The 60,948-nt window shown below is 35.1% G+C and overlaps 1 protein-coding gene and 2 pseudogenes across 2 annotated transcripts; all 3 read right to left on the bottom strand.

Moving 5' to 3' along the window:
- Positions 1–1,152: 1,152 nt before the first annotated feature.
- On the bottom strand, positions 1,153–1,854 carry LOC144422132 (uracil-DNA glycosylase pseudogene; annotated as a pseudogene).
- An 11,564-nt stretch (positions 1,855–13,418) lies between these two features.
- Positions 13,419–15,851, bottom strand: LOC120326600 (uracil-DNA glycosylase pseudogene; annotated as a pseudogene).
- Positions 15,852–22,854: 7,003 nt separating this feature from the next.
- LOC120326332 (uncharacterized) lies at positions 22,855–37,942 on the bottom strand. 2 transcript variants are annotated; one of them, XM_039392600.2, is made up of 17 exons: positions 37,757–37,942; positions 37,363–37,503; positions 33,393–33,548; positions 33,020–33,073; positions 30,705–30,936; positions 29,047–29,228; positions 28,487–28,555; positions 27,342–27,542; positions 26,211–26,282; positions 25,947–26,135; positions 25,702–25,773; positions 25,433–25,609; positions 25,291–25,356; positions 25,028–25,114; positions 24,189–24,362; positions 24,005–24,076; positions 22,855–23,641 (listed from the first exon to the last, which is right to left on the bottom strand). In XM_039392600.2, exons 2-17 carry the CDS (start codon positions 37,483–37,485, stop codon positions 23,426–23,428), a joined length of 2,142 nt encoding a protein of 713 aa, XP_039248534.2. In that variant the 5' UTR covers positions 37,486–37,503; positions 37,757–37,942; the 3' UTR covers positions 22,855–23,425. The 2 variants fall into 2 exon arrangements, with proteins under 2 accessions (XP_039248534.2, XP_077968175.1); XM_078112049.1 differs by lacking the exon at positions 25,028–25,114.
- Between the last annotated feature and the right edge of the window lie 23,006 nt (positions 37,943–60,948).

Here is a 60,948-nt window from a genome sequence, read left to right as displayed (position 1 = left end):
GTAAAAAGGCATTTCGTATATTGTAAAAGTTGCGCAATCGAATTATTTAAAGTAACAGACGAAATCAAAATACAAGTTATAACCATAACATATGAATATTAAATATTGAAAACAAATAATCGATGATGATGTTAAAGCACTGATTATCAAAAGTCACAAACATAAAACTAGGTGACTATTTTTTCAACACTATCGAGATTTCACACCACTAGTAACTTTAGAATTGAATATTATTTGTTAACAATTTTAGTTCGTTAAAAAATTTTCTTGTTGGGTGAAATTATATTCTGAATTTTCCTATATTAAATTGCAATCGGGTGACAAGAAAACAAAATGACGTCACTAATTTGTCAGATAAGAGCAAAAAAAATGTAAAGGGTCCACGGTGAGCTAAACTAAGTGTTACCGTATCTACATCTAATATTGATTAAATTTAAACACATAATATATACTTTTTTTTTTGGATTTAATGTTTGAAAATTTGGTATTATTTAGTTTAATTTTAAAATGTAATGTAAATAATGAGTAAAAAGCGATATACATAAGCAAACATAATATATTTTCAGGCAATTCTTGGTTGAATCCGCAGTGCAAGTTTCTACATAAAAATCGGGCGGCAGGGAAAACAGCAAAATGCACAGAATAGAGCGTTTGCTAAGAGCATTTCAATGCAACTGGCGGCATACAGAAGTTTTATAAATATTCAAAACAGGATCAGTGGGTTGTTCTGCAATAACACTCGGCGGTGCAGAATGAAAAGTCGCTTGTGGATTGAAAAGCTTATTGCAACTGTTCTGGTTCATTCAAGTTCTCATTAAGTTGAGCCAAATTGTAAAAAATGGATCGGCCTCGAATGAAGCTGTTTCAAGATTGTTGCCATGTTTGATGTGAACCGAATTGATTAAATCGAAGCTTTTGCGAAATCATTGCTTGAAAGATTGTTTCTTAAGGCGATAGTGGTTCAGTTGAAGTTTAGTTCTCATATGGCAAATTCATTTTGAATATTTTCATTTAGAAACGCCGAATTTTTATTAAAAGCGGTTTTGTCACAACTAAACTTCTTGTCTAATATTATACAGATGCAAATGCCTGTTGGTGCAAATGTCCATGTGGAATATGTTCACGAGCACAAATATCTATTGGTGCTTATACCTATCTTTTGGGAAGTTTCCAATCAATCGTTCCTTTGCGTTGCTTTTCCAAGTATTTGTTAGCTTTGGAAAAATGCTTGCAACCACGAAACAATGTGTATCCGCCTGGAGGAGCTGGGTGGCCACATTCCAATACAAAATGTTTTTCCTTATCTAGTAATTTACCTTTCTCTCGAGCTGGGACACCCCAGAGCATGAATACAATTCCGCTGTAATTATCATTCAAATAACGAATTACAACATCAGTAAACTCCTCCCATCCTTTCTTTTTGTGCGATCCTGCTTCTCCATCTCGAACCGTCAGAATTGAATTTAAAAGCAAAACACCTTGCTTTGCCCATGAAGTTAAATCACCATGACTGGGAAGTTCAAATCCAGGAATATCTCTTTGCAATTCTTTAAAGATCATTATCAGGGACTCTGGAAGTTTCCCACTTTCCATAAAACTAAAACTCAGTCCATGTGCTTGTCCTTTCTCTGGATAAGGATCTTGACCAACAATAACAACTTTAACTTCACCGGGTGTACAGTATCGTGTCCAAGAAAATACGTTTTCAATAGGCGGATAAATAATAATGTTGTTACATTTCTCATTCGCTAAGAAATTACACAAGTTGATAAAATACTGCTTATCGAAATCTGATTTTAATACTGGTTTCCAAGATTCCCCGACAGAATCCGAAAATTCTTTACGTAAATCCATGTTATTCCACGATATATATATTTATTTGCTAACTTTAAGCTATAACATCTGAAATTAATCAATTAATATATATGTACTATTGATTCAAGCATTCTTACTTGCTTGCAGCTGATGCCTCATTTACATGATCAGTGGACTCGGATATTATTAGCAGAAAAATCATAAATTGTTACCGTGGGCTGTTTGAAATTTCACTGAAAGAGTACATAATCAGACTCGGACAGTTGCTGAGACAATTACGCTACTTAATTAGCTTACTGAACTCAAGTTTGATTAAATATATTTCAATCTCGAGTTTAGCTTGTTCAATTTGGGATATCTTTGCTAATTTAATACAACAGCTGATACCATTCAATTGTCTCCCTTTATTTGTTCCTTAAATACAAGCAATGGACGGAAGTTAACATATAGAATGAATCACAATCTAACAAAATAACTAAACTTGAAACCCACCAGATTGACAGGCAGCATGTCGAACTAAAACTATAATTGTAAAATTGTAAATCAGCTAATAATTTCTTTTAGTGTTGGATTTAATTAGCGGGGGAAACAGGAATTTATTTCTCAACAGAAAACGCGTCTGTAATGAATTAGTATTTTTCGCTTTGATGAGCCATTTTGCGCACAGCTCTGTCCTGACATAGATTTTAATAAGACATACGTTGTAAATGAGATTGTATCTACTATGACCTATTGCCAGAGTCTTCATTTTTGATTTCACACTTTCAAAATCTACCCTCAACAACGTCTTATATTTTCAACAAGCCTGTTATGCTAGCAACACAGTCGCCCGCCTTCAACACGGAGTGTCCGTTCCCTAACACAACTGATTATTTTATAACAAACATCTGAAATCTTCAAAGTAAATTGAATACTAATTTCTCGACAACTGTAGACGTTCCCATGGCACAATCATTTACTCCTATTTTTTATCCTTTGTAATCATTTTTATTTTGTCAACGAGACAAAACGTGGGTAAACAAATCAGCGCTGGACGCGAACCGAAACGGGTGTTTTAATTTTGGATATTTTTATTGTTAGATTGATAGAGTTCTTCAAATTAGACAAATCAATCTGCACGAAGGTATTTTATTTTCAATCGTTGGGAAAACCTCGTTCGATAAAATGATATTCTGAATTTTCGTTTATAGATTAAATAAATTTCTCAATTGTGAATGGTAAAACATATTTCAAAAATACGACTTTATGTATATACTTATAACGAACGGGGAGAATAACTTGCACTGATTTGAGATTTGAGCTGCAGTTTACCTGACATTTTGCAGTAAATTTAATTTAACGTGTTTTTTTTTAATCAGTTTGGTGTCTGGCGTCTGTTTCCGTGCCCTTTATATCTTGTGTATTAAAATGTATTCTAATAGAACCCAATAAAACTGTTTGAAAAATCGAACATATTTCAGTTGAATGGTCCGCCAGATTAATGTCTATTCTAGTAATCACGTCGATCAATATTTGTAAAAAAACAATATTTGAATGAGAACACAACAATTCACGTATAGGTATAAAATAGCGATAGAAGAAAACGAGTTGACGTTCCCATGACACAATCATTAACTTGTATTTTTTTCTATCCTTTGTATTCTTCCTTTTGTCAGCGAAACAAAACGAGGGTAAACAAACAATTCGGCGTTGAACGCGACCTCATCCATCTCAGAACTTTTATCATCATACGCAATATCTCCGAATTTGTTGTTAGCAAAACAAAGAAAATCTGGCTTTATCACGAAGGCAATTCACTTTTCAAATAATATTGAACTTTAAGAACCTCAAGATACAAATGACATCTCTGATAAATATGAAAATTGTTTCTAAGTTGCTGATCAATGTGTAAAATATATTTGGCGCAGAGATGCGGTGGTGAGCGTATTTCTAACGCTTAGGACGATGCGCCATGAGGCGAGCCGAGTCTTTCACTTCCAATAAATTCTTGAAGATTAAAAACGGAATTGTAAACGCCGTCCATGTATCTGAAACATATAACTGGCTAGCCAAGTCCATGCTTCCGAAAACAAATAACTAACTAATCCTATCTCGACATGGATTGGTAACCGGACGAGAGGCCATACTTTGTAGATTTTTAAATATAAATTTTGAAATTCACATTTCACAATGTTAAAAATCAAGTGCATAGCAAGATTTATTATCAACATAATATATATTTTTATTTTTCCAACTCATACTTTGCTTTCAAGCATAAACTCCAAGAGTTTTATGCAATTCCACCCATTACATATTTTGTCAAACTTTCAAAGCAAAACATAATTCCGAGTTTCCATTCTGAATACAACTTGGAGTGTTCTGCAAGATGATATATTAAGGTATCATTAAAAACTCCTTAAAAATTGCGGATTGGGAAAGGTCCATTTCTATAAAGTTGTGTGTAACATATAACCAGGGGGGTGTCTAGGTGGGGGCATTAGGGGTAGCCGCCCCGGGATGCATGATTTATGGGTGGGTTTGTTGCTTAGTTAGATGATTGAAATGATACAAATACAAATATTTCACTCTTAATTGATCAATGATTGATTCAAACTCGTGTTTTTAACATATATAATTTTTTTTATCCCTCTCATTATTTTTGAAGTTAGGTATAAGGGGAATACAATGAAAAACTTGCACGGGGTAGTAAAAAAGTTTGAAACGTCCCTGCATGTGACGCAAGTTTTTCTCTCTGGCGCATTCGAATTCCAGCACGTATTTTAATATATGGCTTGATGGTGAAAAACATCTTGTATTGTGTTATGGCCAGCCAGCTCCTCCAAGCGGATACAATTTGTTTCTTTGTTGCAAGCATTTTTCTGAAGCTAACGAATACTTGGTAAGGAAAGGCGGAAGAGCGATTAGGTGGAATCTTCCACAAAGAGCATTACTCATAGATATTTGCACCAACAGGCGTTTTCATCCGTGTATTATTAGACAAGAAGTTTTGTAGTGACAAAATCGCTTTTTATAAAAATTCGGAGTTTCTAAATGAAAATATATTTGCCGTTTGAGCACGGAATCGAACTCAAAAAATATTGAACAATCTTTCACTCAACAATCTTACAAAAGCTGCTATTCAATCAATTCGGTTTACAGCAATAATAAACATGGCAACAATCTTAAAACAGCTTCATTCAAGACCGGTCTATTTTTTACAATTTGGTTTAAATCAATGAAAACTTTATAGAAACAGATTGCAATACGCTTTTCAATCCGGAAGCGACTTTTCATTCTGCACCGCCGAGTGTTTTGCAGAACAACCCACTGATCCTATCTTGAATTTATATAAAGCTGTATGACATGACACAGTTGTATCGAAATGCCCTTAGCAAACGTACTAATTTGTACATTTTCCTATTGGCTCTGCTGCTCGATTTTATGTCGCAATTTTGCACCGCGGACTCAACCACGAATTCCCTAAAATATATAAGTCTTATATAATTATAAATATATAATTGATAAAAAAAATATAATAATTAGGGCTCTCCTGAAGTATGTGTACCAATATGGAGATATCTAATTTTGTTTCCCTATTTTACATCAATTTATGTGAAGCGACTGAAACCTATGGACAGGGAGATGGATATTCACTTGGCTAACACTGACACATACTTTGGGAGTAACAAAATAGTATATAGTATGTGTTTATAAGTATCAATGAATTCTATTTTAAAAGCTTTCGATATTAATTTTAATTTATACACGATATGAATCTCACGCTTTTTACTTTATTAGTTATCTCGATATTACATCTAAAATCTTACAAAATTTCAAAAAACCATAAAAATTGATATAGCGTATATATTATTTAGTTCATGATTAGTTGGCAATTTACTTCATCTACATATCCACAATGAAACATTTATTTACCTATTCTATTCAACGATTTTTCACATAATACTAAGAGATTGTATCTACTATGACCTATTGCCAGAGTCTTCCTTTTTTGATTTCACACTTTCAAAATCTACCCTCAACAACATCCTATATTTTTATCAAGTCTGCTGCTTGTGCGAAACTGCAGTCGCCCGCCCTCAACACGGAGTGTCCGGTCTCTACTACAACTGAGTATTCTATAATCAACATCTGAAATCTTCAAGGTGAAATTGAATACTAATTTCTCGACAAACGTAGACGTTCTAATGAAGCACTCACTTACTCGTATTTTTTTATACTTTGTATTTTTTCGTTTGTCAGTGAGGCAAAACGAGGGAAAAAATTCGGCGTTAGACGCGAACTCATCCATAACCGACCTTTTATAGTCATACGTAATACCTCCGAATTCGATGTCACGCAATATCACGTTAGCAAAACAAAGAAAATCTGGCTTCATCACGAAGGGAATTTATTTTTCCAATAATATTGAACTTTGTGCACCTAAAGATACAAATGGCATCTCTGATAAATATTGTTTCTAAATTCCTGCTTAATGTGTAAAATATCTTTGGTGAAGAGATGCGTGACGAGCTAATTCCTAGGGCTTAGCACGATGCGCCACGCAGCCGAGGCGATTCTTTTACTTTCAATAAATTCTAGAAGATTAAAGCCGAATTGTAAACGCTATAGAAACAGAAAAGATAATTAATTAGGACCATTAAGTCCATGTATCTGAAACAAACGACTGGCTAAATAATACCATACTCGGCATGAACAGGTAACTGGGCGAGTGGCTTGGTACGCATGTGAGTAGGTCATCTTATCGGCTTTCGCTCCAACGAGATAAACCCGAAATTCCACCAAATAAAGAGTTGCACCTAGGGATGGGCAATGTAAAATTATTTACTGTTCTAGAATATTCTACAATAGTTGAATCGAATTGTCAACATTGTTTAATCAATTTTAAAAATGATCAGTAAATTCAACTTGTATCATTTTGTCGTTTTTGAGCGGGCCTGGTGTTCAATAAGAAAAAAAAAACTCTTGAGAGAAATCAGGAAATCTTTAGAAATGCTTTTATGCGCGCAAGCCGTGTTCTTTCTTTCAAACAAGACTCTAATGAAGGGGTGAGCAAGGTTTTTTACCCAGGGGATAAAAAATTCTACCACATCCAGACTGGCGGGCGATTTAAGTTACGTTTTATTAACAATATTCACAGTGTTACAAAAGCAAAAGTAGAAAACAATAAGTCTCATGCCAAAACTAATTATATTGGCATACCCATCAGTTCCCTTTTTTTTTTTATTTATCTAAAACATCAAAATTTGGTTTTAGTTTACTTGTGGCAGCATCAGGCGGGCCAGATCGAATTAGCCATCAGGCAGGATTTGGCCCGCGGGCCGTAGTTTGCCCGTTTCAGCTCTCCTGTGACATGTTAAATTATGAAATCCTAGTTTCAGAAAAGGGGATTTCCCAACATTGAAACTGTTTTTTCTAGTCACGAAAGGTCTGTAAAAAAAGGTTTATGAAAATATTTTTTGTTGAGCACGTAACGTTACCAGACTTCGGGGATTCGGTTCATTCGTTTGCATGACATTTAACTCCACTCCTTTATTACCTCACGGTGCAGTATTGCACAAATCCCATTCCAAAGAAAATAAATATCTCAATATTATCAATGAAGGGGAACCATGAAAGCTAAAAATAATTCGCAAGTGGAGCTATTTCAGAGGCTAAATTATTATGTTCTTCTAAAATTGCCTCGTATATTAAAGGTATATCAATTATTACGTCATGCAATGCAAAATTGCAGAAACAGAAACGTATGTAAAGCTATAGGACATAGGCCTGTAATTGGCCTGGTTTCAAAACATGTTCAATGTCGTATATGGAATGGATGCATGGTCCTCACGTCATAGTAGCGCTGACCCAATCTGTTTGGCATTCTAAACGGTATTCTTCTCTGAGGTAAACTCTTTTGACTAAGTAATCTTATGAACAGACTTGCTCTGAACTTATTTTATTAGTCGGGTGAATATTTTTTTTGATAACGTACTTGGAAAAATCAGTCTATTCCTTGAAATTCATATACCTAAGTTACCGTAAAATGTACTTGAATTTACTGCTTATCGGGAATAACACTCAGTTGTATCAGGGAACGGACATTCCGTGTTGAGGGCGGGCGACTGTGTTGCCAACATAAGCAGGCTTGATGGAAATATAAGACGTTGTTGGGGTAGATTTTTTGAATATAGAAATTAAAGAAAAATATTCTGGCAATACGCCGTAATAATATAGGATTATCCAAAAAAAAAATGGAACTCATAAATTTATTAGTAAATTCATTTTAGTATTCGATTCAAGTATTCGATTCAAAGACAGAATGTTAAACAACTTCGAGTAGCCTCGCAAATTTATTAGTGAATATCCAAGCCTGATAAAAATGGGCTCCGCGTTTCCTGAGATTTCAATGGCTGAGATGGTTTTCAAGCTAAATGAAATAATGAACAGTGAAGAGTACAGTGGAAAGTTATTTTTCATTTCTTTACACGGGTATCAGCCGAGTACGTCACAAATTCAACCACCGAATAAGGATAGATATTTCAAAAACTACATTGCGTATGCAGATATAAGAGATCAAGCGTCGTGTCCTCTTCTCGTTTCAGAATGGTTTTTGTCACTCTTCTATCATCATAGAAGTGTGAATAATCAGCAAAAGAATTATATGGCAGTTACAGTTCTCACACCTATTTCCCCACCTGTTCCCACACTATTCCAGCCATTACCCCAACTTTATTGATGGGGTTTACCTTAATATCACGACGGCAATGAACTTTCGATTTATAAAATATTATTTTTTAAATATTCCCCCGTTTTGCAGCGCGGATTCAACCAAGAATTGCCCAAAATATATGATGTGCACTCGGTGCACACCGAAGCATTTTTGAATAGAATATTTTGGTTTACTACCAAATTTTTCGAGTATCGAGTCGTTTGACTACCGAGATATTACTGTATTAGGATTTAAGTGAAGTGAAAATGATGGCAGGAAGATGCATTGGTAACTCCATGTCCATGCTTCCGAAAATAAATAACTGACTTACTAATCCAATACCTGACATGGACTGGTAACTGGTATCAAGGATTGGAACTAAGAAAAGCGGGGAATTTTCTTGTCTGGGGAGAAGTGAAATTAGTTTTGCGCCTAGTATTGTGCAACCCCCTCCCCTCCGACTGCTATGTTAACCCCGCGGAACCCCCGTTTTGCACCGCTGATTCAACCAAGAATTGTCTAATATATATATATATAATGTGTGCTCATGTATCGCTTCTTGCTCATTATTTTTATTACATTTCAAAATCCAACTAAAAAATTGCATATTTTCAAACGGTATTTTAAAATAAATAGTATGTATTATGTGTTTACTATTAATCAATGATTTCGAGTTTAGAAGCTTCTGATACTGATTTCAATTTTTACATGAATCACATGCTCTTTACCTTATTATTTTTCTTATTATTACATTTAAAATCTTACAAAAAAAATACAAAATTTTAAAAACCATAAAAATTCATGTAGCGTGTGTTATTTAGTTTATGTTTAGTTGGCAATTTAGTTTATCTATAGATTTACAAGTAAAGAACTCAATTTATACGTAGTTTTATTAACACTAGGGTTTGCTAACCGTAGACCGTTACTTTTATTTTTCTGCTCTTACCCAATAAATCCAAGCCGCCATTTTGCTTTATTGTCAGCCGATTACATTTTGATATACGAAACTTCAGAATATTATTTCACTCAACGAGGAGATTTAATTTACATAGTTCGTTAACAACTAATATTCAAAATCTCAAGTTCCTAGCGGTGTGATATCTTGATAACATGTAAATATCTGTCACCTAGTTTATGTTTGTAACTTTTAACTTCAGTGCCTTAACATTATTGCCGGTTATTTCCAGTCAATATTTCAAATTAAACTTATATTCTGTATTCCAATGCATGCATTATGATTATAACTTGTATATATTCCCATTTCATCTGTTACTTGGTATAATTCAATTTGATTGTGCAAATTTTTCAATATATAGACATTTGGAAATGCATTACTGAGTGATATATAACGATTCTTACCGGGTTTGCTATAAAAAGTCAATACTACAAAAAAGGACAGAGAAGATAGGGGCAAGTGTCCTATGAAAATAGTGTCCTAAACATATGTGCGTGAAATTTTGGTGCTCATGTAGTATGCGTACCAAGATGGCGTAGTATGTGTACCAGGTTAGGGTTGGGCCATTTGCGACTTACAACTTCAGGTTAGTTCTCGAATCTTTCACGTTAAATCTGAAAGTGACAATGAGCATAGTATTAACCAGAGCTACTTCGAAATGCTTCACCACTCGTCCATAGGTTCTCAGCGTCATTTACCTGCGGCTTGTCGTTGTTTTAAGATTGTTATATCACTAAGAGGGCGAAGCCAGATTATTTTAATAGTACCGTTTTTTTCTTAGAATAAGACCTAGTCGATAGCGCGAATTTCTTGACCATCTTGATAGCGAGAAATCTTGCAAAATCTACTTTGTAATTTTATTTTGGACAAATGAAAATAAAAGACCTTCCCCCAAAAATAAGCCCTAGTTTTATTTTTCGAAAGAAAATTGAAATAAGATCCAGTCTTATTTTCGGGGAAACACGGTATACCAGCAAATATTTGTTACTTTATATCCCGCCATATTATTTCAACTATACACTCTGCGCTGACTTGCGTGTTGAATAATCAGCCACGTGTGAAATAGCAGCATTGAGTTTCACCAATATGATGATATTATTCTGACCAGCCACGCTTCATTGACTCCCAGTGTGAGAGAAATCAGCCACGCGTAAGATGGCAGCACCAACCTTCCCTTTGATATGAACATTCCGGCTTCCCTATAGGCTCCAATGATTCCTAATAATGAAGAGTACATGTTATAACGCCCAAGTCACACCCTCAATTAAACATGCTTGTGGCAACCCTCCATAATGCGTGACCCATGCATATAGAACCCGTTCTGAGCCCTGGAGAGCAATGACACAATCAAGCCCTTGTTTTTAATGGTCCGACTCCAGTATGTTTCACCAAACTTATTATTAGTATAGTTTTGTATTGCGCCCATTACAAACAAAATACGTGAAAGATACTTTAAATACTTTGAATGCGAATATACGTTGTTTTTATCTGTTCAATATTTTTTGTACCACTAAAAAATATATTTGCTCACTGTTAAAATTGATCAATAAATTCAACTCGTATTGTTGTGTCATTTCTGTTCTCACCGGTTGTGCAATACGAACAAGTACTTGAGAAAAGCTCGATTCTTACGCACGCAGAAAACCCACGACGTCAACGAAGGTCTGCAGATGATCGGGTAATTTCAACCTTTGACCCCCGCGCATTGCCGGATTAACCATTGGGCAAAAAGAGCACGTGCTTCGGCACCAAGGGAAAATAGGCGAATTGCTAATGGTGCCTCAGTGTTTAATGAAGCAATTCAAGTTGGTCAGACGACGTAGACCTCAACGGTGGCCCGGTTGAAATGAAGTTCTCGTGTAGGCTATCATCTTAAATCCCCTCCAACAGCGTTTTTAAGTATGAGAACTGTTTCCAAAAATATAATGCAAATACCGTAAATCGTAACTTGGCCCTTAATTAGTAATGAATAGTGACACTTACTTATTTAATTTCAGAATACATAGAATACCAGTTTCATACTTATTATTATTTTATATATAGGACACCAAAATCTGAAGTGCCTAGGCCCTAGGGCCTCTGAAGGCATGATCCGGCACCGCCATCACGTAATGTGTTTGCAACCGCCCGATAAGCAAATTGGTTAAAGAAGAATGCGATTTCGACAAATATGAAATCTTGCTTAATTACTGAATTTCAGATAGTATAAAATACCAGTTTTATAATAAATAATTTTTATATAAAGAGCATCAATATCAGTGCTGAGGACCTCCAAAAGTCATGTTTCGGTCCTGCCACGTATTGTGTTTGAAACAGCCCGATAAAGAAGAAAATTGGTCAACGGGAGAATACGAATTTCAAAAAATATGGAATCTTAGTATCTGAACAGGGGATTGTCCCAACATTGAAACTGTTTTTCGAGTCACGGAAACTCTATAAATAACTGAAAATATTCTTGGTTGAGCAGGTGCCGTTGCCAGACTTCGGGATACGGATCATTCGTTTGCATGGCATTTAACTTTACTCCCTTATTATCCAATTGTGCGTTATGGAGGTGTTCTCGGGGTCTCATTCTAAAGCAGGGGTTCCGAAAGTTTATTGGCCGCGGGCAAAAATTGGAATGGGAACACTATTTCACTTAAGCTCGACGTGTCATTTTAAATCGTAACGCGGGACGCGGTTCGGGAACCCCTGTTCTAAAGTAAATAAACATCCTAATCTTATCAATGATGGAACGGATAACTAAAAATTTATCCACAATTGGAGGTATTTCAGAGGCAAAATTATTATATTTTTGCAGTAGCCTTCTTTCTCAACAAAGTTCAGATTTGACTTTTGGGCAGAGAGAGATCTTTGCCGCCTGAGCTTCAAGTCGGACGATACTAATACAATATCCTGGTGTCCACTCCCTAGCGGTAACCAAAGTTCTAAGGCACACATGTTTTAGAGTCGTATTTTTATAGGGAACTGCCTCTAGCTTCTCTGCCTCCCTTTTTTTTCCTGCACTATTGACTGTTTATAGCGAACCCAGTGAGAATCGTTATATATCACTCAGTAATGAGTTTCCAAATGTCCATATATTGTAAAATTTGCACAATCGAATTGAATTGTTCAAAGTAACAGATAAAATGAGAATATATACAAGTTATAACCATAATGCATGCATTGGAATACAGAATATAAGTTGCATTCGAAATATTGACTGGAAATAACTGATAATAATGTTTGAGGCACTGATGTCAAAAGTCACAAACATAAAACTAGGTGACTTTATCTTTACACGTTATCAAGGTTTCACACTGTTAGGAACTGGAGAATTTAAATATTAACTGTTAAAAATTGTGGCTCAAAGAAATTTTCTTGAATTCCAGAATATTAAAATGTAATCTGCCCGTGGCAATAAAACAAAATGGCGGCACTGATTTGTCAGGCAAGAGAATAAAAATAAGGGTAACGGTCCATGGTGAGCTAACTCAGGTTTCATCGTAACCACATCTAATATTTGGTTAAAAATTGTTGAATGAAATAAGTAAATAATTGCTTTACTTGTGATATATAGATAAACTAAATTGCCAACTAATCATGAACTAAATAACACACGCTATATCAAATTTGATGGTTTTAAAAATTATATAATTTTTTTGTAAGGATATTAAAATGTAATAATGAGAAAATAATAAACAAAAAGCATACGCTTTGTTTGTGAATTAAAATCGGTACCAGAAGCGATTGAAAACAATAACAATTAATAATAGTAACACATACTATACTACACAGAATATATATATACTTTTTTTTTAATTGTTTTTAGATTTAAAATTTTTTTATTTTTCAAAATATATTAATTTCTTAAAATATAATAAAGATAATATAAATAATGATAATAATAAAGAAAACATGCAATGCATTTATGAATTTAAATTATTGATCAATAATATCGCACACAATATAAATTTTTTAGTTGAGTTTTAACATATGCTAATGAAAAAAAATAAAAAAAATAATCAGGAGAATATGAAATTTATGACCATACATTTTCAAAACACAATTTTGCAAAATAGAAATGTTCAAACAACGATGTATAATAATATACAAGAAAATAGACAGATAGATATAAACAAATCTGGAGATGAGCTTTGGAAAAATGCCTGCAACCACGAAACATAGTGTAACCGTCTGAAGGAGCAGGGTGGCCACAACACAAAACAAGCTGTTTTTCCTCATTTATAAATATTTTCTTCATTTGAGCTTTTTCTCCCCAGAGCATGAATACAATATTGCTGTAATTATCATTCAAATGACGAACTACAGCATTGGTCAGTATCTCCCATTCTTGATTTTTGTGCGATTCTAGTTCTTCATGTCGAACCGTGGTCCGTGAGATATGAGTTCAAAAGCAAAACACCTTGCTCTGCCCATGAAGTTAAATCACCATTGCTGGGATATACAAACACAATATCCTCATGATCCAATTTTTCTTAGATCTTTCTTAGTGATGCTGGTAGTTTTGTGAAGACCTTTTACGCTGAAACTCAGTCCATGTGCTTGTCCTTCCCCCGGATAAAGATCATGATCAACAATAACGACTTTAACATTTTCTATTCCACCGTATTCATCACCGGCCCAAGCTAATACTTTTTTTCAAAAGAAATTGTATATTAATATTCCCTCGCCGTTAAGAAGTCACGCAAGTCACTGTCATCTTTGAACAAATTCCGATTCCTAAACTGTTTTCCAAAATTCCTCGATAGAATCTCAATATCTTCGTGTCCAATTGATCCATCCAATTATTCCTCTATGATTTGATAAATATTCGTTAGCTTGCGAAAAATGTTTGCAACCGAGAAAAGGATGTTCCCTTTTTTCCTTCTTCCCCCCATCTGTTTGAGGTATAAAAGTAGGGTGATCACAACACAATACAAGATGTTTATTCTCATTTATAAATATTTTCTTCATTTTAGCTTTGTCTCCCCAGAGCATGAATACAATATTGCGGTAATTATCATTCAAATGACGAATTACAGCATCAGTAAATACCTCCCATCCTTGATTTTTGTGTGATCCTGCTTCTTTGGCTCGAACCGTCAGACATGAGTTCAAGAGCAAAACACATTGTTTTGCCCATGAAGTTAAATCACCATGGTTGGGCGGTTCAAATCCTCGAATATTAGTTTTCAATTCTTTATAGATCTTTCTGGTGGTAGTGTCTGAAGACCTTTTACACTAAAACTCAGTCCGTGCGCTTGACCTTCTCCAGGATAAGGATCCTGACCAATAATAACAACCTTGACATGTTGTATACCGCAGTATTGTGTCCAAGCGAATACTTCTTCTTCGGGAGGATAAATTGTATTTCCAAATTCCTCTTTCTCTTTTGTTAAGAAATCACCCAAGTTAATGAAATACTGCTCATATAACTCTGATGCCAATACTGGTTTCCATGACTCTTCGACAGTACTCAAATATCTAAATCGTAAATCAGTATACTCCGGCATCATAGAAGGATTTTGATAATTCTCCACCATAAGACGCAAATGATAATTGAACATCTCAAGATTCTTCATCATACGACACATATGATAATTCGACATCATAAGGAGCATATGACGATGCTCTATCATAAAACGCATTTGATAATGCTCTATCATAAAACGCATATTATAAGGCGACTCCATAAAACACATATGATAATTCTCCAACATAAGACGCAATTTATAATTCTCCAACATAAGACGCATATGATCCTTCTCCATCATAAAACGCGTATCATAAATCGACTCCATAAAACGCGCATGATACTTGTCCATCATGAGATGCATATGAAAATACGCCACCATAGAATTCATTGGATTATTTTACTTCATAGGAGGCATTGGACTATTCGACATTCTAGAAAACAAAATAAGAAAAATTGGAATACAATTTTGTCCCAAATCTAACCTGGTACACAGACTACGTTCCGGTGTCCGCCATCTTGGTGCACATACGATGGGATCGCAAATAAAATTACATGTTCTTCCCGTAGGCTGTTTCGAGTTTCACTCCAAACAAGGATATTCCAAATCACTATAAAATTATATTCCAAGAGTTACTAAAGCAATTACGCTACTTGATTAGCTAAGTTTTACCGAATTTTCCCGGAATGTATTGGAAAATATGCTGGAAATACGCCGCGCGCAATGAAAAACCACCGGGATTTTCGTTTTTGTTTTCCATCCCGACCCTGGATACATTTTGAATATAATCCCAGGATTAAGTCGTAAAAATATTGCTGACTTGGCGACAAATATCTTTCAAAGATTGTTCTGTACTGACGAATCCGATCAAGACACCAAAAAAGCTGAAGACTCTCGATGCTCTCATGATTTTGCGTAAGTATTAGGAGAAATAAACATGACTGCTATACGGTTGTTATGGCCCGGCCACTATTTTTCTTTGAATCTGTTTATGTTAGGTTAATCCATGTTATTACCCCAAATTTATTTGTTAATATAACCACTAATTATCAATTACTTACTAATATAAACAGAGAAAGTGGGTAAATAACCTAACGCAGGAAAGTATCAGCCTTGAGTTAATGTACGTATCTGCTTATTACTAGACGCGACTTGGTGAACAGGCAATCAGGATTGGTACTCATTGTAAATTATATAAACTCAATATCAGGAATGAGTTCTCAGCGGTTACTAATGCCATTCGACTGCGAAGAATCAAGCAATTCTCTCCTACATAATCATTGGCGTATCTGGTAAATAAAATACTAAACTGACAACTTCGATGTACATAATTATTCCTCACAGGATTCAAATAACTTAATTAATTATATTTCAATCAGGAGTTTAGCATGTTTAAACAGGGATGTCTTTGCTAATTTAAAACAACAGCTGATACCATTCAATTGTTTCTGTTTTATTTGTTCCTTAAATACAAGCAATGCACAAAAGTAAACATATAGATTGAATCACAATCTCACAAAGTAATTAAACTTGAAACCCCCCAGTTTGACAGCCAGAATGTCGAACCAAAACTATAATTGTAAAGTTATAAATCAATGGCTAATTTCTTTTATTGTTGGATTTGATTAGCGGGGGAAACAGGAATTTATTTCTCAACAGAAAACGCGTCTGTAATGAATTAGTAATTTTCTCTTTGATGAGCCATTTTGCACACAACTCTGTCCTGACATATATTTTGATAAAACATACGTTGTAAATGAGATTGTATCAACTATGACCGACTGCCAGAATCTTTCTTTTTTTATTTCACTTTTCAAAATCTACCCTCACTAACGACTCATATTTTTATCAAGCCTGCTGCTTGCGCGAAACCGCAGTCGACAAATTGTTCGTTCATAATGAAACTGAGTGTTTTATAACCAACATCTGATATTTTTCTCAGGGTTAATTGAATACTAATTTCGCGACAACCGTAGACGTTCCCATGACGTAATTATTTATTTGTATTCCTTCTATCCTTTGAATTTTTCCTTCTGTCAGCTAAACAAAACAAGGGTAAACCAAATCCGATCTCTCATCTTTTAACATCACACGTAATACCTCCGAATTCGTTGTCACACAATATCACGTTAGCAAAACAAAGAAAATCAGGCTTTATCACGAAGCTCTGCCAATTGAGTTGGATAAACAAATTTTTCGAACGGCAATCTGAAAAAAGTTTCAAGGCTGGTCATATATGATATCCCGAGGGAGGTGCCTTATCCGTTTTCGTCGCATTAGTACTAGTCATAATTTACATACAAAGCGTCAATAAATACTTTCAAGAAAGAAAAAATTAACCCTACGTCTCACTGGCAGTCAGTTGATGAATAATCCATTCTATTAGGATCACCTCGAGTCTTCGGTAAATGTTGACTTGAGTCGACGACAATTCAATTTCAATAAAGAGATTTAGTTGGTGTATCTGTTTACACCGAATGCAATGATAATCGTGCCAAACATTTCTTTTTTCAAGGAATAAAAGGACATACATTGCGGCTCACATTCGTACTTTTACTCCTAACTTTGAAATCATTTTAATACTATCGGTGTATTTTTTTCTGAAGCCAATTATTTTGATTCTGATAACAAATGAAAAATTTAGAGCTTGAGCCATGGAACGCCAGACGAATTTGAGCCGATGCATCCGTACATCAATAAACCTTCAGGGCGACACCTTATGAACGTAAATAAAACGAAAGTATATTTTCAACACCATGCCAATCTCGCTATGGGTCGAGTTTGCATAATTCTGACGTCATTCTTTGTTAAATATATCAAATGCAGTGTTGTATTGTGAACACTAATTGTGCGTGCCAGTATAAAACATTTGCTATATGATTGATATAATTAGAGTTTGATTATTATCGTGTTGCAATAAATTTCTCGGAGCACTTACAAAAGAAACCGTTTTGAAGTAAACAAGAACAACACTTACGCACCAGTGATAGGTCAATTTAAACCGGTCCCGAATGGTTAGAACTTGTTGTTATAAGTTGGTGAACGAAATCGGTGCATAAACGGTATCAATTTTTGCCCTCTCTCACAACAAGACCTTGGACAAGCAAACACTAATATGTAGAAATGAATTATGCTTTCCAAAAAGTTCTCAATATTTTTAGTATGTTACATGGCTTACACAGGGGACAATAGTATGTGAGAATCAATTCCGTAATATTTTGATTATGATACATAAACTACTCAATTCAAACGAGTTAGTGAGAAGGTATATTTTTCACCCTGCTACGTTGATATGGGGGGGTCCAGTGACCATTTCCTACTTATTAGATTGCAGATCAACAAGAAAACAATGGTTAAGATGGGACAAAAGTGCTTAAAATAAAATCATAAATATTATAAAATAACTAGAATTCACTAAAATGAATAAATTATGTTCAAATTCAATTTATAATCGTTCGCAATAATATGGTTTGAAAAATCAATTCCAATTATTGGACAGAACATGTGATTATCGGGGAAAAATTGATTCCGGATTTGCAGTCTGCACAGAGTTACACTGAGTCCGTACTCCCATGTTACATAATTAATGTTGACTCTCAAATTATGCCGTAAATATATTTTGAGTAACCGCTTGGGTATTTCCCCAGAATTAGTACAAAGGCTTCAATTTAAAACAAACATTTCAACTCAAATATTTGTTTGAATTTTAATCAAATAAACGAGCAGTTTAAATCATCACGAAGGCCTATCCTATCTATTTCTGTCAGTTGATTCAGCTGTCACTGATTATTCTGCCAGTGATGAAAATACGAAACGTACATTGTACAGTGTAGAATAAAATAAGAATAACATTTTATGGTGAAGGGAGACGCGACAATATTGGTTATAGAGAACTTTCATTGCGGTCTAACACAACATGGAAAGAAAGGAATAATTAAAAAGTAGAAAACCTAAAATAAATATATATTAGAAACAAAATACACACCTCGTTGGTGTGAAAGAGAAACTCCAAGTAATATGGATGCAAACTGAAGAAAAACTATAAAAAATGTATTTACAGCCCCCGAATCATTTATGATAGTCATCTTTATTCTTTCTATGTATGCTTGTATTCCAGGGATACACCATCCAAAGTCGCAGAAAATATAGTCAAGCAATACATCCGGACCCTTATTGATGACTGTTTTCAGTTTGATAAAAAAAAAGTTTCAGAAAGCAAACCGTATTGCGACTTATAATCACATACGAAAGTTGAGTGTTATTCGCAATCTAAACAAACTAATCAAATACAAAAAAATAAATTGGAATACTGGGACCGTGTGAATGGAAATTTCTAGAATATTTAGTCTCATATAAGCAGACAACAACAAAAATTAGTCAGTTGAGCTACGAATGCCAACTTTTAAATGTCATAAGGCTTAGTAAATAAAACTCAGTACCCACCATCGGTACATATTATGCAAGTAGAGACAATCATAAAATAAACACCATAGAGACACATTTCAATACCATGTCACATGAAACGTCCCGTTGTGCTGTTATTGCTCCAAAATGCTTTGTTTTCAACTCTTTCAGATTTTGAACATTAAATATCAGTAAAATGGGACAAGAGCAATCTTATATGGGCGAAGTGGCGGTGAGTGATCTACCGGCGCATCCTTGCACGCTCGCGCAAAACATGCAAGAAGTTGATCCATATGAAATCGAAGACTGTATCGAAGAGGCCAGAGAAAATAACATGTATTACTACATCGGATATGCTTCTAGAGTAGATACCCGCTACATATGCGACACTCGTCCAAAGAGCCAGGAATGGGGAGACAAGTTTCAGAAACATATGACGTATTTCGCCAAAATTTCGTCAACGTATGGAAATGTCACAGAGGCCAAACTCATCCAGAAATACATGAACGACCCACTTTGCGTCAACGCGAGAGCTGGAACGCATTCCGAAATAGGATATGTGTATGTACTTATTGGTCAGTGTTCCGAATATGAGCAATGTGTTATCATTTAATCGTGTTTATTATTTAAAAATCATTTGTGAATGTAATTTATTTAAAAAAATTTAACAGATAATCATAATATATTGAACTCATATCAATGAGTAAGTGTTGGTCTGATGTACCTTAAGGTGTCCCCTCTTACAGAGATTTATTGCGACCCGAAGTAGCAATTCTATAGCAGACTGACATGCCTCTTTAACGTACAAAATTTAACACTGAATTTGAAATATTTCACAACAGATTGCCATCGTATTGAGAAAATACTTTTGTTTTATTTGCTTTTCGCGTATTGAACAAATTTGTCCGTAAGGCTTCGCACAGCAGATTTATTGGTGGCGGCTCAATTTCGTGAGGCGTCTCTTATAGTAGATTGGAATTCTGAATTTTTTCCTTTGGTATTCAATCAAAAGAATTGATTTTAGAGAGAAAGTCTTCAATATCATTAAAATGATTTCAAAGTTTGAAGTAACAGTCTGTTTAACGTCAATTACACAAAGTTTTTCACGATTATCGTTCAATTCAGTTTATATCAACAAATATTTGTTAATTTATAACCCGCCATGTTTGTACAATCATACACTCTTCACTGACTTGCGTGTTGAATAAATCAGCCACGTCTAAAATATTCATTTTCCATCATCGCGATGAGATTATTCTGACCTGTTTCGCTTTTGACTCTAAGTATTGTGGAAATCAGTATGATGACAGAATCTTCATTTACCACTGATAAGATTAGTCGGTCTTCATTGATTCCTGGTGATGGAGAGACGAATGAAACTGGTGGAAACACCTATGCCACACCCTCAATTAAAAATGCTAATGGAAACCCATCTTGGTCCATGCATATAGAATGAGCCAATCAAGCCCTTGTTTTTTATTGGTTGGACTCAACTATGTTTACTAAACTTACCATTACTATCGATCTTGATCGGTAAATATTTTAAAGATATTTGCCTGTTTGTTTGTTTGTCTGTTGTCTGTTAGACACTTTCGTATGTTACGCGATATCTCACGAAAGCGCTCCAATTTTAGCGTGTGCATTCATCATATCTCGGCCAAAAGCCTATTGATTTTGGATGAATTATATCGTATAATTAGCGAATTCATATTTAATTAATTATTTGAATAACTACTTTTTTCGGAAGCTCGATAAGTCGGCGGTCTCCTATCGATATCTCGTTAGTATATTTCTGTATTGTGCCTATCACAAACAAAACACGTGAAAGATACTTTGAACGCGAAATGCGTCGTTTAATCTGTTATATTTTCTTTTGTGTTTCTGTAATGTTTTACTGATTTTAAAAATGATCACTAATTTCAACTCGACTCATTTTGTCATTCCTGTGACGACCGGTTGTACAATATGGACCGGTTGTACTGGAGCTCCTTTATAAACGCTTTTTCATATTTACCTACCCTGCTTTAAGCTCTGTTTATTAGTTGTATTTTTTACAATAGAACGTGGCAATGAAATATTAACACGTAACGGGAACCTATTCTTAGACTCTGAATGTGCTGGAAATTGGACTAGGCATGACCGGACAGATCGGATCAAAATAAAATAAGTGAGGTGGAGTATGAAATAGCTCTGAATATGTTAAAGTTTCAGGCAAACGTGAGTTATTTCATGGACGAAGTTTTATAAGTTGTCTTCCGTTAGTTTCCCTGCCTTCATTCCTTCGTTCTGCATTATTTGACTATTTATTGGGAATGTCTCCTGCATATCCCAATCAGAATCGTTATATATCACTAGTAGTGAGTTGCCAAATGTCCGCATTCGGTTAATTTGCACAATCGAATCAAATTATTTCAAAGCTATGAACTTGGATTTGAAATCTATCCCAACCAAGTCCTAGCATCTAGGTGGTCAAAGGTTGTCGGCATCGCGGGCCACACTATTTTTTTTGTATTGTTCGCGGGCCACAATAGTGCCAAGAATAGATTAACAGTGCAATAAAAAACAAAAACTTTTATTTCCCAAACACATTATCATTATTTGTTATTTATCAAGCTATAACAAGCTAGAAAAACACCAAAAAACTCAATGAAACGTGCAAAAATCCTACTGTAAATACATTTAGTGTAAGATTTCGATATCTTCATGACGGAGAAAAGTTTAGTTGCAATAATCGAAAATTTGATCCGCAAATACTGCGATGGACTAACTAGTTGAAATTAGCTAGCTGCCAGTACCTGCAAGTGGCACGCGGTTAAACATTTTTTAATAAATATAATGATTTTGAACATGTACACCAGTTTATAAGTGCCAACTCTCCAAATTACTCTCAAAATATGCATACAAAATTTTTCGATAAAAAAAATTTCCTGGGGTCAAGGGTCGGAGAAACATCAATACTGTTTAGGCTGGTTGCAAAAACACCCAGCAGGATTTATATTATTCGGCCATAACATTAATATTTAGTTATCAGTAATAGCCAACCTAGACTGATAGTTTTCTCATTCGATTTTTAGTTTTCTATGAAACGTGTTTAATTAGCATATATTCACGACCAAAAAGATTGAAAGCCAGTTAACAATTTAGACCAGCCAAGCGCATTATTCAACTTATCTAATTGCCTGAGCTAGCTATAAAACTAGTCAATTCAGTGATACTAGTGATGTAGCAATATGTCAAAAGATTATTCTGGTTATTTCTATAACGAAACAACATCAAATGCGATTTTACCCTTCCCGCAAATGCGACGCGGGCCACAGATAATGAAGCGGCGGGGCACATGTGGCCCGCTCGCTGGCTTTGGACCACCCTGATCTAGGATAAACTGAACTTCCTGGTTAAAATCATTAGCATAGCCATATAACTAGCGATGAGATTTAAAATATTGACAGAATTGCTCACTTGCTACGTTTTCTGAAAAATCCCAAATTCCTAAAAATATACACCAGCTTAAATTGAATTCGTAATCTGCAACATTTCAATACACACAAATAATTAGAAAAGAATCATGGCGGTTATTTACAATAGAAAGATCAAGCAATTAGTGGTCTTTGCTTCTTCATATTGAAAATTAAAAAGTGAATTTCATGCAAATTCAGAGCTTAGTAAATTTCCACGTGCTTAGATTACTAATGGTGAGGAACTTCAAGATTATATACGGTAGGCGCCTCAACGAAATAAAAAATAAAAGTTCCGGAAATCATAAAACGTAGTTCTTAAAAAAGAATTTCTGATCCAACTGGGTTCAAATATTGATACAGACGGATTGTGATCAATACATCAGCTTGTACATATTAATCATTTGCAATGATCTAGCATTCAATTCGATTGACGCATTCGAAGTGTTTCATTAACGTGTTTTAACGTTCTAAGCATCGAAAAAGGTTTTCAATTGTTATGGCGGTTTATTAGTTTATTGAGTATATCATTAGGAAAGCCTGTAAGATCAAGAAAAATTAAATAGTAATTAATTCAATCTAAACAGCCAACGGAAAAATTTTCTTATTCTTTCCCATAACGATCCGTTTTGGGGAATTTCATTGCTTGTCACAATTCGACTATCAACGTTCTCAGCATTTTTTTTTTCATTTTTTCCAACGATTCGTCAAATTTTTCTTTTATGACTGACTCAAATTCTTTGATGATATGTGATCTGAGAAAGAACTGCGTCGCGCTCGAAGACAAGACATCCAAAAAACTCCTCTTGATTTTTTCGTAATGCGATTCCAGTTCATCCATGTCAAAATAACGATCGTTCATCATCTGAAATTTTGGTTTAATATAAAAAAAAGGATTTTTTATACGGTGCCTTACAAGCTGCCGCTCATACGTAAAAAACTACTATTATTTGCCAGGACTGGCTTTTTTACGGTTTGGAATTGCGTGCCCAGTTTATTAAACCTTCGGTTAGGTGTGGGGGGGGGGGGGGCATGGGATTTGAATGCGAGATGTGTAATCTGCGATTCCAACACACTTAAGTCTAACGCTAACAATTATGCCATCGCACACACAAATATTATTTACTATGAATTATTTGTTTGAATGATTCCAATCAATCAACTTCCATATCGATTTCAGAATTGTGAAAAAACATTTTGCTCATTGTGCAAATAGCGCACTACACACCCTCTGTAGCCTTTCTTCTTCTACAATTACTTCTTCTTCAAGCTTACGATTCAGCTCCGATATCATATTTTCCTGCATAACACAAAAAGAACGTTTAAAAAGGTAATGGATTAAATATTTTTCATCCGAACCACTGAGGTGAAGGAAGCTATTCTGTAACATGATTTTATAAGTTTACACCCACCTTAGTTTTGTTGTTTTGTTTATTCGCTTTTTCTTTTCTTTCTTTGATCATCTCCTTCAATTTGTCAAAATATTCTTTCAGAGCGATGAAGCAGCCTTCGTAATATTCTTCCAGTTTGTCGCGATGTTCACTTTCCATGTTATCTCGCATTTGTTGTGGAGTAATTTTGTTATCCTGGCGTAAAAACAACACAATTGGTATATGAGTTCGTCAACGAGTGTTTGTTTTAATCATTATCGGATAATGCAACAATTTTTATGTTACAGCTTGACGCAAAAAAAAATATGTGACTCGATCACCCAAAACATTAAAATATCTGATGCAAACACGACTAAAATTGCACCTTGACAACAATTGACAACAACTTTCATCTACGATCCATAATTGATCTCAACACGAAAGATATTAATAATTAGGTGACACACACCGACGCGAAAGTTAATTATAATCTGGGAATTGTAAAGTAAATATCAGACAATTCTTGGTGACTTTTTTGGAGTAATCCAATGAGATTATGTTCGTTTTCGGATAGAATAGAATTTTTATATTTATCTCAGGACTCATGAGTGCGGAGTCGATAAGGCGACATCGGGTCGAACAGCGCAGAAATAAACCACTATTGGAATAAAGAGAATATTAATTCAGATATTTATTGGATTTGATTAATTGCGACGTCCGTTGTTCAACGCCACACTAATGTTAAAAATTTGATCCAATTGTACTATTGGTATTAGGAAGATGCGAGAGAGAAAATTTCAACGCATGTTTTGACTTGTAGACAATTATTCTATTTAAAGTAAAACCCTTCAATAATTTGCTACTTAGTTCAGAATTCTCACAAGGTTTTTCTGCAGTTCCTCTGCGTATTTACAAATGATTTTCTCGACCACGTCATAACAGAAATGCTCTTTTTCTGGTATGTCTTTCTGAAAGTCAATAATTGAAACAATTCGTGAATAAACACCTCTGGTAATGAGGAACATTTCACTATTGCTGTTGTATAAATTGTTTTGTAATTTATCTGCATAAGAGATTACCGTGCTTGTCTATGATTATGAAGCCTTCAACATGAAATGTTAAGAGCAAATTTAATTTTAAAAACCTTTTCCTCTTCATTTTTGATCGGACGGCGAGAAATCTGTTCTTTCAACGATTCTGAATACGTGGTCTGAATAAAGTTGTTTCCAGTTAGTGGGGTGAAATATCAACATATTTATTTGCTTTGTTTTACATTACAGTCTTACTTTCCTAGACGCTGCCAATGCTCTTTTGTACTCTACTTCAAGCCTGTGTTCCAGTTTATTGCTGTATTTCAGTTCGATGTCCGTCAATGCGTTTTTACGATATTTGATTTCAATTTTTTTCTTTATCTCTTTATGATGCTTTGCCATGTCAGCAACAGCTTGATATGTCGACAATCTCTAAATATAAAGATGATTTATCTTCGTTACACTGCGTTGAAAATCTAGAATCACCTCGAAGTGTTTTCCCAATATCGAAGTTATTCACCTACCTTTCTCCATTTTTTGCCGCATTTAAAGTCCAAATCCCGAACTAGCCAATACAGGTGCGATTTTCTTACGTCCTGGAGAAAGGAGTAAATGTAAGTTCTATGTACAATTGCCATTGACGACTGTTCAATCAAAGAACATATAATTTTTCTGCGCATTGGTGGGCATAAGCAGCCATTCTACACAAAATATTGAATACTGTACTGGAACAAGCATAACTAAAAAGTTGGATGAATATAAGATTTACCTCGCTTTGTGATTTCTTCATGTCAATTCTTTGTTTGTTTTCGAAACGGATTTTCAAATGAAGGTCATTAACCTCACTCTGAAGCTCATCTGCGTTTATAGCATCTCCGTATCCATTGCGTACTTTTTCGAATGTTCGCGTGTGGTGTTTCATCAATTCTATTGGTTCTACGCAGTCATTTGCGAGAAACTGGAAATTAATTTTTTTGTGTTATGAAACATCCAATTAAGATCTACGAGCAGTAAAAAGCTGACGTAAACTTACCAACTGCATTTCTTTTTCATATTCGCAAATTGCTTTTCTAGTTTTTCTTTTTTTCACTAGCTGAGCGGCATTCTAGTATAAAAATATGAAAAGTTGGCTTTTAAGATTAATTTAGAGACGTGGAATTTGCCATTATCTGACGCTGTTCTGCGTTCTCGAAATACGATTAATGCCAAATAAATTCATATTGATTTGAGTAAAGCAAGTCTCAGATTCTTCCCCATGTTGTCCATAGAAAAAAGTCTAAACAAACCAATGCACTGCGGTACGACAATATGAAATTGCGCCAGTTGGGAGATTGTTTTGCGCAGCGAAAAGAGTTTGGAGTAGCTCGGTGAACAGGTCAACAGTTTCCTAGTTGGAAGCACCGCTTTATACCGCTGAAACGAAGGCTTAGAAAAACGAAGTGACCATGCGACCATAAGAAAAGTGAAGGATGGACGACTGGTCACTACCAAAGTCCATGAGTTAGGAAAGCTAATTCTTTTCTATTTATCTAAACTGATACCATTATTATACAAAACGCTCACTAGAAGAAAGTCGTCATTTGACAAGAAATGGGGTCTATTATCAATTCTTCTTTAGCGAAGATCGAGGTTACCATAACTCGGTCGGTGGTTCGCAACCTATTGGCAACATTGTTTGAAACTGTTTTAAGTTTTGACTCGGCGGTATATAATAACATTTCTAGCGGACTGAACGCGACTTTAATAATGTGCGACAGTTCCATAATATTGATCTAGTCCTGGGATGTGCAACTATTTGACCCGCGGGCAAATGCGGCCCACTAAGAAAATTTGTGTGACCTGCGGAGAAGTACCCATTTTGAATGGTGTGTCAGCAAAACAAGTTTTTAATTTAGTTTAATCTAGTAATCTCGCTGGAGCTTGTGTGGAGCAAACAGGGCATGTCATAATAACAATACCCAAAGTTTTGTGCCTGAAATTACTTGAAAGCCAGTGTTGAATAAAGGTGCAGCCCGCGCTTTGCAAGATTGTATTCTGTATTAAAGGTTGTACACCCCTGATCTAATCCATCATTGCCAAAATTTCACCCTGATTCCGGCCCTGCGTTTAAATATTATTGGTTGGAATAAACAATTATTTGTGGTTTTCGGGATTACCATTATACCTTCAGCGCATTGTTCTTCCGAGTCGCAGTATCAAAGTGATCTTCGCATATTTTACCAAGGTGGGCATGATAATGCTTTCGAAATTTTCCGTCGCCCATTTGTTTCGTCAGCTCAAACACCTTCAGAGCATTTTTCTTCGCATCTTGATGATACTTTTTCAATTCTTCATCATTCATGACATTATCGCCGGGAAAAATTTTCTATAAAAGAATGCTGTATAATTTTTCAAAAAAAAATGACTCAAGTCATTAGGTGGAGCTTTATTTGTTTATGGTTTGCTGTTCGGCTAATTGTTTAAGTTATTCGTGGCTTAAGCTTCTTTTCCACCTTTACCTCGTGACCAATGCACGTGAATATCTGGAATGGGGGTTATTGAATATTAAAGCAAAAATATATATTGAAAATTGCGGTATCATCTTGATTAGTCATGATCATCTGTTTAAACATTCAAGATAACTAACTAATCCTTGTTTGCATTAAATAACTCGATTCGTAAATTTACATGGCATTGTGGGTATGTAAATATATACCTATATATTTATTTCTAGTTCTAACAACACACTTCATTCTGAGCTTAAAACATTCCGATGAAAGCAATATTAAATGATTTAAATCGGGGGTCGGCAACCCACGGCCCGCGGGTCGCATCCGGCCCGCGGAGCAATATAATCCGGCCCGCGACGCTTCACTGAATTATATTAACAAAACAGCCGTTTTGACGATTCTATTTTTTACACAACTGAATTTATTGTGAGACACGTGTAGACTAAATTATATTATAACCTAACAAGTAAATATTTCACAAATACTCGTTTTAATGAGCCTGTAATTTAATTATGATTGGACAAGTGGCAACAAAATGCAGAAAAGTTGATGCTATTTGCAAATGGCTTAATGGCGCAGAAAATATTCAAATGGCCAGTTTTTGCGCGCTGATAAAAATTTAGCTTCTGATCCGTGCGAAGAAATGTGATTTATCGGCCATATGTTCGGTTTTTAACTTTCTAAAAATATGTGCACCACGCCAATGACTTGCAACCTTTAATTTTCACCCGCGATCGACAAAAGGTTGCCGACCCCTGATTTAAATCAAAAATCACTTTGTTTAATATATATTTTTCAAACTCCATAGTTATGACATTACCTTCATGGCTTCGTCATATTCAATTATGGATTCTTCGTATGCGGTGGCGTAATACGACTTTATATTCACCTGAAATTGATGAATGAATCAAACATCTCTTGATCTTAAGATGTGACTGTAGAGTGTGAAATAGGATGTTTCATATTTATTGGGGAAGGGAAATCGAATTAATCTCATAGCGATTCAAAGCTTTTCGTCCGGTTACCATATCAGTTCGGAGATCACCGGTTTATTGTTTCAGATGCATTGATTATTATGGAGGAGGAAAATGAGAATTAGAAAGAATCAGCAATTTACGCCAGCTGTCCGATTTCCTCGCGAGGCTTCCCAAGTTCGAATTCCGCAGGATATAATTATGTCAAAAAGAATTGTTGGAGCTTAAAACTTGATCTGTATTAATAGTTGTTGTCTAAAGTTTACTCTAAACAATAAATATAAACAAATAAGAACAATATGTGTAAAAAAAGATTTATTTATTTACTCTTGATGGCGCGTATTGAAATATTGAACAAACTATTCATTTGAAAGATTTTAAGTTATATCAAACAATACACTCGTACCTCAATCATGTTCTCTGGTTCGTAGACTCTGCAAGCAAATATTCCATCAGAAGCGATTATCATGTTGAGAATATCTCGTGCTGTTAGTGCCTTCTTGTTTGATTCTTTGCGTTGCAAACGGAAAGGAAATGCGATGAATTCCACGAACGATTTGATTTGCTGTCTGAACTCTGGTTCAAGTTCTGTGAAATTTGAAATGAAGTCAAGTATGCAAACAAAAAAAATAAGTTTAAAGTAGAAACCATCAAAAATGAAATTTGAAGCTGCTTTATAGGGCTATTCTGTTTATCCTATCTTTGCTGGTTGTGTGGTAGCCCATGGTAAGGGTTACAGATGTCAAATATTGAATGAAATATAAAATATAAGACAGGGAAGCTACACTTAATGACACATCTGATAAATTGCTAAACGAATTTCAAAAGTTAATATGACAAATAAAACATGACATTTTGGTGCAACAACAAGAAATGATAAACTCTTATGAAGTTTACAAAATTGTTTCCCTTTTCTATGATTAATTCAATTTGAAACAGAATTCAAACGAGCCCGACATAATTTGCATTTTCTCTACAAAACACTACTTAATCTTTCTGTTATTGCTGGTGAGACGAAGCAAATTTTATTTTGCAAATTACTTTGCAATACTTATTTTCTATTGTTATACAGGGCAACCTCGGAACCTTCAAATTTAGCAATAACTTTCATGAAAATGGTGTAAATCATTTTGTTAACTATTAAATTTTTTAACCTTTTTGTTTTAGGTTTACGCTGTTGATAGGAGCTGAATGCTTCCAGTCATTTCTTTCCTCCTTCTTTTTCATTGGCCTTTGCCAATATGATATGTTTGTGTATGGTTGTAGTTTCGTGAATCTATAGGACGTTTTGCACAAAAGTTATGTTATCTCTAGAATATGTTCCAATTAACTATTTATTAATGTAGATGGACTTGTGTGTCGTAGTTTTCTGTTGAATGGCACTTTCTAATTTATGTGGTGCCTGGGTATGCCGATAGTAAAAATATCAATTACCTGGGTACCACACCCGAAGAAAGTCTTTCATAGACTGTTATTCCCGATAAAGCGCGCAGCATGGGTAATCATTGTCAAACATTGCATTACAGGTCCGTATATGTGTGAAGACGAAAATCAAACGGTGAATATGGGACATTATCTAATCTATCATATCTAATCACGCCTTTGAATGATTGACAGAGCGATTTCAGGAAAAGATGATCAGTTGGAATTGTGACGTCGAGCGGTAGATCATTCATCGGACTTGCCCCCCCACATCATCCTAACCATAGGGACATTCGAAGACCAATTTGTATCAGAGCATTTCTCAAACAATTGGTGATCTCGAAACTGCAATTCCAGCATGAATATATGAAAATTCTCATAGAGGAGTGCATGTTATTGATTGACATTTTTGCGTAACGCCTCGGATATCTAGTGGGTGATTTGGAACATATTCTAAATTAAACATAACAATTGTGCGATTGTGATTACTCGAACTTTTGGATACAATCATGCACAAACAGAAGTAAGCAATATTTAAAAAAAATTTCTTCATTTTTGTAAAAGGTTTTAAAACTTTCATGGGTTGCGTTTTTTCTGGGATCACCCTGTACTATAGTTACTGTTACTTTGCGTTTCAAGTACCTGCATTTGTGCCCTGAAAAGCTTTTTTTGGTACACCAAGACCAGGATGCGGTAGAAGTGAACAGCTGACATTGTTAAAGCTTTCTTTAATTTGTTTTCTTATAGTTATCTGCTTGTCATCGCCATCTTTTGAGTCAAAGATAGTTTGCATATATTTCTCGCCTCCTTCTTCGCCGTATTTGAAAGGTTCGTCGCCATCGTGGTCTCTGACCAGAAAGTTCAAGGCTTGTAACTGAAATTTCGGGACATTAGCGTGATATATTTAAACAAATAAGAATTTTATGAATCCTTCTCTAACCTAGTATCATTTTTAGGGTCTTTTTAGAATTGTTCATTATCGTCCACCATTAGGTCCTAAAACGACAGTCGTGGCTTTGTAAAAGCGTATGCTAGAGTTCTTTTCCACGGGATGACGCTAAAAGGCGCGTGTCCAATATTTTTTTACATATGCGACATCATGTCCAAAAAGTAAATTTGAACTTGGGTGTTATTGCGTCTGATAGAAGGTTAGGTACTAGTTATAGGTAACTAATAATAATTGGATCGTTTTCTTGCATTACTTTCCAATAAAACAGTACCAAAATCATTATCATAGCTAAAATAGCTACTGATAAATTCACAACTGTATTTACGAAAATTGGAAATTCAACAATTCACTTGATGATTTCATAACGAATGTAATAATTCTCGAATATAATTGGCGCAGAAAGTCGTAAACAACCCAATGTGTGTCGTCACAACGACATTAAGGAATGCTTCCACGTTCTATTCTTATTACTTATTGATCTCGATAAGTAGTTATTTGTTTGTTTGTTTGTTTGTTTGTCTGTCTGTTAGACGCTTTCGTATTTTACGCGATATCTCACGAAAGCGAGGCTGAATCTGATCAAAACAGCATGTGCCATCATCATATCCCGGACCAGAAGTCTATTGATTTTGGATGAATTATGTCGTATAATTAGCGAGTTATTAATTAATTAATGATAGGACACCCGGTGTCGATATTGAGTCAGAGCGAAGGAATCGAAATCGCAGTACGATCGATAAGTCAGCGGTCTCCGATCGCTATCTAGTTTACAATTTTATCACCCCACCACCATGCACGTTAGAAGAAAATCTTTCTGAAAACACTACAGTGCCAAGGATGGATCATTTAAAACACATACTAATCCAATACAGAGTCGCTATGAGGGAGGTAACTGACTTCGTTATTAACTGGGTCAGGGTGGTCCAAGGTTGTCGCCTTCGCGGGCCACAAAATTATTTTTGCATTGTTCGCGGGACACAATAGTGGCAAAAATATATAAACAGCAAACACTTTTATTGTACAAACGCTTGATCCTTGTTTGTCATTTATCGAGCTAAATCATATAAAATACGCCAGAAAAATTACTGAAACGTGCAAAAGTTTTGCTATATGTACATTTAATGTAAGATTTCAAACTCTTCATAACGGAGAAAATACTCCCGCAAATGTAAGTGCTTTCGAACATCGATGCGGTTCTCAGAGCAAAATCCCTCAAAATTTGGAAATGCTCATTGCTCACATGATAGCAAAATGACGTTTCAGATTATATTTGCCATAACTGCTGAATGATTGATTATCATATTTTACCAAATGTAAGGTACAGAAGAGTAATTACTAATTTTTCTGAAATATTAGAAGCATTTTTTGTAATACTGTTTAGGCTGGTTGCAAAACATCAGCGGAACGAATTATATTCTCAGGCCATGACACTAAAATTTAGTTATTATATAACTGTTGGAATATATTCCCAACCGAATAGATAGAAAGCCAGTGAACAATTTTGATTACCCAATCACACTCAATTCAACTTCGCTAGTTGCTTCAGCTAGCCGCGACACTAGTCAATTCAGTGACATTAGTGATGTAACAGATGTCAAAAAGATTTTCTGTTATTTTCATGACGAACAACACCAAATGCGATTTTTTGATTACCCTTCCGCAAAGGCGACGCGGGTCACAGATAATGACGCTGCGGGCCACATTTGGCCCAAGGGCCTGGGTTTGGACAACCCTGATCTGGGTTAAGAAACCTCTGACTCAGCATTTTCAAATCGACACTATTTATACTTCGGTCAGTTTCTGACGATGCTATAGCGTTTCATTGCTTGTGTTTACTGCAGACGTCCACGATAAGACGTATACGTATAAGATATTAACTCTTATTAACCATTCAAATTGGAACCATACATGAATACCCAAACAAGTAGCATAGCGAAAATAACAGATTTTAATTATAATAAAATACTAAAATCATAACAGTACTATAATAATTGTATCAATAGTATACCTTAAATAATGGATCGTCGGAACGTGCGGTCTCCTTTGCAAACTCGACACAAGTCTGAAAGAGTAACGATTGAAAATGCTTAAACAAATCGTGTTAACTTTGTTATTAGTCAAACATTTTGTAAAATTATCCTAGGGCCTAGGCTAATTAGTGGTTGACTAGGATACCAATAGGTATGAGCAAGTTAACTCAAAAATCGAGAATCCATGTTCATGAACAGTTGACTTTGTATCATGCATATCAGGTTATATTGCTACGTAGTTTGCCTTGTAATTGATAGTAAAGTCTATATTATTTTATTCGAATGAGTAATTTGACGTACAGTTAACGCATGTTTGTGGTGATTGAAGAAAATAGTAGATAATAAAGTTACCTTCAGGTAACTCAAGTCTCGAGTATCCAGCATTCTAATGGTGTTGAATATTTGCAAAGAGCTTGCTAACGTACTCAATGTGAGCAAAGATATGTTGACGTCCTCCGGTGTTGCATTGTCAAATAAGCCTTGCGTGTCCATTAATAATACAGCCATCTTAACAAAATGTTAGGTTTATTATATTCTATTATTCTATTTGTAGATGGCTCATCATACATGCTTGGAAATTTAACGAACGATTATTTATTACATATTTAAGGTAAGAAAAATGTCAGGCATTTGAATATTCTGTCACAACTAGCATTATGATTGAACAAATTTATTAAATAAATTTATTTCCCCAGATCAATGCAAACGGTTTTCATAAAATTGGGCATACAGTTGCGTGTATGGTCCATACCTTTTAAACTTAGTTTTGTACAAATGGTTTCTGTAATTGGTCATTATCTGAGTAATACAAGAACTTCAGTCATGCTTCAAATAAATATGGATTTGTTTTGACATCGTATTTGCTATCGTAAATATATATATCTGCATCATCAACAAAATAGTGTTGAAGATTGGAATTGTAATCTCAAAGGTTTAAAATTGAGTTTTATATTATGTGGGCATTACTATTTGTTTTGCCTTGGATAATAAAGGCGCGAGAGTCGATAAAATTCATCATAAAAACTACATTATTTTTATTACCCCCGCCAGCAAAGCTTATAAGTCAGGTAATTTTTCGATCGTTTATCTGAGTAATACAAAAACTTCAGTCATGCTTCAAATGAATATGGATTTGTTTTGACATCGTATTTGCTATCGTAAATATATATATCTGCATCATCAACAAAATAGTGTTGAAGATTGGAATTGTAATCTCAAAAGAATTTTTTGTCAATACAACATTCGATGATAATGTTACAGAGCCCAACAATCCGTACCCGAAGTCATTAAGAATAGCTAGCAAATGGACACCTCCATCGGGCCGAAACTCGGATCTGGATCATTTCGCCAATACTATCAAACGGGAAATAGGCAAAAAGACACCTGAAAAATATGCCCACCCTAATTTAAATAAAGATGAAATTATGACACTAAAAGAACTCGAAGGACGAGCAGCACGAGATATCATTATAGTTCCGGCCGATAAAGGAGGATGTATTTGCATTTTATCCCGAACTGACTATGTCGCTGAAGGGATGCGTCAATTAAATGACAAATCGGTGTACCGACTTCTGCCGAAAGATAAGTCAAGACAAATTGGAAATGATGTTATTAATCTTTGCTCAAAAATGAAGGAAGCTGGAGTAATAGACGATAAATTAGCTAAATCAATCCTTCCAAAAGACCCCAAACCAGGTCGCCTACGCCTCCAACCCAAGATACACAAAGAAAATCACCCTAGTCGTCCCATAATATCAACGAATGGCACAGCAACAGAAAAACTTTCGGCCTATGTAGATTATAAACTGACTCCGCTCATGTGTAAGAGAGTTATACCCTCATATATTCGAGACAGCATGGATTTCTTAAATCATTTACAAAAAATCAAAACAATAGGACAGGAATCTTTACTAGTGAGTATGGACGTAGTCTCCCTCTACACAAACTTCCCCCACAACGATGGCATAGAAGCAATGGAAAAATACCTCAACAGATTCAGCGAAGACAAACAAGAAATCCTCTGGATAGCAAAAGCAGCCAACTTAGTCCTGACAAACAACAACTTCGTTTTTGACGAACAACATTACCTTCAAATTCAGGGAACTGCGATGGGAACAAAATTGGCACCCAAGTATGCGAACATTTTTATGGCAAACCTGGAATCCAATTTATTAGACAAAACCCCTTTAAAACCACAGTACTATTGCCGCTTTATTGATGATTGTTTTCTTATATGGACACATGGCAAAGAGAAACTATCAGAATTCTCTTTGCCATGAAACCGACTCGCACCAGTATCTTTCGCCATCGTCCTGCCACCCTAAACATGTCACTAAAAATATTCCAAAAAGTCTATTCATCAGAATAAGAAGAGCCTGTTCAACAAATGAGCTCTTTGATAAACATGCAAAAATAATGAAAACATACCTCACGAAGAGAAACTACAAAGAAAATTTAGTTGACGATGCAATACAATCTGCAAAAGAACTCGACAGAAAACTCCTTTTAATCTCAAAAACTGAAACTGAAAAAGAAACTTTGCTTCCCTTCATCACAAACTATCACCCGACCCAATCAAACCTTCGAAAAATATTTTCAGATTACCAATACATTTTAGATAACAACGATAGACTAAAAGAAATTTTCCCAAAACCACCAAGATTAGCCTATCGTAAATGCCCCACACTAAGAGACAAATTAGTCAGAGCAAAATTGAAACCAGAAACTCCCGTTAAAAAGAATCCAGGCTTTTTCAAATGTGGCAGAAAATCGTGCAGTACCTGCCAATATTCCGAAAAAAGGAAAATTGCAACAAACAAACAGAAGACAGCAGAAATAAGGATTCGTCAAAAAGTTACATGCAACTCGGAAAATGTAATCTACATGATAAGCTGCAAAAAGTGTGGCATGCAATACATAGGAGAAACGGGAAGACATTTAAAATACCGAATAACTGAGCATATTAGAAGTATAAAAACCCAAAACAAAGATCTGGTTGTTGGCGCCCATTTCAGTCAACCGGGACATTCGCTTAAAGATTTGAGTGTCATTGGCATTGAAAAACTATTTCATGACCACATTTATCGAAAGAACCAGGAATCCCATTATATTCATCTTTTCGGGACACACGAGCCACAAGGGATGAATATTAAGGAAGTTTAGACCAATTACAAAAAATTTCATTCATTGTTTTAATCAATTCTTGTACCTAATATATTTTTTTCTCAGAATTGGATCATGCATGGCCAGATATGCTAATAACAGACAAAATATCACTATATTACATTTGACACACAGACAACTTTTCTGGTCTGCATTATACAATACTGAGAAATAAAACACCATTGTGTAATTTGGACTTCAATTGCTAAATATAAAACAAAGAGAAAGATCTCATCAATGACACTTATTTCGGCCACCCGCTGTTATTTTAATCAAGAAATTCACAGATTTTATTGATTATTTAACATGCGTGACTCCTATAATTCTACTATGATTGTTTAAATATGCATGTAACTGCTTTTCATGTTGTAGTTGAATTATGTATGTCTGAAGAACTCTGACCTTGGTCAGACGAAACGTTACAGAAATATATTTGTGTTAGTGTGCAGCAAGACTCTTGAATCACTTATCAAAGGTTTTAAATTGAGTTTTATATTAAGTGGGCATTACTATTTGTTTTGCCTTGGATAATAAAGGCGCGAGAGTCGATAAAACTCATCATAAAAACTACATTATTTTTATTACCCCCGCCAGCAAAGCTCATAAGTCAGGTAATTTTTCGATCGTTTAAGCACGGAGCTGAGTTGAAACAATCCCACAATCCGCACTTATACCTGTACCGTGTATGAGTGCAGTAAGATTACGCAAACGATCGCGTTGGTGAGCACTTATCTCGATCTCAAATGTATTACATAGTGACAGACAGAATACCTGCAATAGCTGTGCATTATGTGCGTTTGCTGACAATTCAAATGCCACTGAATGCAAACACTCGAAACTGTTAATTGGATATTGTGTAATTCCTAATATGATCAGTGGTATTTTGTGAGCAAACGTCACATATTCAATTCGAACAGAAGAAAAGAAAATTCTCCAAATAACCTGAGATTTGTATCTAAATTGCATTAGTGTTTTCTCTCTGATCTAATATTAAAAGAAAAAATACACCAATTTCAAAGCCCAAGAAATATGAATGATTAATATCATAATAAGGTTTAGGTGATAATACGTACTGGTTTTACACACACAAACGCAGTTACAGTTATAGTCATAAAAATTGCAAAAACAAGTTTTTGGTTTTCCGCAGATTATACGTCACCTTTTCTCCTTCCTTTTGAGGCACATAAAAAACTTCATGCCATATTCGAATTCCTGTCGTGTCCTGTTGAGGTCCAGATTTGAATGGTATTCCATTACCGACGCTCGTGTGGTCGTCACCCATCCAATTTGAGTCTTTCCACTATTAAGGACTTAATTGTTTTTATTTCGGTAAGTTTATGCGCAGATGTGTCTTACAATTTTCAAAGGGCTGCGGTATATAAAAATGCTTATGGTATCTAATTGTTTTACATTAATATGTTTAATTAATTGCTGTTTCATATTTCAAATCATTGGAAATGATTATACGGGCAAAGCACAAACAATTCATAGACCTAATCCACTTAAAATATAGGCAATCTAGGGGTTGAGCGAGTAAAAGCAAAAATACTCACGCCTTCATTTTTAAGATACCGCAAAATAAAGTTGAGAAGGAAGGACTTCCCAGTTCTTACTCTTCCAACAATTGAAATGAAAGCTATTGGCCGATCTCCGATCTGATGAGAACACGTCGCAATGCATCGTGATTTATTCTTATGCTGTCATGATACTCACGAGTCACTTCTATAAAATTCGACGTCATCTAAGTAGGTATTATAAAAATTATTTTACCCGATTCTTATGAATTTTTTCATGTACAGTATATGTGCTAGAAATATATACTTCGGAAATTAATACATGGCGGTTACAAGCCCTTTGTCATGATATGTGGATCAGACTACCGGATACTATAAACTGAATGAAGCATTGAACTTATACCTAAAACAAGAGGCTGTTTCTGAAAATTCATTGGTTTGTTTAATTAACTTCAGATACGTAGGCCAAATAAATCTCCTCATCAGTCAAGTGCTCTCATAAGAATTTGTCTACATCGCTGACCGGCTCGCTTAATACCCTGCGTACGAAACGTAAACCAAGAACAAACTCCTCATAAGATTTTGCTCAGTGGTTCGTAGTTCCGCATCGAATGATGTGGATGTGTGATGAGATTTTCCGTGTGTTTTGCCATTTTGATGATATATGAGAATGGCCTCAATTGGTTCCAACGCTGCGAAATGAGTTTTTGATTCCACTATTCTTGCTAGTGAGACAAACTAAAACCTATTTACATTTCAGTACACCAGCGATTCATCGCTCATCATTGCAACAGATGCGTTAACCAGTGACAGATTTGGTCGTTCTTTCTCCCCTAACGAGATCTTTCGTCAAATCAATGTAAAGAAGAAAGAACCGGCCTCCCGCCATGTTTGTTTCCAGAATATATACTAGTCACTGACTCCGGGCATCGTCGTGTGCTATAATAGCATTGTCTTCTACCGATAATATGATATTATTCTGTCTAGCCACGTCAACACCAATATAATTATTCTGACCAACCACGCTTCATTACTTATCTATCTCGATCGGTAAGTATGTTGATAGGTAGTTGTCTGTTTGTTTGTCTGACTGTTTGTCTGGGGCGCAGTTCTTACCACTTCATGGCAGCTCCTGCCACGAACGAACCGCGGCAGCTCTTGCCATGGTTTTATTAGAGCTATTCAGTATTCAGTAATCAGTATTAACGTTAACGGTATATTCACAAATTAATGTACCAGATTTTTGATTGATCATGCGGAATTATATCTACTTAAACCCTAACCCTACCCTAACATCCATTAAAACTGTATCCATAAGAAAAACATTCCGACTTACCCAATATTTGTCACCATAAAGGACAGCCCTGTTTTTACGGCCCACCTGCCGTGGTTACGGCAGCAAAATTTTACCTGCCATTTGTTTTCAATTTGCTGCCGCTGTAACGGCAGCTCGTCATTGGTTTGTGGCAGCTGAAAAGTCAGTCGCCATAGGCTTGGCCGTAGCGGCCATGGTATGGAAATACCGCCATGGTTTTGCGGCAGCTGCAGACGCCACAGAATACCCAAAACTGCACTTGGCTTGTCTGTTAGACACTGGCGACATCTCACGAAAGCGACGTTGAATCTGCTCCAAAATAGCATGTCCATTCATCATATTTCGGACCAGAAGCCCATTGATTTTAGATTAATTATGTCTTATAACTTGCGAGTAATTGATTAATTAGTTATAGGACACGCGGTGTCGCTATTTAGTCAGAGCGAAGGCTACACGCCGCTAGATCTACAAGTCGGCGGTCTCCGATCGCTATCTCGTTATCCCATTGTGCAGTATAGCACGAATAACATTCCAAAGTCAATAAACATCCTAATATTATCAATGGAGGGGAACATTGAGACATAAAAATATTCCACAAGAGATAGAGAGAGAGATTTTATTTTACAAATAATGTCAACACTATAAAACATTTGAAGCAACAGAAAGAAAAAAAATAATAATTCAATATTATTCGGTTATCTAAATATGTGAGGGTCAGTATGCAAGGTTCCTGACCCATGCTTTATGACATATTACGAAGTTTCAAAAATTTAATCATGACGTAATAATACTTTCAGCAGCAGATAATATTGTGACGCCATAATGTATTTTAAATAATTTGTATGGCGTCACTATGAAGAGAGGAGGAAATTGTTTTTAAGACATCATAATGAATTTAAAGCAAAGATATGTGTCGTCATAATAATTTTATAAATGCTTGTGATTTGGGAAGGCTCCTTGCAAATGGAATAGCATAAGTATTCTTAACGACTAAATTAAATTCATTTATGGATTCACAAGCGAGGGAATTAATAAATATTTCCCTCAACAATTTTTCATCAAATATTAGATGTAGTTTTGGTAACACTTAGTTTAGCTCCCCTTGGACCGTTACCCTCATTTTTATGCTACCAAATAAATACAAGCCGCCCTTTAGTTTTGTTATCACCTGCTGAATTCAGAAAATTCAGAAGAATATCATTTTACCCAAAAAGATGATTTTTTACCAACTTATATTCAAGTTCTCTAGTTCCCAGAATTGTGAAATCTCGAGAGCGTAAAAAGATTATTAACTCAACTTTATATTCGACTTTTGACATCAGAGCCACAACAATATTGTCAGTCATTTCTAGTCAATATTTCAAATGCAACTTGTGTTGTGATTTTATTCTTTACTTCAAATGATTCAATTTGATTGAGTAAATATTACAATATTCCGACAATATACACATTACTGAGCGATATATAACTATTCTGACTGGGTCATGAAGGAGGCATTTCCTATAAATAGTCAAATAGTGCAGACGAAAGCAGAGAAGAAGCTAAGGCAGTGGTTCTCAACCTTTTTTTTTGATCGTGGAATAAGCAATGGAAACGAAGAAGTTAGGGACAAGCATTCTATTAAACTTCGACCCTAAAACGTGTATGTCTGATAATTTCAGGTTCTTTCTACTATTTAGGACTCTGCAATATGCAAATTGTTATGCAAAATGACTTGCGCTTCAGAAGTGTGTGTACCAATATGGACGAAACTAATTTTGTTAGCCTACCTTACATCAAGTTGTGTGAAGATACTGAAACCTATGGGCAGGGGAAATTAACTTGGCTATCACACACAGTTCCTGAGCTTGAAAGAACTGAAATAAGGAAAATCGGAATAAAACTATGGCGTAACCCTCACCTGACACACATAATACTGGAGTCCCCATTTTGAATGTGCCATTGCGCATAGTCATAACCAGAGCTGTTTTGTAATATTCGTAACTATTCGCCACTCGTTATAGTATTAAATTTTTATTTGTTCACTTTATTCATCAATAAGATGGTAATATTCTTAGCATTCACGCTTCATTGATATACAGTTTTGAATAAATCAGCCACACGTAAGATGGCAGCAACCACATTCATCACTGAGATGATTATTCTGACGAGTCACGCTCCGTTGCTTCGATTTGATAGAACGATTAAACTAATTTAAACTACAACCAAGACACACCCTTACCTAAACATGCATATGAAAACCCACTGTTATGCTTGATCCATGCATGGCCCGCTTTCAACCCAGAAGAGCAATGAGGCTATCAAGCCCTTGTTTTTTGAGGGTCGGACTCAGCTATGTTTTACTAAACTTATTATTTCTATATTGTGCCTATTACAAACAAAATACGTGAAAGATACTTTAAATGCGAATATACGTCGTTTCATCTGTCCCGTTTTTTTGTGTCCTGTTTAATTAATTTTCAAAGTGATCAGTAAAATCAACTCTTCTCATTTTATCATTCCTGTGGTTTGATAGGTGAGGATAGTATTTACATATTTATCCCAGAGGAGAGAAAAGTCATTAAAACGGCTCAACCATATAGCGAACCACGGCCTCTCATCCGGTTACCAGTCCATGTAGGGTACGGGATTAGTTAGTCAGTTAATCATTTTTCAGAAGTATGAACTTGATGGCGGAGGAAGCCATAACCGACTAGCGGTTACGTGAACGATAAGTCCAGCAATTCTCTCACCTGAGAATCCACGCAGGGTAATCATGGGTGCGGTGGCGAGCTTATTTCTAACGCTTAGCAGAATGCGTCACACCGCCCAGCCGATATGGACAAGTATACCCGAGAAACGTGCTCATCTTTATAAACGCATTTTTATATTTACTTGTACCTAACCGATCCCAATGTACTTAAAATCTAAAAGTACAGATATTTGCGATCCCACAACAAGAAAAGTTTCGCATTTTTATTGCTATTGACGAATATCTTTCTGAAGCTAATTATTCTTTTGAATTGACATTACACAAATTTGAGCTGCCGCATTCTCACATCAACAAATCTGCTGTGCGACACCTTATGGACGTAAATAAAACAAAAGTATATTCTCAATACAATGCCAATCTCGCTATGAATCCAGATTTCATAATTCGGACGCCATTGGTCGTTAAATATATCAAATAAAGCGTTAAATTGGGAACACTAAATGGGCGTGTCAATATAAAATATTTGCTATATGATTGCTGTAATTAAAGTTTGTTTATTTTCGTGTTGCAGTAAATCTTTGTGAGCACAAGCCGGAACTCCCCCTAACAAAGGAATCGTTTTCAGTTTCAAGTAAACAAGACCAACACTTACTCATCAGTCATAGTTCATTGAATTATATGTTGAAATTTATTCGTTCGAAATGAATTACATTCAGTAATAATTTTTTAATTCACACGATTAAATGACATCACTTTGCTGAAATTCAGTTGAGAACATGTGTGGGTCGTTTCTACCACTGGCCAATAAGTACATACACATATCCTGTTGGGTCAGGCCTTCCTGCTATTTTGTTGACGCAAAGTGGGTCGTTGAAATGATTCTGAATAAGTTTGGCCTCTGTGACATTTCCATACGTAGACGAAATGTCAGCGTAATACGTCAAATCCTTTCGAAACTTGTTTCTCCATTCCTGGCTTTTTGGTAGAGTTTGGCATATGTAGCTGGAATTCACTGTTGAAGCATAACCGATGTAGTAATGCTTGCCATATTTTCTGGCCTCTTCGATACAGCCTTCGAGTTGATTGGGATAAACCTGTTGAATTTCATGCGAGTGCGTGCAAGGATGCGCTGTTTGATAACCATACGCCCCACCACCCGTACGAGATTGCTCTTGTCCCATTTTATTGATATTAAGTATTTAAAATCTGAAGAAGAAAAAGTAAAATTTGTAAATAAAACAATTCTCGACCACAACACGATCACACCGCACGTAACATATGAAACGGCATGGAAATGTTTCAAATTTTTTATTTACCTAGCTAACTACCTAGCTTCAGTTACCTAGTGTTGTGACAGTTAAAAGTAGGATTTCGTATCTCAACTGACTAATATCGTTTATTGTTGCCCGCATATTTGAATATTCTAGAAATTTCCATTCACATGTTCCCGGTTTTTCTGTTTATTTTATTGCTCCCAATTTATTCAGATTTGACTGTAAACAACGCACATCTTTCGTTTTGTATTAGCTCGCCAATGGTAATTTTCATTCTATTACTTCATTGATAAAATTTGGATTATGGAGGGAATTGAAGTCGCAATACGGTCATTTGATTTCTTATTTTTATTTTTTTCAAACTGAAAACAGTCATCAATATGGGCCCCAATGCAGCGCTTGACAATATTTTTTTCGACTTTGCGATGGTGTATATATACAATGCAAGCATGCAATAGAAAGAATAAAGATGACTATTCTAACCCTATTATAGTTGTTTTTCTTTGAGCCATTTTGCAAGGTCACTTTCAAATAATGTTTTTTCATCATCTGTTAGTCCCCAAGGTTGACCCATGGCTTTCTACAAGCGAATGCTAGAGTCATATTTGGCTTTAAAAACCACTTCTCTATTCATAAATTTTTTATGCAACTAAATGCCCAAAAATTTGTAAAAAAACAACCTGAGAGTGGGTATGCCAAGTGGAGGTTTAATTGTAACTAATTAATTTTTATTCCAACGTTTTCTTTTGTTATTTCACAACACAACATCCCCACAACCATTATTATTGCTAAATAGTTGCTGTGAAATTCACATTTGTATTACAAAATAAGACCTAAAATTCAAGACCTAAATTGGCAGTTTTGATGACGTCGCAGCCTAATTGTTACTGCACAGACGCTTCCTGATGCAACATATGTTACTTTTTTTCAACGATAAAACGAGCAGCGAGACGTAAACAAGCCAATGTGCGTCGTTTCAGTTGAATTTGCGATGGATTTCACGTTCTATTATTGTTAACCACATTACCACCATTTACCAAGCCTGACCTGGTAACAATCCAGGAATTTGGCTGAAAATACATTTTTATAGTTCTTCTTCAGTTTGCATCATATTTTTCATCCGGATTAATATATGCATCAGCATATAATTTTTTGAAGTCTCTCTTTTACACGAACGAGTGTCGCTGGATATTCGAGATCACCTCAAGATACCTAACTAAACGTTTTTAGTATAGAAATATATTTGTGATTTTTGTTTCTATATATATATTTAAGCTTTTTAATTTTTTAAATATTTATTTATCTCATGTCGTGTTATAATCCAACTAGAGTGCTATATAACCAGTACTGTTCTGCGTCTCCCGTCGCCCTGAAATGCTATTCCCGTCATATTGTACACTGTATATGTACGTTACGTATTTTCAGCATTGGCGAGTAACAGCTGAATCAACTGACAGAAATAGACAAGATATGTGATGACGTTTATTTGATTAAAATCCTAACAAATATCTGGGTTGAAATGTTTGTTTTAAATTGAAACTCTTGTCCTACTTCTGGGTAAATCCCCAAGCCGTTACTCAAAATACAATCACGACATAATTTGAAAGTCTACTTTGATTATGTAACATGGCAGTTTGTACGAACTCAGTGTAACTGAGTGAAGACTGCAAATCCAGAATTAATTTTGCTTCGATAATCACATGTTCTGTCTAATATTTCGAATCAGTTTTTCAAACCATATTATTGCGAGCGACTATAAATTGAATTTGAACATATTTCAATCATTTTAGTTTATTTGAATTATTTTATAATATTTTCTGAATTTTTGAGAATACTCAAAATATTACTGAATTAATTCCTAAATACTAGTAACTAGTGTTTGCTTGTCCAGAGTCTTGTTGTGAGTTAGAGGCAAAAAATTGATGTCGTATAAATACCGACGACGTCCCCCAGCTTGAAAAAACTGGCTCTGACCAGTTACAACCGGTTTGATGCTAATAATTCAATGAACTCACTGAAGAGTAAGAATTGGTCTTGTTTACTTCAAACTAAAAACCGTTTCTTTGAAAGGGGGAATCCCCACTTGTGCTCCGAGAAATTTATTGCAACACGAAAATTAACAAACTCCACTTAGGCTCAGGGCAATCATAAAACCAATATTTTAGATTAACACGCCTCCCAATTTAAGGCTGGTTTTGATATATTTCACAACGAATGGAGGCAAATTATGCAATGGCGATCTTCAGCGATATTGACATTGCACTGAGAATATACTTTGCTTTATTTACTTCTCGTGTATTGAGCGAATTTGTCCACAAGGCGCCGCACAACAGATTTATTGATGTACGAATGCGGCGGCTCAAATTCATGTGGCGTTTTTTTCAGAAGCTAGATGATCCCGTGCGCAATGGATTATAGGTGATTCCATCGCCGCCGTAGGATGATTTACGTAACCACTGGTCGGTTACGACCCACACCTCCATCAAGTCCGTGTTCCCGGAAAACAAATAAATAAATAACTAATCCCATACCCGACACGAACTGGTAACCTGACGAGAGGCCGTAGTTCGCCATATGATTAAACAGTCATATCGAATTCACTCTCCTCCGGGATAAACATGTGAATTTTATCCAATCGAACAACCGGCGAGCACAGAAACGACAAGATGAGACGAGTTGAATTCACTGATCATTTTTGAAACTGATTAAACAAGGTTTAAAGCAAAACAAAAGAAAATTGAACTGATGAAAACGACTTATATTCGCATTTAAAGTATCTTTAATGTATTTTGTTTGTAATGGGCACAATATAGAAATAAATAAAGTAGTCGTTTGGCAAAACATAGTTGAGTCCGACAATTAAAAACGGTTCCATTACATTTGAACCCACGACAATTGTACCTGCATACTATTGCACTTATGGAATTTTATTTTGTTTCACGGATATTTGAACCCATACTCACCCTAACCCATGGGTTTTAGCACCCGCATATAGATTGAACCCGCGGATGTACGCATGGGTTCAAATGTACTTGAGTTCAAATGTACGGTTACCGTAAAAACAAGTAGTCCGGCAGATGGCATAGGAGATATTGACCAATGCTGTAATACGTCATCTGAATGCTAAGTATGTGTACCAATATGAAGATATCTAATTTTGTTTCCCTATTTTACATCAATTTATGTGAAGCAACTGACACCTATGGACAGGGAGATGGATATTCACTTGGCTAACACTGGCACATACTTTGGGAGTACCAAAATAGTATATAGTATGTGTTTATTATTATCAATGAATTCTATTTCGGAAGCTTTTGATACTAATTTTAATTTTCACATGAATTTCACGCTTTTTACTTTATTAGTTATCTCGATATTTCATTTAAAATCTTACAAAAAAATTACAAAATTTCAAAAACCATAAAAATAGATATAGCGTATATTTTATTTAGTTCATGATTAGTTGGCAATTTACTTCATCTACATATCCACAAGTGAAACAGTTATTTACCAATTCTATTCAACGAGTTTTCACATAATACTGAGAGATTGTGTCTACTATGACCTATTGCCAGAGTCTTCTTCTTTTTTTTGATTTCACACTTTCAAAATCTACCCTCAACAACGTCTTATAATTTTAACAAGCCTGCTTATGTTGGCAACACAGTCGCCCGCCTTCAACACGAAATGTCCGTTCCCTGATACAACTGAGTATTTTATAATAAACATCTGAAATCTTCAAAGGTAAATTGAATACTAATTTCTCGACAACCGTAGACGTTCCCATGGCAAAATCATTTACTCCTATTTTTATCCTTCGTACTCATTTTTTATTTTGTCAACGAGACAAAACGTGGGTAAACAAATCAGCGCTGGACGCGAACCCAACGGGTGTTTTAATTTTGGATATTTTATTGTTGGATTGATAGAGTTCTTCAAATTAGAGTCAGACAAATCAATTTGCACGAAGGTATTTTATTTTCAACCGTTGGGAAAACCTCGTTCGGTAAAATGATATTCTGAATTTTCGTTTATAGATTAAATAAATTTCTTAATTGTGAATGGTGAAATATATTTAAAAAATACAACTTTATGTATATACTTGTAATCAACCATCCTTCGAATTTGTTGTCGCACAATATCACGTTAGCAAAAATCTGGCTTCATCACGAAGGCAATTTATTTTTCAAATAATATTGCACTTTGAGAACCTTAAGACACAAATGACATCTCTATTAAATATGAAAATTGCTGATCAATGTGTAAAATATATTTGGAACAGAGATGCGATGGCGAGTGTATTCCTAATGCTTATTTAGCACGATGCGCCACATTGCCGCGCCGAGTCTTTTACTTTCAATAAATTCCTAAAGATTAAAAGCACAATCGTAAACGCCGTAGAAACGGAGAAGAAAAGTAATTACCTTCAAACGCCATGTATCTGAAACAAATGACTAGCTAACTAATACCATTCCCAGCATGAATAGATAGATAACTGAGGGTGGTCCAAGGTTATTTTTGCACTGTGCGCGAGCCACAACATAAAACATGCAAAAAACACCAAAAAAACTCATTAAAACCCGCTAGTCTTTCTATATCTACATTTAGTGCTGTAAGATTTCGAATTCTTCATTACGGAAAAAGTGTTTTCTTAAATGTAAAGGCTTTCGAAGATCGATAGGATTTACAAAGCAAAATCTCAACTTTGGAAAATGCTCATTACTCACAAAATTCCGAAATGCCGTTAAGTTATGCCGGCATATCAAGCAAGCATTTGTTTCTTCCCACGCCCGATTAAATATTTGTTTGAATTCGTTTGTTATTTTTCAAACTCATGTCTACAGAATAACATACAAATAACTGCAGATTAATTAATTGATTTTCAATTCAATTAGTTTATTACTCCAGACCGCTGCGGTCCATATAAAATACCAATGCTGGATAATAATGCTGGAATTTTTAAATGTGATGTACAGGATGATAATTATTAAATTTTCTGACATATTTCAAAATATAAATTTCTTAGTTGTGAATTGTCACAATGGGAAAATCTATTTCAAATATACTTTTATGTATATATTCATACTTTAACGGGTGAAATTTATTGGACTGATTTGAGATTTGATCTGTAAATTATCTAACATTTCGCGTTAAATTTAATTTAAGATGTTTTTTTTTAAATTCAGTTTGGTGTCTGGCGTCTGTTTACGTGCCCACTGCCCTCTATATCTTTTTTAAAATGTATTCTTATATAACCCAATAAAACTGTTTGAAAGAACGAAAATATTTCAGTTGAATGGTCCGCCAGATTAACTTCTATTCTAGTGATCGCGTCGATCAATATTTGTAAAAAAAAACAAACATTTGAATGAGTACATAACAATCCACGATTAGGTATAAAATAGCGACAGAAGAAAACGGGTTGACGTTCCCATGACACAATTATTAATTTGTATTTTTCTATACTTTGTATTCTTTCTTTTGTCAGCGAGACGAAACAAGAGTAAACAATTCGGCGTTGAACGCGACCTCATCCATCTCTGAACTTTTATTATCATACCTAATACCTCCGAATTTGTTGTCGCACAATATCACGTTAGCAAAACAAGGGAAAATCTGGCTTCATCACGAAGGCAATTTATTTTTCAAATAATATTGAACCTTAAGAACCTCAAGATACAAATGACATCTCTAATAAATATGAAAATTGTTTCAAAATTGCAGATCAATGTGTAAAATATAATTGTAACAGAGATGCAAAGGCGAGTGTATTCCTAATGCTTATTTAGCACGATGTGTCACATTGCCGCGCCGAGTCTTTTACTTTCAATAAATTCCTAAAGATTAAAAGCACAATCGTAAACGCCATAGAAACGGAGAAGAAAAGTAATTACCTTCAAACGCCATGTATCTGAAACAAATGACTAGCTAACTAATACCATTCCCGGCATGAATAGATAGATAACTGAGGGTGGTCCAAGGTTATTTTTGCACTGTGCGCGAGCCACAACATAAAACATGCAAAAAACACCAAAAAACTCACTAAAACCCGCTAAAGTCTTTCTATATCTACATTTAGTGCTGTAAGATTTTGAATTCTTCATTACGGAAAAAGTGTTTCCTTAAATGTAAGGGCTTTCGAAGATCAATAGGATTTACAAAGCAAAATCTCAACTTTGGAAAATGCTCATTGCTTACAAAATTCCGAAATGCCGTTTTAAGTTATGCCGGCATATCAGGCAAGCATTCGTTTCTTCCCATGTCCGGTTAAATATTTGTTTGAATTCGTTAGCTTTCTTTTTAAACTCATGTTTACAAAATAACATATATACAAATAACTGCAGATTAATTAATTTTGAATTCAATAATACAAATTTCTTAGTTGTGAATCGTCACAATGGGAAAACATATTTTAAAAATACTTTTATGTATATATATATATTCATACTTTTAACGTGTGAAATTAATTAGACTGATTTGAGATTTGAGCTGTAAATTAACTAACTTTTTGCATTAAATTTCATTTAAGATGTTGTTTTTAATTCAGTTTGGTGTCTGGCGTCTATCTCCGAGCCCTTTATATATTTTGAATTGAAATGTTTTCTAGTATTCTGAATAGAACCCAATAAAACTGTTTGAAAGATCGAACATATTTCATATAAAGTTGAATGGTCCGCCAAATTAACTTCTATTCTAGTGATCGCAATACAATATTTGAATAAAAACTTTTAAATTATATTACAAAATAACATACCACTAACTGCAGATTAATTGATATTCAATTCGTTTATTACTCCAGACCGCTGCGGTCCATATAAAATAACAATGCTGAATAATAATGCTGGAATTTTTAAATGTTAGGTGCAGGGTGATAATTATCAAATTTTCTGACATATATGCAGTGTTTTTGTAATGCTGTTGCGGTTGGTTGCAAAACACACTCGGCAGGAATTATATTGTTAACCCATAGCATTAATATTTAGTTAACTGGCATAACTAACTTAGGCTAACAAAATCCGAATTCGATTTCAATTTTCTATGATGCCAAAATTGTATATATATATTCCCGACCACAAAGATAGAAAGCCAGATAACATTTTAAACTCCCAAGCAAACCATTCAACTAGCGCTAATTGGCTCAGCTAGTCAATTCAGTGACATTAGTGATGTGAGAATATTCCAAAAGATTTTTCTGATTAATTTTGGATATGATTTACATGTTTATCTTGGGAGACAAACAAGCCGATAAGACGGCTTATATGGCGAACCACGGCCTCTCGTCCGGTTACCAGTCCAGGTCAGGTATGGGATTAGTTAGCCAGTTATTTGTTTTCGGAAGCATGGACTTGATGATGGAGGAAGCCGTAACCGACCAGCGGTTACGTGAACCACCCTACGGCGGCGAGGAGTCCACCAATCCTCTCGCACATAATCATCCCCGCATGCGATTCGAACCTGCGATCCCGCGAGGGGGAAATCAGAGATGTGGTGGCGAGCGTATTCCTAACGCTTAGCACGATGCGCCACACCGCCGAGCGGACGAAACAACATCAAATGAAATTTTTTGATTACTCTCCGAATGCGACTTGATCCACAAATAATGACGCCGCGGGCTTGTGTTTGGACCACCCTGAGGTTACTGAACGAGAGGGCGTGTTCGCTCGCCATATGAGTAAGTCTACTTAACGTCTTTCGTTCCCCCGGGGTAAATGCGAAAATCCACAGAGCCCTTCCTATTCATGCGTGACGGGGGATAGAACATGTGGTCTGTTCTCGTTTTCTTGACCACTGTGAAGCTAGTAGCAAACCTTCTTCGAATTGTGCGCAGCGGTGCGTTAAGTCTCGTTTTTGTGCTCATTGAAGAGTGATATTACAGCTTTGTGCTTTTTGAAGGGTGATGGAGTAAAACGTAGGCGATTTCTAAATTCCACACGGCAGAATTGCTCTCGATTATGGAATTGCTCTCGATTATAGATATGGAAAAAAACTTCAAGACGATTATTTTCGGCAGCGTGACGTGTTATTTAGCCGTAATGACAAATAGCGGAAGACAAATGTCTTGTTTCATGAAGAAAGATTAAAATTACATATTGTTTATTTATTTTTTGTCAATTGTCCGAGCGAGGCACTTTTTATTCATTGTAAAAATACCGGCGGGTGCTTATGTTGTTTGATGGATAATCCGGCGCTGCGTGTTGCACACAACTCTGTCTTGACATAGCTTTTCATATGACATACGTTGTAAATGAGATTGTATCTACTATGATGACCTATTGTCAGAGTCTTTCTTTTTTGATTTCACACTTTCATAATCTATTCACAACAACGTCTTATATTGTTATCAAGCCTGCTTATACTAGTAACACAGTCACCCGCCGTCAAAACGGAATGTCCGTTCCTTAATACAAATGAGTATTTTATAAAAAACATCTGAAATCTTTCACAGAGTAAAATTGAATACTAATTTCTCGACAACCGTAACTCGACGTTCCTATGGCACAGTCACTTACTTGTATTTATTCTATCTATTGTATTCTTTTTTTTTGTCACCGAGACAAAACGAGGGTAAACAATTCGGCGTTGGACGCGGCCTGGCGGGTGTAATTTTGTTTTGTTGTTGAATTGATACAGTTCTTCAAATTAGACAAATCAATTTGCACGGAAGTATTTTATTTTCCAATCTTCACCTCATTTGGTAAAATGATATTTTGAATTCTCCTTTATATATCAAAATGTAATCAGCCGGTAAAAATAAAACAAATTGACGGCTTGTATTTATTCGGAAAATGCACAAAACGGTTCGAGGTGAACTAAGCCTGTTTATGACAAACATTTTTTCTCTCAATAACTACAGTTATGTGATATTTATGATGAAAATTGGTTTTAAAATGCTTTTCCTTACTTTGTAGATTTCAAAATATAAATTTCTTAGTTGTGAATTGTCACAATGAGAAAACATATTTCAGCAATACAACTTTATGTATATACTTATAACGAACGGGGGAAATTATTTTGACTGATTTGAGTTGTAAATTAACTAACATTTTGCATTAGATTTAATTTAATTAAGATGTTTTTTTTTTAATTCAGTTTGGTGTCTGGCGTCTATATCCGTGCCCTTTATATATTTTGTATTAAAATGTTTTCTAGTATTCTAATAGAACCCAATAAAACGTCTTGAAAGATCGAACATATTTCATATAAAGTTGAATGGTTCGCCAGATTAACTTTTATTCTAGTGATCGCGTCGATCAATATTTGTAAAAATAAAAAAATATTTGGAGGAGAACACAACAATCCACGTATAGGTATAAAATAGCGACAGAAGAAAACGAGTTGACGTTCCCATGACGCCACCATTAACTTGTATTTTATCTATACTTTTTATTTTTTTTTTTTGTCAGCGAGACAAAACAAGAGTAAACAATTCGGCGTTGAACGCGACCTCATCCATCTCTGAACTTTTATTATCACACGTAATACCTCCGAATTTGTTGTCACACAATATCACGTTAGCAAAACAAAGCAAATCTGGCTTTATCACAAAGGCAATTTATTTTTCAAATAATATTGAACTTTAAGAACCTCAGGATACAAATGACATCTCTGATAAATCTGAAAATTGTTTCAAAATTGCTGATCAATGTGTAAAATATATTTGGAACAGAGATGCGATGGCGAGTGTATTCCTAATGCATATTTAGCACGATGCGCCACATTGCCGCGCCGAGTCTTTTACTTTCAATAAATTCCTAAAGATTAAAAGTCCAATTGTAAACGCCATAGAAACGGAGAAGATAGGAAATTATCTTTGGACGCCATGAATCTGAAACAAACGACTAGCTAACTAATACCATTCCCGACATGAATAGATAACTGAGGGTGGTCCAAGGTTATTTTTGCAATGTGCGCGAGCTACAACCTAAAACATGCAAAAAACACCAAAAAACTCACTAAAATCCGCAAAAGTCTTTCTGTATCTACATTTAGTGCTGTAAGATTTCAAATTCTGTATTACGGAAAAAGTGTTTTCATAAATGTAAGGGCTTTCGAACGTCGATAGGATTTACAAATCAAAATCTCAACTTTGGAAAATGCTCATTACTCACAAAATTCCGAAATGCCGTTAAGTTATGCCGGCATATCAAGCAAGCATTTGTTTCTTCCCACGCCCGATTAAATATTTGTTTGAATTCGTTTGTTATTTTTCAAACTCATGTCTACAGAATAACATACAAATAACTGCAGATTAATTAATTGATTTTCTATTCAATTAGTTTATTACTCCAGACCGCTGCGGTCCATATAAAATACCAATGCTGGATAATAATGCTGGAATTTTTAAATGTGATGTACAGGATGATAATTATTAAATTTTCTGACATATTTCAAAATATAAATTTCTTAGTTGTGAATTGTCACAATGGGAAAATCTATTTCAAATATACTTTTATGTATATATTCATACTTTAACGGGTGAAATTTATTGGACTGATTTGAGATTTGATCTGTAAATTATCTAACATTTCGCGTTAAATTTAATTTAAGATGTTTTTTTTTTAAATTCAGTTTGGTGTCTGGCGTCTGTTTACGTGCCCACTGCCCTCTATATCTTTTTTAAAATGTATTCTTATATAACCCAATAAAACTGTTTGAAAGAACGAAAATATTTCAGTTGAACGGTCCGCCAGATTAACTTCTATTCTAGTGATCGCGTCGATCAATATTTGTAATTTCAGTTGAATGGTCCGCCAGATTAACTTTTATTCTAGTGATCGCGTCGATCAATATTTGTAAAAAAAAACAATATTTGAATGAGTACATAACAATCCACGATTGGGTATAAAATAGCGACAGAAGAAAACGGGTTGACGTTCCCATGACACAATTATTAACTTGTATTTTTCTATACTTCGTATTCTTTCTTTTGTCAGCGAGACGAAACAAGAGTAAACAATTCGGCGTTGAACGCGACCTCATCCATCTCTGAACTTTTATTATCATACCTAATACCTCCGAATTTGTTGTCGCACAATATCACGTTAGCAAAACAAGGGAAAATCTGGCTTTATCACGAAGGCAATTCATTATTCAAATAATATTTAATTTTAAGAACCTCAAGATACAAATGACATCTCTAATAAATATGAAAATTGCTGATCAATGTGTAAAAGATATTTGGAACAGAGATGCGATAGCGAGTGTATTCCTAATGCTTATTTTGCACAATGCGCCACATTGCCGCGCCGAGTCTTTTACTTTCAATAAATTTCTAAAGATTAAAAGCCCAATCGTAAACGCCATAGAAACGGAGAAGATAAGTATTACCTTTAAACGCCATGTATCTGAAACAAATGACGAGCTAAATAATACCATTACCAGCATGAATAGATAGATAACTGAGGGTGGTCCAAGGTTATTTTTGCACTGTGCGCGAGCCACAACATAAAACATGCAAAAAACACCAAAAAAACTCACTAAAACCCGCTAGTCTTTCTATATCTACATTTAGTGCTGTAAGATTTCAAATTCTTTATTACGGAAAAAGTGTTTCCATAAATGTAAGGGCTTTCGAACGTCGATAGGATTTACAAATCAAAATCTCAACTTTGGAAAATGCTCATTACTCACAAAATTCCGAAACGCCGTTAAGTTATGCCGGCATATCAAGCAAGCATTTGTTTCTTCCCACGCCCGATTAAATATTTGTTTGAATTCGTTTGTTATTTTTCAAACTCATGTCTACAGAATAACATACAAATAACTGCAGATTAATTAATTGATTTTCAATTCAATTAGTTTATTACTCCAGACCGCTGCGGTCCATATAAAATACCAATGCTGGATAATAATGCTGGAATTTTTAAATGTGATGTACAGGATGATAATTATTAAATTTTCTGACATATTTCAAAATATAAATTTCTTAGTTGTGAATTGTCACAATGGGAAAATCTATTTCAAATATACTTTTATGTATATATTCATACTTTAACGGGTGAAATTTATTGGACTGATTTGAGATTTGATCTGTAAATTATCTAACATTTCGCGTTAAATTTAATTTAAGATGTTTTTTTTTAAATTCAGTTTGGTGTCTGGCGTCTGTTTACGTGCCCACTGCCCTCTATATCTTTTTTAAAATGTATTCTTATATAACCCAATAAAACTGTTTGAAAGAACGAAAATATTTCAGTTGAACGGTCCGCCAGATTAACTTCTATTCTAGTGATCGCGTCGATCAATATTTGTAAAAAAAAAAAAAACATTTGAATGAGTACATAACAATCCACGATTAGGTATAAAATAGCGACAGAAGAAAACGGGTTGACGTTCCCATGACACAATTATTAATTTGTATTTTTCTATACTTTGTATTCTTTCTTTTGTCAGCGAGACGAAACAAGAGTAAACAATTCGGCGTTGAACGCGACCTCATCCATCTCTGAACTTTTATTATCATACCTAATACCTCCGAATTTGTTGTCGCACAATATCACGTTAGCAAAACAAGGGAAAATCTGGCTTCATCACGAAGGCAATTTATTTTTCAAATAATATTGAACCTTAAGAACCTCAAGATACAAATGACATCTCTAATAAATATGAAAATTGTTTCAAAATTGCAGATCAATGTGTAAAATATATTTGTAACAGAGATGCAAAGGCGAGTGTATTCCTAATGCTTATTTAGCACGATGTGTCACATTGCCGCGCCGAGTCTTTTACTTTCAATAAATTCCTAAAGATTAAAAGCACAATCGTAAACGCCATAGAAACGGAGAAGAAAAGTAATTACCTTCAAACGCCATGTATCTGAAACAAATGACTAGATAACTAATACCATTCCCGGCTTCCCGGCATGAATAGATAGATAACTGAGGGTGGTCCAAGGTTATTTTTGCACTGTGCGCGAGCCACAACATAAAACATGCAAAAAACACCAAAAAAACTCATTAAAACCCGCTAGTCTTTCTATATCTACATTTAGTGCTGTAAGATTTCGAATTCTTCATTACGGAAAAAGTGTTTTCTTAAATGTAAAGGCTTTCGAAGATCGATAGGATTTACAAAGCAAAATCTCAACTTTGGAAAATGCTCATTGCTCACAAAATTCCGAAATGCCGTTTTAAGTTATGCCGGCATATCAGGCAAGAATTCGTTTCTTCCCACGTCCGGTTAAATACTTGTTTGAATTCGTTAGCTTTCTTTTTAAACTCATGTTTACAAAATTACATATATACAAATAACTGCAGATTAATTAATTTTGAATTCAATAATATAAATTTCTTAGTTGTGAATCGTCACAATGGGAAAACATATTTTAAAAATACTTTTATGTATATATATATATTCATACTTTTAACGTGTGAAATTAATTAGACTGATTTGAGATTTGAGCTGTAAATTAACTAACTTTTTGCATTAAATTTCATTTAAGATGTTGTTTTTAATTCAGTTTGGTGTCTGGCGTCTATATATATTTTGAATTAAAATGTTTTCTAGTATTCTGAATAGAACCCAATAAAACTGTTTGAAAGATCGAACATATTTCATATAAAGTTGAATGGTCCGCCAAATTAACTTCTATTCTAGTGATCGCAATACAATATTTGAATAAAAACTTTTAAATTATATTACAAAATAACATACCACTAACTGCAGATTAATTGATATTCAATTCGATTCGTTTATTACTCCAGACCGCTGCGGTCCATATAAAATAACAATGCTGAATAATAATGCTGGAATTTTTAAATGTTAGGTGCAGGATGATAATTATCAAATTTTCTGACATATATGCAGTGTTTTTGTAATGCTGTTGCGGTTGGTTGCAAAACACACTCGGCAGGAATTATATTGTTAACCCATAGCATTAATATTTAGTTAACTGGCATAACTAACTTAGGCTAACAAAATCCGAATTCGATTTCAATTTTCTATGATGCCAGAATTGTATATATATATTCCCGACCACAAAGATAGAAAGCCAGATAACATTTTAAACTGCCAAGCAAACCATTCAACTAGCGCTAATTGGCTCAGCTAGTCAATTCAGTGACATTAGTGATGTGAGAATATTCCAAAAGATTTTTCTGATTAATTTTGGATATGATTTACATGTTTATCTCGGGAGACAAAAAAGCCGATAAGACGGCTTATATGGCGAACCACGGCCTCTAGTCCGGTTACCAGTCCAGGTCAGGTATGGGATTAGTTAGCCAGTTATTTGTTTTCGGAAGCATGGACTTGATGGTGGAGGAAGCTGTAACCGACCAGCGGTTACGTGAACCACCCTACGGCGGCGAGGAGTCCAGCAATCCTCTCGCACATAATCATCCCCGCATGCGATTCGAACCTGCGATCCCGCGAGGGGGAAATCAGAGATGTGGTGGCGAGCGTATTCCTAACGCTTAGCACGATGCGCCACACCGCCGAGCGGACGAAACAACATCAAATGAGATTTTTTGATTACTCTCCGAATGCGACTTGATCCACAGATAATGACGCCGCGGGCTTGTGTTTGGACCACCCTGAGGTTACTGAACGAGATGGCGTGTTCGCTCGCCATATGAGTAAGTCTACTTAACGTCTTTCGTTCCCCCGGGGTAAATGCGAAAATCCACAGAGCCCTTCCTATTCATGCGTGACGGGGGATAGAACATGTGGTCTGTTCTCGTTTTCTTGACCACTGTGAAGCTAGTAGCAAACCTTCTTCGAATTGTGCGCAGCGGTGCGTTAAGTCTCGTTTTTGTGCTCATTGAAGAGTGATATTACAGCTTTGTGCTTTTTGAAGGGTGATGGAGTAAAACGTAGGCGATTTCTAAATTCCACACGGCAGAATTGCTCTCGATTATGGAATTGCTCTCGATTATAGATATGGAAAAAACTTCAAGACCAACCATCCGAGACCAACAATCGCCGTGAAAACGCACAATTGACGATTTTCACAGCGCTAATGTTGTTATTAAAATAGCCGATTATTTTCGGCAGCGTGACGTGTTATTTAGCCGTAATGACAAATAGCGGAAGACAAATGTCTTGTTTCATGAAGAAAGATTAAAATTACATATTGTTTATTTATTTTTTGTCAATTGTGCGAGCGAGGCACTTTTTATTCATTGTAAAAATACCGGCGGGTGCTTATATTGTTTGATGGTTAATCCGGCGCTGCGTGTTGCACACAACTCTGTCTTGACATAGATTTTCATAAGACATACGTTGTAAATGAGATTGTATCTACTATGATGACCTATTGCCAGAGTCTTTCTTTTTTGATTTCACACTTTCATAATCTATTCACAACAACGTCTTATATTGTTATCAAGCCTGCTTATACTAGTAACACAGTCACCCGCCGTCAACACGGAATGTCCGTTCCTTAATACAAATGAGTATTTTATAAAAAACATCTGAAATCTTTCACAGAGTAAAATTGAATACTAATTTCTCGACAACCGTAACTCGACGTTCCTATGGCACAGTCACTTACTTGTATTTATTCTATCTATTGTATTCTTTTTTTTTGTCACCGAGACAAAACGAGGGTAAACAATTCGGCGTTGGACGCGGCCTGGTGGGTGTAATTTTGTTTTGTTGTTGAATTGATACAGTTCTTCAAATTAGACAAATCAATTTGCACGGAAGTATTTTATTTTCCAATCTTCACCTCATTCGGTAAAATGATATTTTGAATTCTCCTTTATGTATCAAAATGTAATCAGCCGGTAAAAATAAAACAAATTGACGGCTTGTATTTATTCGGAAAATGCACAAAACGGTTCGAGGTGAGCTAAGCCTATATATGACAAACATTTTTTCTCTCAATAACTACAGTTATGTGATATTTATGATGAAAATTGGTTTTAAAATGCTTTTCCTTACTTTGTAGATTTCAAAATATAAATTTCTTAGTTGTGAATTGTCACAATGAGAAAACATATTTCAGCAATACAACTTTATGTATATAATACTTATACCGAACGGGGGAAATTATTTTGACTGATTTGAGTTGTAAATTAACTAACATTTTGCATTAGATTTAATTTTATTAAGATGTTTTTTTTAAATTCAGTTTGGTGTCTGGCGTCTATATCCGTGCCCTTTATATATTTTGTATTAAAATGTTTTCTAGTATTCTAATAGAACCCAATAAAACGTCTTGAAAGATCGAACATATTTCATATAAAGTTGAATGGTTCGCCAGATTAACTTTTATTCTAGTGATCGCGTCGATCAATATTTGTAAAAATAAAAAAATATTTGAAGGAGAACACAACAATCCACGTATAGGTATAAAATAGCGACAGAAGAAAACGAGTTGACGTTCCCATGACGCCACCATTAACTTGTATTTTATCTATACTTTGTATTCTTTCTTTTGTCAGCGAGGCAAAACAAGAGTAAACAATTCGGCGTTGAACGCGACCTCATCCATCTCTGAACTTTTATTATCACACGTAATACCTCCGAATTTGTTGTCACACAATATCACGTTAGCAAAACAAAGCAAATCTGGCTTTATCACAAAGGCAATTTATTTTTCAAATAATATTGAACTTTAAGAACCTCAGGATACAAATGACATCTCTGATAAATATGAAAATTGTTTCAAAATTGCTGATCAATGTGTAAAATATATTTGGAACAGAGATGCGATGGCGAGTGTATTCCTAATGCATATTTAGCACGATGCGCCACATTGCCGCGCCGAGTCTTTTACTTTCAATAAATTCCTAAAGATTAAAAGTCCAATTGTAAACGCCATAGAAACGGAGAAGATAGGAAATTATCTTTGGACGCCATGAATCTGAAACAAACGACTAGCTAACTAATACCATTCCCGACATGAATAGATAACTGAGGGTGGTCCAAGGTTATTTTTGCACTGTGCGCGAGCTACAACCTAAAACATGCAAAAAACACCAAAAAACTCACTAAAATCCGCAAAAGTCTTTCTGTATTCACATTTAGTGCTGTGAGATTTCAAATTCTTTATTACGGAAAAAGTGTTTCCATAAATGTAAGGGCTTTCGAACGTCGATAGGATTTACAAATCAAAATCTCAACTTTGGAAAATGCTCATTACTCACAAAATTCCGAAATGCCGTTAAGTTATGCCGGCATATCAAGCAAGCATTTGTTTCTTCCCACGCCCGATTAAATATTTGTTTGAATTCGTTTGTTATTTTTCAAACTCATGTCTACAGAATAACATACAAATAACTGCAGATTAATTAATTGATTTTCAATTCAATTAGTTTATTACTCCAGACCGCTGCGGTCCATATAAAATACCAATGCTGGATAATAATGCTGGAATTTTTAAATGTGATGTACAGGATGATAATTATTAAATTTTCTGACATATTTCAAAATATAAATTTCTTAGTTGTGAATTGTCACAATGGGAAAATCTATTTCAAATATACTTTTATGTATATATTCATACTTTAACGGGTGAAATTTATTGGACTGATTTGAGATTTGATCTGTAAATTATCTAACATTTCGCGTTAAATTTAATTTAAGATGTTTTTTTTTTAATTCAGTTTGGTGTCTGGCGTCTGTTTACGTGCCCACTGCCCTCTATATCTTTTTTAAAATGTATTCTTATATAACCCAATAAAACTGTTTGAAAGAACGAAAATATTTCAGTTGAATGGTCCGCCAGATTAACTTCTATTCTAGTGATCGCGTCGATCAATATTTGTAAAAAAAAACAATATTTGAATGATTACATAACAATCCACGATTGGGTATAAAATAGAGACAGAAGAAAACGGGTTGACGTTCCCATGACACAATTATTAACTTGTATTTTTCTATACTTCGTATTCTTTCTTTTGTCAGCGAGACGAAACAAGAGTAAACAATTCGGCGTTGAACGCGACCTCATCCATCTCTGAACTTTTATTATCATACCTAATACCTCCGAATTTGTTGTCGC

The sequence above is a fragment of the Styela clava genome, chromosome 4, assembly GCF_964204865.1.
Source record: "Styela clava chromosome 4, kaStyClav1.hap1.2, whole genome shotgun sequence".
NCBI lineage: Eukaryota > Metazoa > Chordata > Ascidiacea > Stolidobranchia > Styelidae > Styela > Styela clava.
Note: the sequence above shows the minus strand (reverse complement) of the source record. Positions and strands in the feature narration are given on the sequence as shown.

Coding starts and splice junctions, on each gene's coding strand:
- LOC120326332 (XM_039392600.2), bottom strand. CDS start 37,485: ATGGGTGACGACCACACGAGCGTCGGTAATGGAATACCATTCAAATCT. Junction 30,937..33,019: donor CCGACGATCCATTATTTAAG/GTATACTATTGA, acceptor CCGAAATTTCAG/TTACAAGCCTTGAACTTTCT. Junction 29,229..30,704: donor TTTTCAGGGCACAAATGCAG/GTACTTGAAACG, acceptor CAAATTTCACAG/AACTTGAACCAGAGTTCAGA.